Below are 72089 nucleotides of genomic sequence, written 5' to 3' on the forward strand. Positions count from 1 at the left end.
AAATAATGAAAGCAATCAGCAATATCGGTAACTTAATGAATCTATCCGAAGGATGCCACCCTTAGATAGAGCCGATAACTTGACCTTAATCTAGTTTGAGCAGTAGAGGTCGACCGGATCGATGCAGCCGTAGTGGAACTAGACAAGAATCGATAACTAGCTCATACCAGAGTCGCAGTGGAGGTCAACCGAATCGATGCAGCCATACGAACGGAAGTATAAGCTATGACGGTACTTACAGACAAGCCAGAGGTCGGCCGGACCGATGTAGCCCTGCTCGCTGCAGAACTCGCCGAGATTTACTCTACTCCTACTCTTAAGGGGTGGCCGGAGCCAAAAAAAGTAAGTAACTTATATTTGATTTATTGTGTATTTTTATAATAGCCAGGGTCCAATATTTATACCCAGGGCCTAAACACGAATCCTACTCAAGCATGACTCATTACAATATTTGGCCTAAGAGAAAACATTCCTAATCTTAAGATAACTTGGACCAAAATCTTTCCCTTTTTGTAGAGTCCGATTTGCATCTCCCGACGCTAATCGTAGCCCATTATCGTTACTTGCTAACGTCATTCAGAAAGAGCCAATTCCATTGTCTCTTTTGAATCAGCTGATATCAATCTTCAAGCAATCGAGTCCTTGATCGACACAATTTTGGAAGCTTCGAGTTCCCGCGTTCTTCTCTCCAAATTTTGGTGTAAATAGACCAGCACGGTGAAGTTCGGTGATGGCTCAAGGGTGGCGATCCGAGGGCGCGACACCATCATCTTCAGGTGCCAGAACAGCGAGCACCACGCGCTAACGGATGTATATTACATCCCGCAGCTACGTTCAAGCATCATCAGCATGGGCTAGCTAGATGAGCGCGGTAGTGAGGTACTGATCAAGGACGGCGTCCTCAGGATCAGGGATCGGGAGCAGCGCCTTCTTGCCAAAGTGAAGAGGTCCAACAACCGGCTATACCTGCTCGACTTGAAGGTGGAGCAACCGGTGTGCCTGGCGGCATGGCACACCGAGGAGCCATGGCTGTGGCATGCCCAGCTCGGACATCTCAGCTTCGACGTGCTTGGTTGGCTGGAGAAGATGGTCTGAGGACTGCCCCACATCGAGCATGGAGGCGAGCTGTGTGACAGCTGCCTAGCCAGGAAGCAGAGGAGGCTATCGTTCCCAAAGGCGGCCAAGTATCGTGCGGTGGACGCTCTCGAGCTCATCCACGGCGATCTCTGTGGGCCAATTACGCCAGCCACAAATGGTGGTCGGTGGTACTTCCTCCTGCTCATGGATGATTACAGTTACTACATGTGGCTACAACTCCTGACAAGCAAGGACAAAGTGGCGGCGGCGATCAAGAAGTTCAAGGCGCGTGCAGAGGCGGAGAGCGGCAAGAAGCTACGCGTGCTGAGGACTGACCGCGGTGGTGAATTCACTTCGATGGAGTTTGCTGTGTACTGCACGGATCAAGGTGTGGTGCAACACCACACCGCATCATACTCGCCACAGCAGAATGGCGTGGTGGAGCGACGGAACAAGACGGTGGTCGGCATGGCTCGATCCATGATGAAGGCCAAGGGCATGCCGGCAAGGTTCTAGGGTCAGGCGGTGAACACAGCGGTGTTCATCCTCAACCGCGCGCCCACCAAGGCCCTGAAGGGCAAGATGTCATTCGAAGCTTGGTATGGGCGCAAGCCGAGCATGTCCTTCCTCTGGATATTCGACTGCATCGGCCACGTCAGGAAGACGAAGCTAGGGCTCACCAAGCTAGAGGACAGGAGGACACCGATGGTGCTCCTATGCTACGCGGAAGGTACCAAGGCGTACCAGCTCTATGACCCATGTGGAGACAAGGTGGTTGTCTCGCGCGACATCGTGTTCGACGAGAAGACGACCTAGGACTAGAACATTCCGAGCACGGGGGAAGTTGGTGGCTTCACCAGCACCTTCATCGTCGAGCACTTGGTCATCCATGGTGGTGGAGACGCTGGAGAGGAGGTGCAGACCACTCCAGCAATAGAGCCAAACACTCTTGGGGCAGTGTCGAGCACTCTAGGAGGGATGCCGAGCACTCCAGGAGTGGTGCCAAGAGGTCCTGCAGTGGTGCCGACCACTCCAGAACGAGTGCTGAACATTCCCGTAGCAGAGCCGAGATGTCTTGCAGTGGTGCCGACCACTCCAAGACTAGGGCTGAGCACTCCTGCAGTGGTCAGACCACTCCAGAAGTGGTGACGAGCGATCTAGGAGTAGTGCCAAGCACTGCAACCAGGGTGCCTAGCACTCCAAGTGCTGTGCCGATCACTCCGGCGGAACAGGGAACCCCATCAATGCCGATCGAGTTCGCCTCACCTCCAAGTGACATCACTGAGTTCGTGGATGCCTTCCACGATAGTGAGGAGGTGCGGTTCCGCAGGCTGGATGACATCATTGATGGTACAGGGCCCTCAGGCCTGGCGGGATGGCTGCTCAATGAAATAGAGCTCCTTCTCATCAGTGCAGAGGAACCACACACGTTCGCGCTGGCCAAGCGCGATGAACATTGGTGACGGGCGATGTTGGAGGAGATGAAGGCGATCCAGGATGCCGTCCAATCGGCCTGAAGTGGGTGTACAAGGTCAAGCAGGACGAGCACGATGCCATGTCAAGCACAAGGCGCGCCTCGTCGCCCGAGGCTTTGTCCAGCGCGAGGGCATCGACTTCGAGGAAGTCTTTGCACTGGTAGCGCGCATGAAGTCTGTCTAAATGCTACTGACTTTGGCAGCAGCAAAGGACTGGCGCATCCATCACCTGGATGTAAAATTGTCCTTCCTCAATGGCGAGCTAGTGGAGACGGTCTTCGTTAGACAACCTCCGAGTTTCGCCATCAAGGGAGTGGAGCACAGGGTGCTCCGACTGCGCAAGGATCTCTATGGGCTACGGCAGGCCCCATGAGCGTGGAACACCAAGCTTGATGCCATGCTGGGCGAGCTTGGGTTCACACGGTGCGCAACCGAGCATGCGCTCTACACGCGGCGACGGGGGAAGAAGAAGCTCGTTGTCGGCATATATGTGGACGACTTGATCATCACCGGCACGCGTGCGGAGGTCATCGAGAGCTTCAAGCACGAGGTGGTAGCTCGTTTTCAAATGAGTGATCTCGGTGCACTCTCCTACTACCTCGACATCGAGGTGAGACAGGGGAAGGAGGCACTCATGCTCGGTCAGAGCGCATATGCCTCAAAGCTATTGGAGCGGAGCAGCATGGCTGAGTGCAAGCCATGCGTGACTCCGATGGAGGAGTGGCTGAAGCTGACAAAGGCTAGTACCGCGGCGAAGGTAGATGCAACACTCTACTGGAGTATCATCAGCAGTCTGCGCTACCTAGTCCACACGAGGCCGGACATTGCGTTCGCCATGGGCTACATCAGTCGCTTCATGGAGGATCCCAGAGAGGATCACTGGGCTGTGGTAAAGCGGCTGCTGCGCTACGTCAAGGGGACGATAGATCAGGGGATCGTCTTCCCCAAGACCAGCGGAAGTAGGCTGCAGCTCACTGTGTTTAGCGATGCAGACATGGCGGGGGACATCGACGGACGGTGGAGCACCTCTGGCGTGCTCGTCTTCCTTTGGTCGGCTCCATCTCATGCCTGTTGCTGAAACAGAAGGTGGTGGTGCTGTCCACGTGCGAGGCAGAGTACGTGGCGATGACCACAGCGATGTGCCAAGCTTTGTGGCTACGTCGGCTGCTGGGCGAGCTGACCGGTGTGGAAGCTCACCCACTAGCACTGATGGTGGACAACCAGCCCGCCATCGCCATCGCGAAGAATCCGGTTCTCCACGATCGGAGCAAGTACATCGACGTCAAGTTCCACTTCCTCAGGGACTGTGTCGATGGAGGGCATATCGTCATCGAGTTCGTCGAAACTGGTCGGCAACTCGCGGACGTCCTCACCAAGCCGCTTGGCTGTTTTCGGCTCACGGAGCTGAAGAAGATGATCGGCATGGAGGGGGTTATAGGGTTAGCAGCAGGATTAGGGGAAGAATTGTTAAGTAATCTGCTGCTTCCCTGTGTGAACACACGGCAGGGGAAGGCGGCGCTGAAAAGGCTCCCTGCTGTGGTACTGTAGCCACAGCAGGGGCAGGGACCGAATGGCTCTCCTGCCGCACTGTAGCCACAGCAGGAGCAGGCGCCAAAGTCAACCCTGCTGTCACATCTAATCACTGTAGCAGCATGGCAGCTGTATTAGGATTAGATGGGTAGAATTGTATATATAGTTTGCCACTGCAACTCAGTAAATAGAGAGAATTCAGTTTTGCCATCTCCTCTGCAGAGCTTTGGCCAACGCTGGTGCTTGTGCTGTGTGTGTGCTCTGTTCTCCCTCCTGTCTTCTACCTCTAACCATAGTGTGTGGTCGTCAACGATAGTTCGTGGTCGGCATCGCTAGTGTGTGCTCGGCAACACTAGTGAGTGGTCGGATAACTCCGTGCCGGAGGTCAGGGCCTAACATCTAGCGCATGTAAGAATTCCCAGCTTTCGCTATCTTTTGCTTCAAGCATGTTCAAACCAAGGACTAGTGTAAATAAACTTGAAAGCTTCCCGAAGTAGCTAGGGGATCAGACCAGTGAAGTTGTTAGACCTATGCGTTGTAGCATTGAAGCATTACCTAAGGAATCTGGTATGTGACCTTCCAACCAATTCTGGCCCAAGTATAGCCTTTCTAAATTGGAGAGACGATCACCCATATTGCTTGGTAGGCTCCCTCTTAGTTGATTTCTACCCAAATCTATTCTTTGAAGTAAGGACAAATTAAATAGGCTTGCAGGGATAGTACCTGATAGGTTATTTCCACCAAGGCCCAGCATCGAAATATTTGAAAAGTGGCCAAGTTCATCAGGAATTGTTCCTTCAAGTTGATTTACTTGAAGATAAAACTCGTTTATATGGGTGATGTTACCAAGGGTTGGCGGGATAGTCCCTCTAAGATTATTGTTATTAAGGGCAAAATAGACTAGATTCTTAAGGAGACCTATTTCCCAAGGAATTGCACCATTGAGTAAGTTATGGTAGAGATGCAACCGCTTGAGGTTGGAACAATTTGTGAGCGTGTCTGGAATAACCCCATCCAATGAGTTGTAGCTCAGATTAAGGATTTGCATCTTCTGGAGATTGTTTGCAGTTACCTGTTGTCTCTGTATCTAGGCTATCCCCAAGAAGCCGGCTTCGTAAGATTTGGTTGTGGCGGCAACTCATCACAATTGGCACAAGTGGTCAGGACTCGGGACCTTTTTTTTAGCTAAGCACGTGCATGGATGACGTCAAATCCTACGGATTGAGGGTTATTATTAGTGTGTATGTATTTTGCAGTTTGCACAAAACTTTAGGCTATGTGCTCCAGGCACGCAGTGAAGCAGATGTCGGTAGGGTTTTTTTAGATTCTTGTGTCACCCCGATGTAATATATGATCTTCAAATGCAATAAAAATAACTTCCATTATTGAAAATAAATGACATATACAACTCAAGCAATATCATATTGCTATCCTTATTACAAATAGAACTGACGTATGTAGATAATATCGAATTCACCAAAGCATAGTACCTAATAAATTATACGAAGCAAGAAAGTGTGCTCATCAGGGGATATCTTTATTGCTGTCAGGATCGAAACACTTTCTGGTAATGAGTGACATTATTTCTTCAATTTCCATCCAAGATGTGACGTCTTGATTTCATGAATGTTGCTGGCTGTTTCTTTCATATTCGCTCGTTCGCTTGGTAATGAATGTGCACAGCAAAGTGCAGCTTGCAGCAATGACGCCAAGCATTGGTGTACTACATTTTCGGGTACCATCTTATTCTGTGCTAGGTCCTTGCACTCTTCTTGGAGTTGAGGATCAATGACGTTATAGATTTGATGTGGAAAATTGCGCTCCACAAAGTTGACAAGGTTGAGTCCGTCCATGAACATAGGATCTGTTGGCCTTTTGCCTGTCATCATCTCTAGAAGTACTATCCCGAAACTGTAAGAATCTCCGGAAATTGATGGACGACCACCTTGAGCATACTCTGGAGAGAGACAAGTACGTGCGTAGAGTTTAGTCGTGGTGACAATAAAATGGGTATGTATGTTAGATAAGGGCAAACTTAATAATTAACTAACAAAGGAATACCTGGAGCAATGTAGCCTATGGTCCCCTTCACACCGATGGAACTAATTGAACCTAGTGGTGTCAAGCGAGAATCAGCATAAAACCTTGCGATGCCGAAGTCTCCCAAAAGCGCATTCATGTCTTCATCCAAAAGAACGTTGCTGGGCTTCAAATCGCAATGAACAGTGGGCCTTCCGCAATCGTGGTGTAAATAGTCCAGTGCATCAGCAATGTTAGCAGCTATGCTTATTGTTTGAGTTAGGCCTAGATGCTTTGCAGCTTTTCCATCCCCTTTCTGGTGTATCCACGAGTCTAGGTTGCCGTTAGGCATGAATTCGTAAACTAAAGCTTTAAAAACATTGCCTATATTGTCCACTGTCGAGCATGCAGTTATGATGGGAAGAAGATTTCGATGTTGAATGCTTCTCAATGCTTCACATTCTGCCATGAAGCTTCTCTCCGCACCTCGCATCTCGAGGTTGAAAACCTTCACTGCCACTTGAAATTTTGATTCCTTTATGGTCCCTCTATACACTGTACCATAGCTTCCTTTCCCAACAAGGTTGGATTCTGAAAAACTATTCGTGGCTTGTGCCAGATCATTGTAAGAAACTTTGAGGAAATCGTAGCCACCTAAAGAGGTCGATTCTAAATTTTTTCTTCTTGGCGACTTCTTTTCAAGGAGTAAAAAGCATATCAACACTAACAGCGACATGAAGCCAAACACTGGGATCAATATTTTAATCAAGTAATATTTGCTGCTGTTTTTCTGAGAACCTGTTGGGCAGGGGGGCAGACGAAGATCGCCTACTCCACCACACAGGCCCTGATTTTCTTCAAGTGAAATGGCAGTGGCATTTTTGAAAACCCCATTTGTTGGTATTTGCCCATGGAGATGATTGTACGAAAGATCCAGTTCGTCAAGCAATGATAAATTACCTAGATTTGTTGGGATAGTGCCTGATAAACTGTTATGTGAAAGATTCAGCACGCTCAAACTGCTGAAGTTACCAAAATATGCTGGAATGCTCCCTGTCAGCATGTTTTGGTCCATCTGGATGTCAGCTAAGGCTAGGCATTGGCCGAAACTATCAGGAATTTCTCCACTAAGCATATTTGCTGAGAGATGTATGATGAAGAGTTGCTTAAGGTTACCAACCTCTGGAGGAATGTTGCCTTGAAGATTATTGTAACTTAAGTCTAACCTTTGAAGTCCTTGAAGATTTCCTAAGTTCTGAGGTATGGGGCCGTCAAACTTGTTATTGTCCAAATAAAGCTTCAGCAAACCTTTAAGATTGCCAATGACGGGTGGAATGGGTCCGCTTAAGTTGTTTTTTCTAAGACTCAAATACTGTAGGTTTTTTAGGTCTCCAAGCCATCCATCAATGCTACCAGTGAGACTGCTTTCATCTAGTGATAATTGAACCAACCCAGAGAGTTTTCCTATATTTGGTGGGATTGTACCTGACAGCTTGTTTCCACCTAAAATTAAGTACTGAAGAGTAGGTGATAAGTTACCGACTGAATTTGGTATGACACCCTGCATCTGATTGTTTGATACTACTAGCACAATTAGAGCCCTGCAGTTTCCTAGCGCATGTAAGAATTCCCAGCTTTCACTATCTTTAGCTTCAAGCATGTTCGAATCAAGGACTAGTCTAAATAAACTTGAAAGCTTCCCGAAGGTGCTAGGGATCAGACCAGTGAAGTCGTTAGACCGTAGATCTATGTCTTGTAGCATTGAAGCATTACCTAAGGAATCTGGTATGTGACCTTCCAGCCAATTCTGGCCCAAGTATAGCCTTTCTAAATTGGAGAGACGATCACCCATATTGCTTGGTAGGCTCCCTCTTAGTTGATTTCTACCCAAATCTATTCCTTGAAGTAAGGACAAATTAAATAGGCTTGCAGGGATAGTACCTGATAGGTTATTTCCACCAAGGCCCAGCATCGAAATATTTGAAAAGTGGCCAAGTTCATCAGGAATTGTTCCTTCAAGTTGATTTACTTGAAGATAAAACTCTTTTATATGGGTGATGTTACCAAGGGTTGGCGGGATAGTCCCTCTAAGATTATTGTTATTAAGGGCAAAATAGACTAGATTCTTAAGGAGACCTATTTCCCGAGGAATTGCACCATTGAGTAAGTTATGGTAGAGATGCAACCGCTTGAGGTTGGAACAATTTGTGAGCGTGTCTGGAATAACCCCATCCAATGAGTTGTAGCTCAGATTAAGGATTTGCATCTTCTGGAGATTGTTGAGATGTGGTATTTGGCCAGAGAACTGATTGGTAGACAGGTCTAGTGTATGAAGGAATGTTAGGTTTCCAACAGATGGGGAAATCGGGCCTGACAGGCCTTGGTTGTAAAGTTTGAGTGCCGTTACTCGCCCGTGGTTCTTCTGGTTACATGTGACACCACTCCAGTTGCAGTAGTGGATGCTAGTGTTCCACGAGCTCAAGGATCCTAAAGGATCTGTGGTGACTGCCTTGAAATCAATCAAGGCGAGCATGTCCGTGCTATTCTCAGGGACGGTGGAGCAACAGACATTCCCTACACCATGAGACAGCAGACACAATGCTAGCAGTAGCATCAGCATGGTGAGTTTCACTTTCACCTGCCGGTCCTCGGCCATTAGTGGCCTCGTTACCTGCAAAATACGTGGTATAAATATTGTGGTGTACTACTATATGTTTACCGGCGAAGCTAGCTACTTTATGCCAGCACATGCTGCTCTGCCCTCTTGCCATGCATGTACAATATTATGGAAATGGAAGTAAGGAACTGCACTCGACCAGTAAAGCATATAATGCTGGCAATCCAAATAAGCACAAGGTTTAACTTTGTTTTTTTGTTTTTGTTTTGATGAAACTGGAGGGGTTTGAACCCCTACAGGATTTTATTTAAAGCAAGAAGGAACAAGTTACAGAGTACTAGCAAAACTAAGAAACGAAAAAAGAAAGGAAGAAAATGAGCCCAAACAAAGATATTAACTTTGTCAATGTTCGAATTGCGCTGCAAGCAATTGATGCATGACGAGTAAGAGCAGAGCCCAGACCAACATAATTGCTGAAGTAGTACTAGAAGCCTAGAACTGAGCACCAGGAGGAAATAGAACAACGGACCTCTGCTTGGCCGAAGGCCGAAGCGTCTTTTCTTGTGTGGCTTTGCCGGGTGGTGTAACGTATAAGCTGTGAGCTTTGGTTTAGATGCTCAGCTGCCTGCCCAGGGGTTTAAAAACAGTTTTACAGCCGCATACATCCACACACTTCCGTCATCATCACGCCTCATCTCGGCTTAGCTTGACCGCCGTTGCAGCGAAGACCCGGAGTCCGTCAAACTCGTCAGCTACCTCTACTTTTCAGCTTCCATCCCGTCTCTCAGCGTCGCCGTCGCTGTTTGAGATGGACATGATTGTTGCGACATGTCCAGCCTCGCATCCCAGAATAATTTTCAGCAGAACCAGGAAGAGATATTCCGGGCTAATGCGCGACCTGTCTCCTGCGGGTTTCCATGAAGTTCAGTTCGTCGAATGGTCACCAGTGCTGTGTGTTCGTTTCCAAAACCAATGTTGTTTATTTGTGATGATCGGCCTTCCAGAATTTACTTTGTGGACATGATTTATTCATAGCTTATCTTTGACGACAGGGCTGCAGGTCAAGTCAACTTGTTGATATGGACACGCATATATGCTGTACAGTGCCGTGCTCTGCAGGATTTTCGCAAGTGACGAATATCGTCATTTGAATTGGAGAAATATATCTAGTGAAACAATTGAGTTTTATGAAGGGTGGAACTATGTGCACTTCCTTTTTTTATGTAAAAAAAATTTCGTTTGAGCAGAGATAGACGCAAGATATACTAAAAAGGGTCATATATTTGAATTTTGTATTTTTGTCGAACACAACTAGAAAAGGGGCCTAGTCATCACCACATTATTGCTGGTTTGCTATGAACCGATTCACGGCATAATGACAAGTGACTAGAGCAGGGTGAACGGGAGTCTCAAAATTTAATTCTTTTTTTAATAGTAGTCTTAGGAATCGTTGGAGTATGTGTGGTTTTTTCTTCTAATAATTTTTAGCGAACATTCAAAAACCACTTTTTTGGTACTATTTTTTTTTGAAACAAAGGCAGCCTATCGCTCAATTAAGACGAAAGAATAATATGTACAAGCAGGTTAGCCAGACCAGATGCCAAAAAGACACCCAATAGGCTAACCACCCCACGCGACGTGGTTGAGCACAACATGACATGCTGCCAAGGGTCATCGTTGCCGAGCAAGAAAGCCAAGCTGCCAACAGTTCTGACTTCCCATAGCAGGCTACCTACTGATCACCCCCGATGGGTCTTAAGCTAACGGCCACCACAGGTCATCGTTGCCAAGCTCGAACCGAAGAGCAGCTCCGACTTCCAACGCGAACCCTCGCCCTGCATCGAAACCGCGATGATAATCCAAATACGACGCCTTCACGAAGGGAGTGACGCCGATGGCGCCACCATCGCACGTCCAAAAGTGGATCAGGTTTTCACCCTTGGAAGACATGGCAGAGGGGAAACGCGACGCCCCAATAGGGAAGCGGCGCCCAACGGCGTCGCCGTCGTCAAGGCTTTCGCCCAAGAACCCTCTAGCACGACCACCGAGTCGCGATGCTAGACCCCCTGCCAACCTTCACTGCCATCGCCGCTGTCCCACCGCCGCACGAAGGCCCCTTCAAAGGGGCATCGACGCGCCGGCTACATGCAGCAGCTGCATAGCTGCGCTGTCGACCACCCCCTCTGACCGGGCCACACGCAAAACCGGACCTAACTCCGCCGCTCGCGTCACACCGCCACACGCCAAGGCCGCATTTGACCCACGTCGTCGGCGCTGGCACCCGCCGAAGTAGCTGCCGAAATCGTCGCCAGCAGCCACAGGGCGTGTGCCCCCACCATCTCGGGTGCCACCCCCTGCTCTAGGGCCGCTGGATCCGGGCGCCAGGGCCTGAGCCCCGAACCCGGTGTCCCCTGCCAACGCCGCCACCTCCATCTTGACCACAACCACAAGCACTGCCTTGGGTCGGCCCGTCGCCCTGGCCACCAGACCGGCCGCTACGGCCATGGCTAGCCAGCAGAGGTTGCTGCCCCAGCAACAGCCAGCCCCTGAGGAGGCCCGACCGCCGCCGCAGCAACCAAGGCCACGAGGGGAGGGGCAGCAGAGAAGAGGGCGCTGCCCCCAACGCCTGCACAAGCCCCAACTGCCATCACAACCGCCGCCAGCCGCTGCCGCACCCGCCACCGGCTGGCACGGTAGATCCGGCCGCCTAGTGTCCGGATCCGGCCTCCTGGGCACCGGATCTGGCCGCCCGAGGCCTAGACCGCACTACACCATGACACACATTTGCCTACACTTATGTGTTGGCAAAAGGCAGGTTTGAACGACATATTATGTGTTGGCAATTGTATATCGTTTTTAGTGTCTAATCATTTGTCGGCAATAAGACTGTAAGACTACAAATTATCTGTCGACGTTTCTCTGCTGGCAGAAAAAGTGTCGGCAAATATTAGAAGACTTAGAAAGTGTCGGTGTAGACTATACAGGGCAACTATGCAAGTGTCGGCGAAGGAGTACCCGTGCTGGTTAAAAAAATCTCCTCCCCTCCTCTCTCTCTCTCTCTCTCTCTCTCTCTCTCTCTCTTCCCGTCTCTTCTTTCCCGTAGCGCTCTCTCTCCCTCCCCAGCTCTCCCGACGCGGCCACGGCGGCGCCACCGCACCTCGGCAGCGCCGGCCCTTGACGCGGCGGCGGCTGCCCTCCTCCTCCTCCTCCTCCTTCTCCACTCCCTCCTCACGCCTCGTGGCCGCGTGGGCCGACGGCGCCCCCCGCTGGGTGTTGCGCCGGTGCAGAGGGTGGCTGCCCCGGCCCCGGCCGACAGCGCCCCCTCCTCGGCGATGCACCTGGGGCCCGCCGGTGGCTGCCAGCGCGGGTGCCACCCAACGCTGCCTCCTTCCACCGATCCGCCTGTGCTACTGTGGTCAACGAAACCCTAGCTGCCTCATCTCAATGACGCCGGATGCATCGCGAGCCACGACCGGCGCAGGCCGGCCGACCAAGCCTGTGCGTGCCCTCGTCATCGCCGGCGGCGGTGGCGCCTTACCTCGCCCGCTGAATCTGGCGGTACGTCACCCTCTTCCTCTCCTCCTCGGTCTCCTAACTCCTCCCCCAGATCCTCTCTCCCTCCACCTTTTCCCCTTTGTGCAGGTGATTCATTGGAAGGAATGAAGCAATGGGGTTGGAGCACGGGAAGTTCGCTATGTCATTGTTAGTGGTTTTGTTGAGCAGGGATGGGAAGAGAGAGGGATCTATATCATATTCAGCTTCGAGTATGGTCACTGTGTCTGTAAGGAGTCTTGTGCTCCGCTGGGTTTCTGGGTGCTTGCAATTACTCTTAGTGTTGAAGGTGGTGGCTTTTTAGTCTCTCAAGTCTCAATGTAATGTCATTACTCTAGAATAATAACTATAGGATTTTATTAGATTAAGAAAGTTTTCTGCCTGTGGGTTGGACATCACTACTGTAACTACTAGGAACTGCACTTATAGCTATTATACTGTGTCACGGTGTGTTTGAAGCTAGTGTCATGAGTTTCTGGTAGTCACTTAGGTGGTTGTTTGGACACATTGATTATGTGTATGTTTGATTGTTTTCACAAAACAGGTTTTTTAGGATTTTTATGAAAATTGGTTTTAGGTTGTTAGTTAGGTAGGTCCAGGTTTATGGATTACTTTGTTTGGGTTTCGTAAACTAAAACAATTATTCTCTGGCGCCATTACATAGCACCAGATCACTTTTCTTCTAATTTAACAATTGATTAGACATTAGGGAAGTAGTATGGATTATGATGCTTACTTTGTTAAGCACATGACATAAGATGAAAGAAAAACGAAGCACATGGCACAGAACATGAGCTACATGAGTTGGTTTCTAAAAAAACAGGTAGGAATCATTTTTATTTTTTTAACTGGATTTTTGGTTATCCCAGTTGTTTTTTTTAATATCTATCCAAATGGAGTTTTAGGTGGTTGGGCTCACATCAGGTAGGAATCTACTTAGCTTGCTGCATCTGACCTTGCTGTTGAGGGATCAGACTTCATACAGATGTTAAGTTTTGGATAAAATTTCTTATTATCAAAAGTTTTTTGTGTTCATACAGATCAGACTTCATACAGACTAAGAACAGGATGCCAGGTCACATCCTAACACCTGGCATCCTGTTGTTAGGATCTGTTTTGTGTTGGATGAGGCTAGAGTTTCCTAATATAATGCTTCAATAAGTTTTTATCAGCTTTATGTATTATTATACATATCAAGTTCGAAAAGCAGATGAGTCTTGAAATATCTCTTTTTGCTCAACCACTACTGGTGTTTAAATTATCATGGTCTCACTGCTTACAACATGCTTATGCCCAGGATTGTGTTGGTTTGATAGCCTTCTAAAAATAAAATGTTTTATTGGATGCATTGCACTATTGAAGGGATGGACATTTTATTTAGTGACTACTGCAGGATTACTCAGCATAATCATATATGCTTAATGAAACTGCAATAAAAAACCATTTACCCTACCAAAGGTTGTCCAACGGGTCATCTACTATAAAGGACCCTCTCCGCAAAGGAGCTTGGCAAATGCTAGCTGTCTTTTCTATTCTTCATGAGACTGCAATTTCATGCTTGTTGAATAGCATGCAGGTGACAGATATCAAATGATTCAACAACATGATGAGTGACCATGGCAAGCATTGTTGCTGCAGAGAGGCGAAGCAAAAGGATTCTCGAGTCGGTGAGGCGGAGCCTGCAGGTCGACGATGGGACTGCTGTGTACTACTTATCTGTTACTGAAGGTGATCCAAGGGCTGCCATGATGGAGTACTCCGAGGACCTGAGGTGGGAGCAGTGCCAAACAATTGGTAATTCAAGGTTTGCACACCAGAGCCACTTGTTCTCAGTTTCCTCTGGTTCTAAATATTCTGATTATTTTGGAATTTTGCATACTGTGCATTTCATATTAGGACAAAATGGTGTTGGGTTATTCCTCAGGAATGCTGAAAATAGCAAGTGATGGAGTAACAAAAGCTTCGACATGCTATTAGAGTTACTTAAGGATGTATTACCTGAAGAGTCATCACTTTCTAAAAACTTTAATGCTGCTAAAAAAATCAAGTTGGTGTATGTACTATGATCATCACTTGACCTGCTATATATATATTGCAAGTTACTAGTTGCTACGAAAGAAGTTCACACGTGTTGTTACCGTTATCAGTTGTTTTAAACCTCTTTCTGAATCTGGCTTCCTTGTCTTAATAGAATTTCTCCTATTACTATGTCTTTGACAGTTTGTCGGGGGTGCATTATGGAGAAAATAAATGATGAGGAGGTTGACTGTTGCCCAGTATGCGACATTGATCTTGGCTACGATCCTGAAGAGAAACTCAGGTGAATCAGTTGTTCTAACTTTTGAGTTTCTTCTGTAAAACATAGTTTCTACTTTCTCCTTACCCTGTTCTGGCAATGCCTTCTGCGTTCAATTTTTTTGTACAAGTGCAACCATGAAGATGAAGCATTAGTATGATGTGAAGTCCTATACATCATGCTATTGCTAATGAGTAATAAAACCATGTATCTTGAAAACTTCTCTACAAGATCACTCTCACATCCCTGTTTGCATCATTAAAGCCGTGCTGGAAGCAAAACTAGCACACCCTTATTATGCAACATCATTTGACAATATTTGTCCATTGGCTAAACCATTGGTATAGTCCCTGTTCTTTTTTCCTCCCATTTTAAGTTCAGAGATAAGAAGTACCATGTTCGGTATAATCTCATTTAAGTAGTGGTATGCTGGTAGCATTGGAAGCTTACTTTCTTTCCCTTCACTTCAACTTTATACCTCCTTATTCGGTTTCTATGTGTGGATAGCTGGTCTGACACATTATGTGTATGGAGTGATTGATAGTTTCAATAGAATTCTTGCTGAGTTTATGCAACGCGCTGATATCTTTTTATCCTTTCCAGATTCCAAATTTGGAGGTTTGGTTCCAAAGGCCTAAGGACATTGTTCGTAAACTTCAGTCAGGTGATCTTGACCTTGGTATTGTGGGTTTTGACATAGTGAATACGGGGAGGTAAGCTTTTGAGCAATCCTGTTAATTTTTTTTCTCGAACACGCTGGAGGGCTCTTCGCCTGGATATGTGGTCTACAATGCATCAAACAATGAGCTTGTGAGGACTCAAACCCTTGTGAAGAGTGCCATTGTGCAAGTTCCTCTGGTGGATCACTTATTGTTTGAGATTCATTCATCCAGGGACAAGAGGGTGAGGCAGCAGCTGAGGAAACAAAGAAGAGCAACCATGTCAAGTGGAACCTTGAGGAGCGTCAGAAGGGACGTGAGCTTGACGCTCACATTGAAGAGCAATTTGGCAGTGGAAGCTTGCTGGCGTGCATTTCTTCCCGCCCTGGACAGTGTGGCCGAGCTGATGGGTAAGAAATAATGGACTTCCACCAGACTTTCTTTGTTTTTGTTAGAGCAGCTTATCTGTTTGTGTACCATTTAACTTTTGTAGCTTAAAGCTTAATGTTTGTTTATACTCTTTATGTTACAATCACCGTGAGTCTAGACATTTTAGATATGTTGGCAGCTGTCACAAATTTATCCTTCTAGGATTCAAGTAGAATGGAAGTTGTCCCCTTATTTTCACTTATATCTTATATTGCAGGCAGCTCCTTACAATACACTTTTCCTTTTTGTATAATAGGTACATCCTTGAGGGTAAAGAGCTTGAGTTCTACATGAAGAAGCTTCAGCGCAAGAAGAGCAAGGGTGCTGCAGCTTAGAGCATTCTCATGGATGGTCCTCCGCGGAAATGTGTGGCCTATTAAATATTACTCTGGCTTTTTTTGTTAGTCCTCTCAAGTTCAGAACGTCTATGTCATGTTTTGCAGACCTGATGAGAACACTGCTTTCCGAAAATGAATCAACTCTATCTAGCTCCTAAGAATTGAGATTTTCCTTCTATATGAATAACAGTGGATTTGTCAAATTATTCAAATTGTATTTATATCTATATCTGCAGTACAGTTTTGCCGATAGGTTAGTTGTTGAACAGGGCATGATTCACAAAATACCTTGAAAATGGTTTCGCCAACACACAAACTGTCGGGAAAGGTTTAAACTGTCGGCGTAGGTCTTAACTGTGGGCAAAGGGTTAACTGTCGGCAAAGGTTTCAACTGTCGGAGTAGGTCCACTATTTGGCAACACAAAAAGTGTCGGCGATTCCTTTAACTGTCGGCGAAAGTTTCGCCCACAGCTTATAGCGCGACTATTTCTAAACTGTCGACAAAACCTTTCGTGAGAGGTTATCTGTCGGGAAAGGTACCCTTTGTCCACTATAAAAAGTGTCAGGAAAGGTATGTTGTGTTATAGTGCCGGCAGCCCCAGCCAACACCGTCGCTACCATCAAGAGTGGAGGAGGGGAATGCGCGGAGAAGAAGAGGACCCCGCCGCCATCCGCTGCGCTTGCACAGGCACTGGCCGGCGCCGCCGCAGTCACCCCTGTCGGACTCCACACCGGTCGCACGAGGGATGGACCGTCGGCCCGCTGCAGCATGCGCCACCAGCACGAGGGAAGGAGAGCCCCGCCGCCACCATCCCGGCCGGCCTAACATTACATCTAAATTATCTACCTTTACTGTTATGAAAGATAATTTAAAACAACGCTCTATACTTTGTATCTAGACTAGTAAGATTACCCACATGTGTCATTATAAAAGATAATTTAAAATACACCATAATGATTTTATACATTATCCACCTTCGTAAGTATGAAAGACAATGCAAAATAACCACATAAATTTACATCAACATACACATATATGTTGTTAAAAAAGATAATATAAAGTATTACCTTTATATTTGTATCAATTTCAACCGTTATAAAAAATAAACAAAATTATCTCTCAAATCTACATGTAAACACTAATATATGCTATTACAGCTTTACAAAAATAAATCGATATCCATAAAGTACGACATATATATTTCTAAATTATAAACTTCTACAACCGTGAAAGTAAATAACCATAATGCTATGTTTCACCATATATACCAATTAAACATACATGCATTAGAATAAATATTTATTTTAATATCTTCTGAAGCATGGAAAAATGTTTAATTGACAAACATGGAAAAATGTTTAATTGGCAAATCACATAGCAATAATATAACGCTAACAATTCGCTTTAAATTATATTAATACTCCGTGATAATGAATTTAATGATTTGTTATTCTAAAGAAGTTTATTTTAATTAAAATATTATGTCATATCAGTATTGGTAATTTAATTTTAAGCACTCTATTATATGTAAAAGAATACTACACACATATAATCCTGTGATGTAACAAATACAATAAGTTCAATGCGAGGATGCAATCTGAGTTTTAACTTAATTAACATGTGGAAAACAATATTACTAGAACCTAAACTCTTTTTGATAAAACTTTTTTGAATGAAAGATGAAAAATCCTAGAATTTCTACTTAACATGTAAAAAAACTGCACAACTCGATTACAAGTTGAAAGTTAAACTACGATTCATGAAATCGTAGAAAAGGACGCAACTAAAATTTATATATCTTAATATTTGGTTTCAACTAAATATATATATCATGATAGAAAAAGAGACAAATACTAGAAATTCTAACTACATGCCATCATAGCTATTGCATAAAACAACGTAAGAACAACTCCAACAGCTTGGCTATTCTTGTTATGGAGACTATTTTAGAATTTGTACATCAAAAAGTAGGCTCCAATAGATGTGCTATCTGACTTTGTAAAATAGGAAGCTGATGACTATCCCTTGGTTTTTGGAGGCCATAGAAAGCCAACCATGTGCGCTAGCAAGGCTATTGTGGACCACTTCGTTTTTTAGGAGCTTTCTATTTTACAAAATGGCTAAACAAAGGAATTTGGCTACTAATTTTAGCCAAATTGTTGGAGTTGCTCACATGACTCTATATTACCCACATAAAAAAGACCATCATCAGTTCGGTTTTACCAAACCACCATGGATAATAATAGCTATTGGATCCTCTGCTTAAATCAACATATAGTAACACATGACTATATATTTAAACTATGTACGGGGCTGTTTGGATGCCAGCCTTTCTTTGCCCAGTGTGGCGTCTTAATTCACCACCACAGACTGTGGCAAGATTCCTAAAGCCTTAACTCTTGTGCAGCTGTGGCAACCTCATCTTACTCACCAACCAAACAGGGGACAAAACTGCTGTGGCAGCCATATCTGTGGAGTGGCACATGAAGGCCAGGAACCAAACAGCCTCAAGAAACTTTGATCTAAAGAACACCTAAATTTGCATCTAATTACACAGGTAATCCTATTATGATAGATAATTTATGTAACCCAATTTTTATCTTATTATCTAAAAAATAAAATATCCTCTCAAATCTATATCTAAAAATTATCAACATCATCTATTAAAAAATTGTTTAAATAACGATAGAGCATGTATACGTTTCTACGTTATCCATTCTATCAATATTAATGTATTAAGATTTGATTAAAGTAAGCATACATATCGTACCAACGAGCATGAGATATATGTTATGTTTCATCAAAAAGATTTCCTTAACAACTCATATACTAATGATACTAACAAAGTAGCAAATTGTTTAAAACCGTATTAGTAACTATGACATATAATTTATATAGGTTGTTACTTTAGATATGTTTATATATATTTTAACTAAATGCTTGACGTGTCTATATTGATAGTATATATAATTCCTTGATAGGAAAATTCAATCATCTTGAGAAGTATAGGATCAGAGACGACTAGTGGCTATATTTTCCGCTCCTTTAAGATTACTTTAGAGTAAAAGTCGGTTTGTTATATGGTTTAAGTATTAAATTCTCTTTAGGTTAACACTGCTATTCCCATTGGAGATCTCACTCCAAGGTCTATCATCACTTATCTTAAATGTCATGGTGCAAGTTTTAAATGATTACTTATGCTATTATAGTATTTAAGAACATACTATCTAAAATCCTTATTTTTAAAAAGTGCAAAAAGGAGAGTTAATAAAAGATACAATAAACATAGGTGTTTCAACTAGACGAAAAAATCTATGGCAGTCAATAAAAATAAAATTCAAAAAATCAAAATTTAGATTCATGACTTCATGACATATGTGATGCACCAAGGGTGCCATAGTTAATGGCAAGATTTCAAACTAATTACATATTTAAAATATACAAAGGTGATATACAAAATAAAAATATAAATATGGATGAAAAACATAGAAATCAGTCCCTTGCAAAAAAGTAACTAAATAAGTTTATGATAACTGGATATAGACTATGAAGTATCTATTTTGTCTATTTTATAGAAAATAAACAAAAAGAAGAATATACAATTTAATATAATAATTCTTTATTAGTCCGTATTAAACAATATATCTCTTAAAATTTTAACCCATGTGAGAGCATGGGTTGGTGGAATAGTATTTGTAAATTCAAATAGAGTATATTGTAGTTAATTGTATGCTTATTTTTTTGTCGTATTTTGTTATTAATTTATACTGATTTTTCTATTAATTGTTTCTCTAGTTATTCGTTTTTTACCAACATTGCTTGAATGATAAGATCTTTTGGAAAGAAAAAAATAATTATCCCCTTTTTAGTATGTTTGCAGTTACCTGTTGTCTCTGTATCTAGGCTATCCCCAAGAAGCCGGCTTCGTAAGATTTGGTTGTGGCGGCAACTCATCAATTGGCACAAGTGGTCAGGACTCGGGACCTTTTTTTTAGCTAAGCACGTGCATGGATGACGTCAAATCCTACGGATTGTGGGTTATTATTAGTGTGTATGTATTTTGCAGTTTGCACAAAACTTTAGGCTATGTGCTCCAGGCACGCAGTGAAGCAGATGTCGGTAGGGTTTTTTTAGATTCTTGTGTCACCCCGATGTAATATATGATCTTCAAATGCAATAAAAATAACTTCCATTATTGAAAATAAATGACATATACAACTCAAGCAATAGCATATTGCTATCCTTATTACAAATAGAACTGACGTATGTAGATAATATCGAATTCACCAAAGCATAGTACCTAATAAATTATACGAAGCAAGAAAGTGTGCTCATCAGGGGATATCTTTATTGCTGTCAGGATCGAAACACTTTCTGGTAATGAGTGACATTATTTCTTCAATTTCCATCCAAGATGTGACGTCTTGATTTCATGAATGTTGCTGGCTGTTTCTTTCATATTCGCTCGTTCGCTTGGTAATGAATGTGCACAGCAAAGTGCAGCTTGCAGCAATGACGCCAAGCATTGGTGTACTACATTTTCTGGTACCATCTTATTCTGTGCTAGGTCCTTGGACTCTTCTTGGAGTTGAGGATCAATGACGTTATAGATTTGATGTGGAAAATTGCGCTCCACAAAGTTGACAAGGTTGAGTCCGTCCATGAACATAGGATCTGTTGGCCTTTTGCCTGTCATCATCTCTAGAAGTACTATCCCGAAACTGTAAGAATCTCCGGAAATTGATGGACGACCACCTTGAGCATACTCTGGAGAGAGACAAGTACGTGCGCAGAGTTTAGTCGTGGTGACAATAAAATGGGTATGTATGTTAGATAAGGGCAAACTTAATAATTAACTAACAAAGGAATACCTGGAGCAATGTAGCCTATGGTCCCCTTCACACCGATGGAACTAATTGAACCTGGTGGTGTCAAGCGAGAATCAGCATAAAACCTTGCGATGCCGAAGTCTCCCAAAAGCGCATTCATGTCTTCATCCAAAAGAACGTTGCTGGGCTTCAAATCGCAATGAACAGTGGGCCTTCCGCAATCGTGGTGTAAATAGTCCAGTGCATCAGCAATGTTAGCAGCTATGCTTATTGTTTGAGTTAGGCCTAGACGCTTTGCAGCTTTTCCATCCCCTTTCTGGTGTATCCACGAGTCTAGGTTGCCGTTAGGCATGAATTCGTAAACTAAAGCTTTAAAAACATTGCCTATATTGTCCACTGTCGAGCATGCAGTTATGATGGGAAGAAGATTTCGATGTTGAATGCTTCTCAATGCTTCACATTCTGCCATGAAGCTTCTCTCCGCACCTCGCATCTCGAGGTTGAAAACCTTCACTGCCACTTGAAATTTTGATTCCTTTATGGTCCCTCTATACACTGTACCATAGCTTCCTTTCCCAACAAGGTTGGATTCTGAAAAACTATTCGTGGCTTGTGCCAGATCATTGTAAGAAACTTTGAGGAAATCGTAGCCACCTAAAGAGGTCGATTCTAAATTTTTTCTTCTTGGCGACTTCTTTTCAAGGAGTAAAAAGCATATCAACACTAACAGCGACATGAAGCCAAACACTGGGATCAATATTTTAATCAAGTAATATTTGCTGCTGTTTTTCTGAGAACCTGTTGGGCAGGGGGGCAGACGAAGATCGCCTACTCCACCACACAGGCCCTGATTTTCTTCAAGTGAAATGGCAGTGGCATTTTTGAAAACCCCATTTGTTGGTATTTGCCCATGGAGATGATTGTACGAAAGATCCAGTTCGTCAAGCAATGATAAATTACCTAGATTTGTTGGGATAGTGCCTGATAAACTGTTATGTGAAAGATTCAGCACGCTCAAACTGCTGAAGTTACCAAAATATGCTGGAATGCTCCCTGTCAGCATGTTTTGGTCCATCTGGATGTCAGCTAAGGCTAGGCATTGGCCGAAACTATCAGGAATTTCTCCACTAAGCATATTTGCTGAGAGATGTATGATGAAGAGTTGCTTAAGGTTACCAACCTCTGGAGGAATGTTGCCTTGAAGATTATTGTAACTTAAGTCTAACCTTTGAAGTCCTTGAAGATTTCCTAAGTTCTGAGGTATGGGGCCGTCAAACTTGTTATTGTCCAAATAAAGCTTCAGCAAACCTTTAAGATTGCCAATGACGGGTGGAATGGGTCCGCTTAAGTTGTTTTTTCTAAGACTCAAATACTGTAGGTTTTTTAGGTCTCCAAGCCATCCATCAATGCTACCAGTGAGACTGCTTTCATCTAGTGATAATTGAACCAACCCAGAGAGTTTTCCTATATTTGGTGGGATTGTACCTGACAGCTTGTTTCCACCTAAAATTAAGTACTGAAGAGTAGGTGATAAGTTACCGACTGAATTTGGTATGACACCCTGCATCTGATTGTTTGATACTACTAGCACAATTAGAGCCCTGCAGTTTCCTAGCGCATGTAAGAATTCCCAGCTTTCACTATCTTTAGCTTCAAGCATGTTCGAATCAAGGACTAGTCTAAATAAACTTGAAAGCTTCCCGAAGGTGCTAGGGATCAGACCAGTGAAGTCGTTAGACCGTAGATCTATGTCTTGTAGCATTGAAGCATTACCTAAGGAATCTGGTATGTGACCTTCCAGCCAATTCTGGCCCAAGTATAGCCTTTCTAAATTGGAGAGACGATCACCCATATTGCTTGGTAGGCTCCCTCTTAGTTGATTTCTACCCAAATCTATTCCTTGAAGTAAGGACAAATTAAATAGGCTTGCAGGGATAGTACCTGATAGGTTATTTCCACCAAGGCCCAGCATCGAAATATTTGAAAAGTGGCCAAGTTCATCAGGAATTGTTCCTTCAAGTTGATTTACTTGAAGATAAAACTCTTTTATATGGGTGATGTTACCAAGGGTTGGCGGGATAGTCCCTCTAAGATTATTGTTATTAAGGGCAAAATAGACTAGATTCTTAAGGAGACCTATTTCCCGAGGAATTGCACCATTGAGTAAGTTATGGTAGAGATGCAACCGCTTGAGGTTGGAACAATTTGTGAGCGTGTCTGGAATAACCCCATCCAATGAGTTGTAGCTCAGATTAAGGATTTGCATCTTCTGGAGATTGTTGAGATGTGGTATTTGGCCAGAGAACTGATTGGTAGACAGGTCTAGTGTATGAAGGAATGTTAGGTTTCCAACAGATGGGGAAATCGGGCCTGACAGGCCTTGGTTGTAAAGTTTGAGTGCCGTTACTCGCCCGTGGTTCTTCTGGTTACATGTGACACCACTCCAGTTGCAGTAGTGGATGCTAGTGTTCCACGAGCTCAAGGATCCTAAAGGATCTGTGGTGACTGCCTTGAAATCAATCAAGGCGAGCATGTCCGTGCTATTCTCAGGGACGGTGGAGCAACAGACATTCCCTACACCATGAGACAGCAGACACAATGCTAGCAGTAGCATCAGCATGGTGAGTTTCACTTTCACCTGCCGGTCCTCGGCCATTAGTGGCCTCGTTACCTGCAAAATACGTGGTATAAATATTGTGGTGTACTACTATATGTTTACCGGCGAAGCTAGCTACTTTATGCCAGCACATGCTGCTCTGCCCTCTTGCCATGCATGTACAATATTATGGAAATGGAAGTAAGGAACTGCACTCGACCAGTAAAGCATATAATGCTGGCAATCCAAATAAGCACAAGGTTTAACTTTGTTTTTTTGTTTTTGTTTTGATGAAACTGGAGGGGTTTGAACCCCTACAGGATTTTATTTAAAGCAAGAAGGAACAAGTTACAGAGTACTAGCAAAACTAAGAAACGAAAAAAGAAAGGAAGAAAATGAGCCCAAACAAAGATATTAACTTTGTCAATGTTCGAATTGCGCTGCAAGCAATTGATGCATGACGAGTAAGAGCAGAGCCCAGACCAACATAATTGCTGAAGTAGTACTAGAAGCCTAGAACTGAGCACCAGGAGGAAATAGAACAACGGACCTCTGCTTGGCCGAAGGCCGAAGCGTCTTTTCTTGTGTGGCTTTGCCGGGTGGTGTAACGTATAAGCTGTGAGCTTTGGTTTAGATGCTCAGCTGCCTGCCCAGGGGTTTAAAAACAGTTTTACAGCCGCATACATCCACACACTTCCGTCATCATCACGCCTCATCTCGGCTTAGCTTGACCGCCGTTGCAGCGAAGACCCGGAGTCCGTCAAACTCGTCAGCTACCTCTACTTTTCAGCTTCCATCCCGTCTCTCAGCGTCGCCGTCGCTGTTTGAGATGGACATGATTGTTGCGACATGTCCAGCCTCGCATCCCAGAATAATTTTCAGCAGAACCAGGAAGAGATATTCCGGGCTAATGCGCGACCTGTCTCCTGCGGGTTTCCATGAAGTTCAGTTCGTCGAATGGTCACCAGTGCTGTGTGTTCGTTTCCAAAACCAATGTTGTTTATTTGTGATGATCGGCCTTCCAGAATTTACTTTGTGGACATGATTTATTCATAGCTTATCTTTGACGACAGGGCTGCAGGTCAAGTCAACTTGTTGATATGGACACGCATATATGCTGTACAGTGCCGTGCTCTGCAGGATTTTCGCAAGTGACGAATATCGTCATTTGAATTGGAGAAATATATCTAGTGAAACAATTGAGTTTTATGAAGGGTGGAACTATGTGCACTTCCTTTTTTTATGTAAAAAAAATTTCGTTTGAGCAGAGATAGACGCAAGATATACTAAAAAGGGTCATATATTTGAATTTTGTATTTTTGTCGAACACAACTAGAAAAGGGGCCTAGTCATCACCACATTATTGCTGGTTTGCTATGAACCGATTCACGGCATAATGACAAGTGACTAGAGCAGGGTGAACGGGAGTCTCAAAATTTAATTCTTTTTTTAATAGTAGTCTTAGGAATCGTTGGAGTATGTGTGGTTTTTTCTTCTAATAATTTTTAGCGAACATTCAAAAACCACTTTTTTGGTACTCTTGAGGAGGTTCATGATGTGGAATTTGATGAAACAAATGGTTCCCAAGAGGAAGATGAGAATCTAGATGATGTAAGAGGCACTCAATTGGTCAATGTAATGAAAAACATGGATATTGGTGATATAAGGCCTAGAGAGGTGATAGATATTGAAGATGACAAGAATCAAGTACTCTCTAACTCAAATGTGCAAGCTAGTGGTTCTAATGATCAAATCCAAGCAAGCACTAGTGATGGAAATGTGCAAGATCAACAAATGGCTAGTTTATCATCTCAACCAAGTGATCAATCAAATGCTAGCAATCAAGTGCAAGTGCTTCAACCAACCAATGTTGCAAGAGATCATCCATTGGACACTATCATTGGTGATATTTCAAGAGGTGTGCAAACAAGATCAAGATTGGCCTCATTTTGTGAGCATTTCTCATTTGTGTCATCCTTTGAACCTAAGAAGATAGATGAAGCTTTGAAGAATGTTGAGTGGATCAATGCTATGCATGAAGAGCTAAATAACTTTACAAGAAACCATGTATGGGATTTAGTTGAGAGGCCTAAGGATCATAATGTGATTGGAACTAAGTGGGTCTTTCGGAACAAGCAAGATCAAGATGGGATAGTAATAAGGAACAAAGCAAGATTAGTGGCTCAAGGTTACACTCAAGTTGAAGGTCTTGACTTTGGAGAAACATATGCCCCGGTTGCAAGATTGGAAGCAATTAGGATCTTACTAGCTTATGCTTGTGCCCACAACATCAAGTTGTACCAAATGGATGTGAAAAGTGCATTTCTCAATGGGTACATCAATGAGCTTGTGTATGTTGTGCAACCTCCTAGTTTTGAAGATGAAAAGAAACCTAACCATGTCTACAAGTTGAGAAAGACTTTGTATGGATTGAAGCAAGCACCTAGAGCATGGTATGAGAGATTGAGGGATTTCCTACTCTCTAAGGGATTCAAGATGGGAAAGGTTGACACCACTCTCTTCACCAAGAAGCTTGGAAATGACTTGTTTGTAATGCAAATCTATGTTGATGATATCATCTTTGGATCAACAAATCAAGAATTTTGTGAGGAGTTTGGCAAGATGATGGCAAGTGAGTTTGAGATGTCTATGATTGGAGAACTTAGTTACTTCCTTGGTCTTCAAATCAAGCAAATGAAGAATGGCACATTTGTGAGTCAAGGCAAGTATATCAAGGACATGCTCAAGAAGTTTGAAATGGATGGGAGTAAAGCTATTAGTACACCAATAGGGACAAGTGGAAGCTTAGATAGTGATGGTAGTGGCAACATGGTAGATCAAAAGATGTATCGGTCCATGATTGGAAGTCTACTCTATGTGACCGCATCAAGGCCGGATGTGATGTTTAGTGTATGCATGTGTGCTAGATTTCAAGCCTCACCAAGAGAAAGTCATTTAAAGGCAACTAAGAGAATATTGAGGTACTTAAAGCATACACAAAATGTTGGATTGTGGTATCCCAAAGGAGCAAGATTTGAGTTGATTGGATATTCAGACTCCGATTATGCAGGATGCAAAGTTGAGAGAAAGAGCACATCGGGCACATGTCAACTATTGGGAAGATCACTTGTGTCTTGGTCATCAAAGAAGCAAAATAGTGTAGCACTTTCAACCGCCGAAGAGGAATACATTTCGGCCGATAGTTGTTGTGCTCAATTACTTTGGATGAAGGCTACTTTGAGTGACTTTGGAATCAAGTTTAAGCAAGTGCCATTGCTATGTGACAATGAAAGTGCCGTGAAGCTCACCAACAACCTAGTTCAACACTCAAGAACAAAGCATATATATGTCCGTCATCACTTCATAAGAGATCACCAACAAAAAGGGGATATTTGCATAGAGAGTGTGGGCACCGAAGATCAACTTGCCGACATATTCACAAAGCCACTTGATGAGAAGAGGTTTTGCAAGCTAAGGAATGAATTGAACATACTTGACTTCTCCAATATGTGTTGATGCACTCCACTATATGACATGCCTCTCCTTCGAGCAAAGCAAGGTAAAGTTGATTGACATGTCATCCATCCATTGCTAAGGACTTGTTTAGTGCATCTAGTCATTCCTATCATGTTCTAGGCTCATTCATGAAAATCAAATGAATTTGATGCTTGTATGGTACCACTATTGCTTGTATGTTTGAAATGATCTAGTGGTAGCATATGACATGTTTGTGGGCTTGTAAACCTAGTGTTTGATTTAGAAAATGAGCTATAAGTGTTTAACTCAACATGGTATAAGATAACCCTTATTTGGAGGTGTGAAGAAGCTTGTCCTTGGATCAAACCGAGTTAAATATCTTTTGCAAGTAATCTAGATTGAACCAAATTGGGAAAATGATCCTCTTTTCACATGGTTTCACCCCAACCTATCTATAATTTGAGCTCACCTTTTGTGCAAATTGTTGACATTAATAATCCTACCCTATCTATACTTTAAGCCTTTGTGGTCATTGATGACAAAGGGGAAGAAATAGTGTACAAAGATAGTGAAAAGACAACAAAGAAATAAAGTGGGAGAGATAAAACATGACAAAGGAAGGGGATCAATTAAAATTTTGAGCATACAAATAGGGGGAGCAAGCTCATGAACTTGTATGGTGAATTTGAATGTGCATTACATATGTTTGCTTGCATGGCATACATTTTAATCTTCAATATCCATGCTTGTGTGGTGTATGCTAGTTATAGGTTGGAATGATGAAATGAAAAACTAGCATACATAGGCTAAAGTAACTAGACCCTTGCTTTTAATGTTGATCTCATGGGGTATTCTAGTTTTTGTGTATGTCTAGTTACTAATGATGCTAAGGATGGTATATTAGTGCACTCCGATTGGTATCACGCTTCAAAGGTCCATCTCTTATACCTTAGCATCATTTGGTAGAAATTGACTCCTATATTTCCTATCTAAGCATATGTGCAAGCTACAATGCAAACTCTTAGCACATATGTAGGGGGAGCAATTACTACCATTTGGAGTTCATGAAACTTGTCCATATCCTTTACACATGGTAAATATGCTTGGGCAAGCAACATGGATTCAAATAAACTTAAATTTGTATCTTTGTGAAAGGGTTGTCATCAATTACCAAAAAGGGGGAGATTGAAAGCTCTAGTTTGGTTTTGGTTAATTGATGAAACCCTAAGTGCTAACCTAGTTTATTTAAGTGATTATGAGATAGGTAGCACTACTCCAAGTGATGAAGCAATGACGAAGATCATGACAATGGCGATGGCATGGTGATGATCAAATACTCAAACTTGGAAAAGAAGAAAGAGAAAAACAAAAGACTCAAGGCAAAGGTATAAAATGAAGGAGCCATTTTGTTTCGGAGATCAAGACACTTAGCGAGTGTGATCACATTTAGGATAGATAGCTGTACTATTAAGAGGAGTGAAACTCGTATCGAAATGCAGTTATCAAAGTGTCACTAGATGCTCTAACTCTTTGCATTTGCATTTAGGATCTAGTGGAGTGCTAACACCCTTGAAAACATTTGTGAAAATATGCTAACACATGTGCACAAGGTGATACACTTGGTGGTTGGCACATTCGAGCAAGGGTGAAAAAGACAGAGGAGATGCCAGCGTCGGTCAAGTGACCGGACGCTGGATCTGAATGCATCGGACGCTGACTGCCTGCGTTCAGTCGTGCTGACCTGGCAGTACAGTAGCTAGGGTTAACCACCGGACGCTGGGCTGTGTCCGGTCGAGGTAGACCGGACGCGTCCGGTCAAGGAAAAACAGTTTTGGACCCTTACTTAACTCGACCGGACGCTGATGCTCCAGCGTCCGGTTGGTTTAGCCAGAGCGTCCGATCAGCACTTAGCCGTTGTGATCTGATGGTTCTGTTTCAACTCAGAATGACACGTGGCAAAAATCAGTGGACCGGACACTGAGTCTAGGGTCCGGTCAGTCTGACCGGAGCGTCCGGTCAGAGCGCGTTATGCCCAGTGAAGGGGTATAACGGCTCTATTTGATGGGGGCTCTATTTATAGCCCCATGGCTGGCTCAAGCTCTCTCTCTTGCACATTTTCATTGACATAGCAACCTTGTGAGCTTAGCCAAAGCCCTCCCACTCATCTCCATCATTGATCCATCATCTTTGTGAGATTGGGAGAGAATCCAAGTGCATTGCTTGAGTGATTGCATCTAGAGGCACTTGGTATTCGTGTTGTGCTGTGGATTTCGCTTGTTTCTCTTGGTGGTTGCGACCACCTAGATGGCTTGGTGCAGCGGTGGAGGATCGGCATGAGTTGGTGATTGTTCGTGGCCGCCTTCGGTGATTGTAAGGGGAGTTGTACCTTCCCCGGCAGAGTGCCGAAAGGTAACTCTAGTAAATTGCTCGTGTCATTGAGTTACCTCACTTGTGGGTCAGTTCTTGCGGTGTCCTATCGTGTGGATGAGGTTTGTCAAACACCTCTTAGCCTCCGAACCACCAAGTGTTGGTCGACACAACGGAGACTAGCGTGTTGGCAAACACGTGAACCTCAGGAGAAAAATTGGTTGTCTTTTGTCATTTGCATTCTCCCAGTGATTGGCTTAATCTTCATCTTGTGATTGGTTCATCCCCTACACGGCGGTATAATCACCCTACTCACTTATTTACATTCGTGCAAACTAGTTGATACAAGCTCTTTAAGTGTAATTAGAATTGAGAGCTTGCTTTATTATTTACATTCATCTAGTTGAGCTCTTGGTGTGTAGTTACATAGCAAGTTTGGGTGCCTAAGTAATCATTGCAACTAGAATTGTTGGATAGGTGGCTTGCAACCCTTGTAGAGCTAGAGCAAGTTTGCATTACACTATTTGTCATACTAATCAAATTGCTCTAGTTGATTTGTAGATTTTTAAATAGGCTATTCACCCCCCTCTAGCCATATTAGGACCTTTCAAACGGCTGCCAGATGGGATAGGAGATAGAGGAGGGGTGCGGGCACTATTTATGGGGCCAGGATCCCTTGGGCGCCACGACACCACGGATTGTGGTAGCATCGGACTCAACGGCGACGGCACAGTGTCCGCCTGGGACACGAACAAGAGGAAGGAAGCGGGTCTGACTTGCGGGCCCAGATGGATAGCGGTAGAGGAAGGCGTGCGGGCCGGCTCTGGAGTGGGCCGAGCGGAGCAGAGAGAGGTGCAGGCCGGCATGGGGAAGAGATGGGCCGCGGCAGCAGCAGGCCTTCGGGCCAGAAAGAAAGGAGAGAGAATTTGCCTCTTTTTTCTAATTTCATTCCAAAGCAATTTTGAAGACAAAATTCAAATCAAGTTCAAATTTGAGTTCAAACCAAACCATGCCAAAAATTTATATGCAGCAGCATGAATGCACATTCATTGTTGTTAACCTACATTAAATTTTAATTTGATAAACTTTATTATTCTTTCTAAACTTAAATGCTCACAAAAATGCTTAGTAAATCAATTTTACCCTAGTTTCAATTGTTGTAAAATTTAGGGTGTTACAATTCTACCCCCCTTAAAATGAATCTCGTCCTCGAGATTCAGATGATGCTTACTTAAATAACTGTGGGTATGTTTTCCTTAGATCCTCTTCTCTTTCCCAAGTAGCCTCATCCTCGGTATACCGATTCCACTGAACCTTACACATCTTTATAATTCGGCTCCTTGTGACTCTTTCTACCGTCTCCAAAATCTTTAACAGAAACTCCTCATAAGTGAGATCTTCCTTAACCGTAAGCTCCTCTAACGGTATCTACTCTTTAGGTATACGCAAACACTTCTTTAGCTGAGATACATGGAACACATCATGTACACCTGTCAAACTCTCGGGCAATTCCAACTGATAAGCCACCTCTCCACGTCTCTCTAAAATCTTGAAAGGTCCAATATACCTTGGTGCTAACTTCCCTTTCATGTTAAACCTTCTCACACTTCTCATAGGCGACACCTTCAAGTACACATAATCACCTTCTTTGAAAACCAATTCTCTTCTTCTAGTATCGGCATAGCTCTTTTGTTGAGACTGGGCCACTCTCAAGTTATCCCTGATCAACCTTACTTGCTCTTCTGCGTCTCTCAAGACATCTGGTCCAAACACCTGAGTTTCCCCTGTTTGGTTCCAAAACAATGGGGTCCTACACTTTCGTCCATACAAAGCTTCGAAAGATGCCATATTGAGACTTTTCTGATAACTGTTGTTGTACGAGACCTCTGCATAAGGCAAACTCTTGTCTCAACTTGTACCATACTGCAACGCACAAGCTCTCAACATATCCTCTAATATCTAATTAATTCTCTCAGTTTGCCCATCTGTCTGAGGATGATATGTTGTACTAAAGTTCAACTTGGTTCCTAACGAACTATGTACTTGCTGCCAAAAATGAGATATAAATTGGGTACCTCAATCAGACATAATTTTCTTGGGAACTCCATGTAGACAAACTATTCTCTCCATATATAACTGAGCTAACCTCGGCCCATTATAAGTAGTCTTAACCGGTATAAAGTGAGCAACTTTAGTTAATCGATCTACTATTACCCAGATTGAATCATAACCTCTCTGAGTACGTGGTAACCCAACTATGAAATCCATACCAACTTCTTCCCACTTCTATTCATGTATCTTCATTGGTTGTAGCAATCCTATAGGTCTTTGATGTTTAGCCTTGACTCTCTGACAGGTATCACACAAAGCAACATATTCAACATCTCTTTTGAGTCCATACCACCAATACTTCTCTTTTAAGTCCAAATACATCTTAGTACTTCCAGGATGAATAGAATAAGCAGACTCATGTGCCTCACGAAGAATTGCCTCACGTATAGCCTTATCCTCAGGCACACATAGTCTTTTCCCAAACCATAGAGTCCCATTGTCATCCATACGGAATCCTGGTGCCTTACCAATCACTATGTTTTCTGCTATCTCTTTCAACTTCGCATCCTGTAACTGACCCTTACATATTTCTTGCTCTAATTTAGGCTCCGACACCAACTCCACTGCATTTGTGACAAAGCCTAAATTTAGTCGCTTCAACTCGGCACACAACTCACTTGACATCGATGTCACTTGCACCTCATTGGCATAACTCTTCCTACTAAGAGCATCGGCAACAATGTTTGCCTTCCCAGGATAATAGTGTACCTCCAAATCATAATCTTTGATCAACTCTAACCATCGACGCTGTCTCATATTTAGATCTATCTGAGTGAAAATGTACTTCAGACTTTTGTGATCAGTATAGATGTCACTCTTATGCCCAATAAGATAGTGCCTCCATATCTTCAAAGCATGAACTACTGCTGCTAACTCCAAGTCATGAGTAGGATAATTTAACTCATGCTTTCTCAACTGCCGAGATGCATAAGCCACTACTCTACCTTGTTGCATAAGAACACATCCAAGTCCTTGACGAGATGCATCACAATAGATCGAAAAGCTCTTGTTCAGATCTGGCAAAGTCAATACTAGGGCCGTAGTCAACCTCTTCTTCAACTCTTCAAAGTTAGCCTGACACTTCTCGGACCACACAAACTTAGCATTTTTCTCCAACAAGGCTGTCATTGGCTTGGCAAGCTTAGAGAAACCTTCAATGAACCTTCTGTAGTATCCAGCTAATCCCAAAAAACTATGAATCTGTCCCACATCTGTTGGTGGCTTCCAATTCAATACATCTTTCACCTTACCAGGATCTACTACAATTCCACCATTAGAGACAACATGGCCAAGGAAAGAAACTTCCTTCAACTAAAATTCACACTTGCTTCGCTTAGCATACAACTTGTGTTCTCTGAGCTTCTGCAAGACCAACCTTAGATGTTTGGCATGCTCTTCTTCTGTTTTGGAGAATATCAATATATCATCGATGAACACCACCACAAACTTATCCAAAAACTCCATGAACACCTTGTTCATCATGTACATAAAGTAGGCAGGTGCATTGGTCAAACCAAATGACATAACAGTGTACTCATACAAACCATACCTCGTAGTAAAAGCTGTCTTGGGTATGTCTATTGCACGAATCCTCAATTGATGGTAGCCAGAACGAAGATCAATCTTAGAGAAGACACAAGCACCTCTCAACTGATCAAACAAGTCATCAATTCTAGGCAACGGATACTTGTTCTTTATGGTAACCTTATTGAGCGATCGATAGTCAACACACATCCTCTGATTACCATCCTTCTTGTCAACAAATATAACTGGTGCTCCCCAAGGTGATGAACTAGGACGAATAAAACCTTTCTCCTGTAACTCCGTAATTTGTTTCTTAAGTTCTTCTAATTCTTTAACCCCCATTCTATATGGACGCTTAGCTATAGGTGCAGTTCCAGGTAATAATTCAATAATAAACTCAATATCACGGTCAGGTGGCATACCTAGCAAATCATCGGGGAACACATCTAGAAATTCATCCACCACTGGGTCCTCCTGGTTGCCGCTATCATCAAGCTGGTTCACTATGGCTGTCGGCTATGCTTGTATTACAACATTAACACTGATTCTTTCTCCACTAGGTGCGGTCACCACAACTACCTTCTCTTTACACTGGATCACTGCTTGTTGTTGCTTCATCCAGTCCATACCCAGAATCACATCTATACCAGATGCTCTCAACACAATGGGGCTCACTTTAAACTCTACCCCCCTTAAGGATAGACTAGTCGGAAGACAACAATATGAAGCTTGCATACTTCCACCCAGTGAGTTTACTAACATGGGATTTTGCATGGCACATAATGGTATGCTATGGTTTCTAACAAATGCTTGTGATATGAATGAATGTGAAGCTCTAGAATCAAAAAAACTGTGGCAGGGGTTGAGTTGACATTGAACGTACTAAGCATGACTTCTGGTTCTGCAACTGCCGTCTCTGTAGACACATGATTCACCATTCCATACTGTGTTGGCTTCTGGTTGCTGTTCTGCTTCTGAGGGGTTTGCTGATTAGGCTTCTCTGGGCAATTATAAGACAGATGACCTTCTTTGCCACAACGAAAGCACTTGCTGGGGGTGCTAGGGGCACTAGTCTTCATAGGAGTGTTATTGGGTGCTCCCTATCGTGGTGTCTGCTGACCACTCTATTGCTGAGGACATTGATTATCAATCTGCTGCTGGTTTGGGTTGCACTGAGGATACTAACCATGATTCCACTAACTGGGTGGTCCCTGCAACCTCTGCTGAAAGCCTTGCTGAGGGTTGGTACGTGGACGAGTATTGCTCCCAGAGGCCGGTCCCTGAAGCCTCCTCTTCTTGGCCTCCATCTCCTTGCGCTTGTTGTCAATAACAATAGCGTGATTCACCAGTGTCTAAAAATTGGGGTAGGTATTGGACATAAGCTGGAGCTGCAGACCATCATACAGACCTTTGAGAAAGTGGTGTTGCTTGTCAGCATCATTAGCCACTACATTTGGAGCATAGCGTGACAACTGAGCAAACTTGTCACGGTACTCAGCGACGGACATGGATCCCTGCTTCAAAGCTCTGAATTCCTCTTGCTTGAGCTCTATCAGTCCCTCTGGTATGTGATAAGATCTGGAATTCTCCTTAAACTCCTGCTAGGTGACAGGACGAGCGTTGGTGGGACGTCCATACTCGAATGACTCCCACCAGTCCTGAGCTTCTCCCTGAAGTTGTCCTGAAGCGTACAACACTTTCTGTTGATTATCACATTGAGCTATGTTGAGCTGCCTCTCTACTGCATGAAGCCAATCATCTGCTTCCAGTGGATCAGTGGCACAAGAGAACACCGGGGGACGGCCCTTCAAGAATTCACCACGCTTATCACGTGGTGCTCCACCACCCTGTTGGTTCTGCTGATTCTGCACCAACGTTTGCATGAGCTGCGTCTATATTGCCAAGAGTTGTTCAATAGTCGGTGGTGGTGGTGGTGGATGTGGGGGAACACCTCCACGACCTCGGCCTCTTCCTCTTCCAAACATCTGCTTATCAAATATTCAAAATTTATACATTTCCAGGTTAGAATACATTCCGAAAACTTTCTGGACGAGTCTCAACATCAGCAGTTATATAAAACAGTCATATCTTGAGTTCCAGAAATCCAAATAGGGTGTACTTTATATGGTTGGAAAGATTACCAAATTTTCTACAACTTTTATTCAGACCACTTTCCCAGATTCTGTCGTTAGATTACTCAAAAACAGGATACAACCGAAACTATTCCCAGATTCCAGACTGTGCAGTAACTTTAACTTGAAACAGAGATATCTCATGAATCAGATCAGATATGGCGGTGACTCTAGAGGCATTAGAAAGATACTTAAGCCTAGTTGTTCCCATAAAAATTTCATAATCTTTGGTCGTGTATATTTTAATTGGCATTAAGATAAAGGCAGACTGCTCCGAAAAACAGATTCCAAGAGAACAAGATGTGACATACCCAACTATTCATTTATTGACCCAATCTTTAATATTCTTAACTATGGAACTTGCGGACATGCCCATAAAGTTCTAGCACACATTACAAAGATCCAACTCACGTATAAACATAATAACAAATCAACTAAACACACAATGTTCACACCACACTAATAAACTCGACTAGACTCAACTCAACTCGTTCTAATATCGTGTTATTACATAAAGAGGGACTCCAACATCTAGGGGCGATACTTATGGGGAAGCTCCCCATACATCTTTGGCAAATTGAGGCACACCCTTTATTCGTCTATCACCTGCTGGTGCCTCTTGATAGCTTCCTGCTGCGCCTTCAATTGATTCTCCAATCGGCGAATCCTTGACACAGACTCATAACTAAAGTGTACCATCGCTTCAGTGGTTGGATCCGTGCCCTGCGGGTCCATCATCGCCCATCCCAATTCTAGGTGTTGATGAGGAAGGAATCGATATTGATCATCCTTCATGTCCTCGAATCGGCGACCACGGAGGCCTATGCAAGCTTCAGCGGCTGCATCTTCTATGTCGTCCTCCATGGTGACACGGTGACCATGGTGTGCATAGTTTGAATCTAGCTGATACGCGCCTTTCTGCTCATCCTTGATGGTGATGCACACCCTAATCTTCCAGTAGGTGTCTTCAAGAGGGTGCGTATGCTCTTCGCAGGCATATTCTATAGCTGCATCCCAGTCGCTGTAGTAGGTCTGAAGCAGGCTCATGAGTCGGTGATGTGAAACAGAGGATTCACATCCTGGCTTATACCACACCTTTATTGTCCACCCCAATGGCAGGATTGGCTCATCCTCTTCAGCAATGTCTTCCTCTTCATTTTCGGACAAGTCAATGATCTTGACTTCTTGAGGGTCCTCCTGGGCTAGCTTAGGTGTGGACTCAGGCGTGGGCGAATCCAATTCCTATTCCTGAGGTTCTTCCTCCTCAGGCTCCATGGACAAACCTTGTGGCAGGTAGTACCCCCCAGTGCTGATGCGGGCAGTCTTGTGGGAACGAGGCATCTACAGAATTAGACTTAGTTAGATTAGGTTAGAAGCAAAAAAATTCATAATAGAATAAGACAAAAGAAGCATAAAACTTTAGCAAATACCAAGGGTGAGATAGAAAGCATGAAATGAGTGAAGCAAAAGAAGTTAAAAATGACCATTGCTAACTAGGCTTGCATCCTACAGTCAACACGGCTCTGATACCAATCTGTCACACCCAATTTTAAGGATAAAATGGGGTGCAAAACCTTATGTGCGCCCAGGGATCAGTCACACACATATGCCAACAAATTATGAATAGTATCATCTCTAATGTTTATTACATCATGAATAAAACAGAGTTATTACATAAATATAGCGTAGGTAATAAAAAGATCTCTCGCGGAAGCTCCATTTCACAGGGACGTTGACTGGTTGACCACAAGTCTAGTAGTCCTCAGGGAAATCATCATTCTCAAAGTCATCTGTTACCCATCCTGGATTTTTATCCAAATAATGAAAATAAACAAGCGTAAGTACATGTCGTACTCAACAAGTGTAACACGGGGTTCATGAGGCTCAAAAGGCTAGACACAGGTTTAACAGAGATCAGCTTTTAGTTGTCACAATTTTAGCTTATGAGTAGCATCAAGTTGTTTCAATTCCCATTGCCAAACACATGATCAAATGTAAACATGAGTAATGAATAGCATAAACAGATAATACTTAGTGATCATCTATTCCATAAGGGTTCTAAGGCCGCTCATGACCGTGAGCATGGCTGATATACCAGTTTTACACTCTGCAAAAGGTTGTACACTTTCACTGTGAGTCGTGATACCCATATGCCCGGGTTTATAACTCCCAAAACACTTCCAAGGTGAGCAGGCAGGGTCACTATGAAGCCTTTCAAAGGTTCGTCTAACAAGTTAGGGCCGCTAGGTTTCTGTGGCCTACGAATGTAGAGCTCCCCTTCCGACAGGCACAATGACGCGCAGCCTATACACTGACGGATAGAGGCCACACTATATCCAACCCGGAACACACCCCTCTTGTGCCATAAAGGTAAACAAGCTAGAAAAGGTCCTCATACTGAGCTAAAGTCAGAGCCATGTAGCCCTCACAGCTGTACTGTAAGTCTTGGATGATCACTTACAGATAAGTCCTTAGGGAGAGGAATCTGAAGCATTTAGAAAGTAGCTAAACACTCCAGCCCCCTGTTTCCATGTTGCTAAAAAGTCATGTTTTAATGTTCATTGCATATACCATTAGTCAAGTTACAAGATCATGGTTTAATTGAGCACTAGCAAAGCTACCCAAATGCATAACCCATAGGTGACAAGGTAGTAGTTCAATTCTAGGAAATCCCTATCAAGATGACACATGCAACATGAATTTAATGAATTAAAGTGAATAGGAAACAAGGATGATCCCATGCTATACTTGCCTTGAGCAATGTACTCTTGCTGGTCCTGCTCGTCAAAGTCGTACCCTTGACCTCCTGAGAACTGCTCACCGTCTATACTCGATAACCACAGCAACATACAAGCATCCAGGAGCAATCATGCAAAGCAAACAAGGCTATAGATTAGAATAGTACACCAACAGCAAAGAATCAAGATGAAAAGTTTGGAAAACGAATCTACGTCTCGCTATGAACACACGGACGTGAAGATCACAAAAATCGGATCTAAAACGAAAAAGTTATGGATTAAACAAGCTTTCCTTTAGCAAAATAATAGATTAAATCTACTCTCGAATTTTGAAAGTTGGAAATCTACTTTACAGTAACATAAACATGTAGATTACCTAATTACGAACCTAACGCAACTTGAACGGATCAAATCAGAGTTAAAACGGAGAAATTATGGCTAAAACAAGTTGAATGGCAAATCTGTAAATAACTGAAAACATATTTCAACATAACCGAACCAAAGTACGCCTTTAAAAAGAGAAAACGAAATCTGTAAACGCGCTTTGGACTACGGGTTGAATCAGCAATAATTGTAAGGGCGTATCTGCAAAGTCGGCAACGAAAGGGTATCTTTCAATCTGAGCCCTTGGATTAGAAATCGACGGCTGAAAACTGATCCGGCGGGAATAGAGAGAGAGGGGTGCCAGAACAGTGCCTCGGCGGCTTGAACAACGGCGGCGCCATGGCCGGCCAAACAGAGCTCGCGGTTCCCGGCTTGCAGCGCACTATTCGACGAAAGAAAAATACAGGGGGAGAGAGGAAGGGACGGGGATCTCACCCGAACTGGATTGCGCGAATGGGAAGCAGCGACGACGGCTCGGTGCTCGGTGGCAGCGGAGGTCGGCGGCGGCACTGGAACAAAACTCGGCTGCGGCTGCTTGGCGAAGAAAAACGGCCGCCAGATGGGATAGGAGATAGAGGAGGGGTGCGGGCGCTATTTATGGGGCCAGGATCCCTTGGGCGCCATGGCACCATGGATCGTGGCAGCGTCGGACTCAATGGCGATGGCACAGTGTCCGCCTGGGACACGAACAAGAGGAAGGAGGCGGGTCTGACTTGCGGCCCCGGATGGACAGCGGCAGCGGAAGGCGCGTGGGGCCGGCTCTGGAGTGGGCCGAGCAGAGCAGAGAGAGGTGCAGGCCGGCACGGGGAAGAGATGGGCCGCGGCAGCAGGAGGCCTTCGGGCCGGAAAGAAAGGAGAGAGAATTTGCCTCTTTTTTTCTAATTTCGTTCCAAAGCAATTTTGAAGACAAAATTCAAATCAAGTTCAAATTTGAGTTCAAACCAAACCATGCCAAAAATTTATATGCAGCAGCATGAATGCACATTCATTGTTGTTAACCTACATTAAATTTTAATTTGATAAACTTTATTATTTTTTCTAAACTTAAATGCTCACAAAAATGCTTAGTAAATTAATTTTTCCTAGTTTCAATTGTTGTAAAATTTAGGGTGTTACACAAATACAATAAGTTCAATACGAGGATGCAATCTGAGTTTTAACTTAATTAACATGTGGAAAACAATATTACTAGGACCTAAACTCTTTTTGATAAAACTTTTTTGAATGAAAGATGAAAAATCCTAGAATTTCTACTTAACATGTCAAAAACTGCACAACTCGATTACATGTTGAAAGTAAAACTATGATTCATGAAATCGTAGAATAGGACTCAACTAGAATTTATATATCTTAATATTTGGTTTCAACTAAATATATATATCATGATAGAAAAAAGAGACAAATACTAGAAATTCTAACTACATGCCATCATAGCTATTGCATAAAACAACCTAAGAACTAACTCCAACAGCTTGGCTATTCTTGTTATGGAGACTATTTTAGAATTTGTACATCAAAAAGTAGGCTCCAATAGATGTGTTATCTGACTTTGTAAAATAGGAAGCTGAGGACTATCCCTTGATTTTTGGTGGCCATAGAAAGTCAATCATGTGCACTCACTATCTGACTTTATAAAATAGCAAGGATGTTGTGGACCACTTCGTTTTTTAAGGAGCTTTCTATTTTACAAAATGGCTAAACAAAGGAATTTGGCTACTAATTTTATCCAAATTGTTGGAGTTGCTCACATGACTCTACTAGGTTCGTACCCGTGTGTTGCTTCGGGACAACTAAACTTTTATACTAAAAATACACGGATCGCACGATAAGATGACAATACTGTGAAATTAAATACCGATGTTAAAGTGACATTTAATTCAAAAAGCAAAGTTCTTGAAATTAACACGGTCACGGAGAGCGTGGCTCGCAGGCTCATAAACTCTACTATATAGACCTTTCCGTAATGCGGCTAAGATTATGTTTTATATCGATAGGAAAAAATCTCTGATATCTATTTTTTCGTGCGCTAAGAAATCCACGAATAAGTTCCACCGCATCTCCATATCATTCTGTACACATGTTCGAGCATATATGTAAATATTAGTGCCTGTCATATGGGTAATACTACGTGTCTTGAAAAATCTTTTGCAAAACCTTAAAATAAAGTATGTTATACTTACCGTATAAATATGTGTGGTCTATTCCACGCAAGCATATAATATATAATAAGATATCCACTTGAGTGTCTGTGGCAAGATTCACCATCAATAATATGTATTATTATTGCAAGCGACAGTGACTCTGAGCTAGTTACCGGTCTATCATCTGCAATATTTTTTTTACAGATGAATTTCCATTTAAAGATATCCTTGTTCCATTAAAGAATACGTACATTCACTACGGCCATATAGTGCAGGTTAAATCCAGGAGTTTACCTGACATACATCAAATAAATCAAGATACAAATGCTGAAAATGATGCTAACAACAAATCAATTGGTTTTCGAAACTATATAGTTCCTACTTGTCCTCGTCCATGTTTAGCAAATGGTTGCTTGACAAAAACAAAAACAAAAAACTCAGCCTACTATTGCTAGAAATCTATAAATTCGCATGCTAGATGTGTCTATCCTCCGTACCCATGTGTTTAACAAGTGGTACATGTTCGGTGTCTTGGTGATACTGTAAAGACATATATGGACAACATACTAATTTGAAGGAGTAATAAATTTTTAAAGAATGCCATGATCTATGTACCTCGTTTCAGTTTAGACTAAATAAAAAATGTCATAGCAGGAAGCAGAATTGAGTGGGTATAATCAATACTCCCTCCATCCCCAAATAAATCAATCCCTAGAATCTATGCCAGTCAGACTAACTTTATAAAAAAGAGTAACGATATCTATAAGATAAAATGAGCACATTATGAAAATATATTCTATGGTATATAGAGTGATATCAATTTGTTACCATAAATTGTGACGTTTTTTTTCTAGAAATTCAGTCAAAATTTAAAAAGTTTAACTTAAGACAACTCTAGTAATCTAGTAATATATTTATTCAGGGACAGAGGAGTGATAAGTTAGAAGAGGCAGAAACATACGGAGATTTTGAGTTTCATTAAAGCTGCAATTCACAAAATTATGAGTACTACTCCGTAGCACAGCTGAGTAAAACATAACTTTACATGGAGAGAGTATAACCAATAGTTACAGTAGCGCCAGCTGTTCTTCAAAACAGCAGGGGCAGAGCTACGCGCTTTGTTTGGCTGCCCTGCTGCCCGCTCATCGTTGGCCGGCCCTATGCTGTTGTGCCATGTTCTCTCAGATCCTGGACGGGATCAGAGGTGTCGAATTCAACAGGTACGCCACCGCACCGTGTCCGCCGTGCCGCAGCCAAGCTTCACCAGGTAGCACACGTCCGTGAGGACCAACTCCACGCTGCTCAGGTATATCCCAGCAGTTCCAGCTGCAAAACAAATTGGGGGTTTAATTACCAATGCAAATTGAAGTGCGTCTAGGATCATCTGTATGTCTTTGGGGTTTCTGAAACACAAAAGCACTCCGGGCACCTAAATGCCTATCCTTCGACAAGATGGGTATATATAAAAAGACAACTGGTATTAGAGTCATGTAAGTTTGTCGTGAAGAATCAATAAAGCCAGCTACTCTATGCATCGATCAGATCATCAGAATGATGTTGCATTGACATCATGCGGACATGTCCTATTTGCTCACCTGCACCAAGAGCTGCAGTTGCTCTAGACGCCCGATGCGCTTGTGATCTTGTCAAACATGAATCCCTTGCATTCAAAAAAGACCACCACAATACAAACACACTAAGTTCACATCTAGCATAAACACAACTCAATAACCTTCAATTATGGCAACACATACACACACATACTAAAATTCATGCTATTTTTAATTGGTCTGCTATATTGGGCGATTAGAGTTCAAAGTTTCACTTACTCACAACCAGGCTTCTAATGGTTTGGTTGTGACGGCAACTCATCAATCGGCACAAGTGGTCAGGACTCAGGACCTTTTTTTTTAGCTAAGCACGTGCATGGATGACGTTAAATCCTACGGACGGAGGGTTATTATTAGTGTGTATGTATTTTGCAGTTTGCACAAAACTTTGGGCTATGGCCCTGTTCGGCTTACTCTATATTCGGCTTGTTCGGCTTCTTTTTTTAGTCGGAACAATGTTTTTTTCTCACAACATTTCAGCCGGAACAGTATTTTCAGCTAGTTTCAGCCAAGATTCAGCAAGCCGAACAGGACCTGTGTGCTCCAGGCAAGCAGTGAAGCAGATGTCGGTAGGGTTTTTTAGATTCTTGTGTCACCCCGATGTAATATATGATCTTCAAATGCAATAAAAACTTCCATTATTGAAAACAAATGACATATACAACTCAAGCAATAGCATATTGCTATCCTTATTACAAATAGAACTGACGTATGTAGATAATATCGAATTCACCAAAGCATAGTACCTAATAAATTATACTAAGTGGAACACCCTAAAATTTGCTACTTTGAAAATGTAGTTAAATCTATTTAATTTCCAATTTTTGTGCACATGACATGTTGGAAAAAGAATATTTTTCATTATATTAAAATTCATCATAAGAAGTAGCAACATAGATGTGCATACATGCCGGTGCATTTGATTTAATTGGTTGAGAGGTTTAGAATAAATCTCAAAATGTTTTAAATTGTATTTTGAAAAGAATTTGCAAATGACTTTGGAATGTATTGAAAAGAAAAAGAGAATTGGAAAATAAAAGAGTTTAAAAAAATTGTAAAATTTATTTTTGGAAGCCTACAAAAATTTTCTATTTTTATTTGAGTTGAAAAGTATATTTAAAATTCTACTTGAATTTGCATTTGGTTCATAATTGAATTTGATTTTGAAAACAAAATAGAAAAGGATTTGAAAAATGAAAAATCCTCTTCCCTCTCAATTTGGCCTGAAGGCCCACTCACTCTCTTCCTCATTTCCCCTGTGGCCCGCTTCTCATTTTCCCTTCTTCCCTCTCTTCTGGCCTGGAAGCCCAGCAGCCAGCCCCCCGCCCACTCGACCTCCCATCCCACAGACCCAGCCCAGCAGACCACCGGAGCCCAGCTCCTTTCCCCTCACCCGCGGCCCGCTCCCGCTTTTTCCCATCTCCTCTCTCCTCGCGGCCCAGCAAGAGCCAAAGCCCGTGCGTCCCTCTCCTCTCGCTGACGTCCGGGACTCACTGGTCAGGGCTGTCTTCTTCCTCTCGTCCCGGAACCGGACTCTACCGCCACCGCCGATGGAGTCCGCCTCCACCCCGTGTCGCCTTGCCTTGCGCTCCAAGCAGCTTCCTGGCCTTAAATACCAATGTCCGCACCGCTCCGCCCTCCCTATAGCGTTCCAGAGTAACCGCCACCTCGTAGCGCCACCGCGCCGAGCCAAAAACCTAGCGTCGCCGTTTGCCATCGCCCCGCCAAGCCACGCGTCATCTCTGTGCCTCCTCTGCCGTCGAGAATACCATAGGTGAGCTCGCCACCATCCCCTCGCTCGCCCGGTGCCCTCGTTTCGTCCAATCATGAACCGTAGACCGTTTTCCAAGAACGTCGATGAGCTCGGTCGCCGCCGGCCATGTCCACCGCCGCCTCCTCTTCCTGTTCAGGCGCCGACCATGTCTTCTCTCTCACCGATTTGTTTCCGGCCGTCCGATCTGAGATCAACGGCCTAGATTAGAAGATACCCCTTCGCCGGCCTTTTTGCTAAAGAGAGCCCGAGTTTTTACGAAATCAAACCGCCGTCTTGAGTAGTTCAAAAATAATTCAATCAATGCCCCTAGTTTTTATGTTTTGACCCCTGTGTTTTTCCAAAAACAACGCCAGGTCCACAGAGAAGTTTTAATTCATTTTTTTATTTTAAAACTAAAAACGAGTTCAAAATAATTACAAGATTACCACTGATTTTGTTTTGCTCATATTTTCTTCGTTTTAACTCCAATTTGACGCGTTCAACTTGCGTTAGGTCCGTAATTCCATAATCTATATGTTCATACTACTGTTAGATAAGTTTTCAACTTTTAAAATTTAAGGTTAGATTTTATCTATTATTTTATTAAAGGAAATATTGTTTAATTCATATCTTCTACGTTTTAGCTCTGATTTGACCATTTCAAGTTGCGCTAGATTCATTACAACGAGATCTACACGTTAGTAATAATGTTTATCATGTCACTATTTCTAGAATTTCATAGTTTAAACTCTAATTTGAATAATAATTATGCAACTGGATTTTATAAATAAAATATGATTTGTTTTACTTTAGTTTTATAATTCAAATCTAAATTTGACTTAATTCAATCTATATAAGCTTTTATATAGTTAAAACATATGAAGCTTATAGTTTTATATTTTCTCTTATGAGTAGATCTATCGGTAGATGTATCTTTTTCACCGTAGCTCCGATTAGCGTGCTTTTCACGTCTGTGTGTTCGTAACAATGTGTAGAACATCTTTTAAACATTTTTACTTGATGTTTCATATGTTTGTTGTACTGTTCTAATTTAGTTCTATTGTTTGCTTCGTGTATGATTGCATGGATACTTGCATGGTGCTTTATGATCATGTCTAGTCGGTGAGAAGTACGTTGATGAAATAGAAGAAGTTGGTGATCCAGAAGAAGTCTTTTGGAGGTTACAATTCAGTAGAAGAAGGATCTGAGTTTTAAGGCAAGTATAGCATGGAATCTTCCTTGTCCTATACACCTTTAATCATTTAATTCATAGTGCATGTGTCTACCTTAATTACCACTAAGGATTTTCTAGTGCTTTGTTACCTTGTTCCTTGATACCTATGGGTTATTGCATTGGGTAGTATGATGCTAGTGCTCAATTAAAGACCATGATCTTGTAACTTGACTAATGGTATATGCAATAAACATTAAAAGATGTTTTTTAGCAACATAGAACAAGGGGGCTAGAACATTGGGTTGTTTTATGGTACTCTAGATTCCTCTCCCTAAGGACTTATCTGTAAGTGATCATCCAGAACTTATAGTACAACTGTAAGGGCTATATGGCTCTGGCTTTAGCTCGGTATGAGGACATTTTCTAGTTTGTTGGAGGTTACCTTTATTGGCGTAAGAATGACATACCGAATCGGGTATAGGACAACATCTACTCTTATGTGTATAGCCGTAATGGAATTGTACCATTCGATAGGGGTTCCTATATCTGTTTGCCGAGTGAATTTAATGGCCCTAACTTGTTAGACGAATCTTTGAAAGGCTTTATAGTAAACCCTGCCGACCTTCCTTGGTAGTGGGTTAAGAGGCTCGCGACCTCGGGCGAAAGGATAAATCATGACTCACAGTGAACGTGTACAACCTCTGCAAAGTGTAAAACTATTATAACAGTCGTGCTCACGATCACGAACGGCCTTGGAACATTTACGGAATAGATGATGAACACTAATGATAAAGATGCTCATTAATAGTTAATTGTTTATGCTATTCATTATTAATGTTTACCTGATCATGTGTTTATATGGGCTTGTGAATAAACTTGTTGTCACCCAATTGCTAAAAGATGACTCATTAAAAGTTAATCGCAGTTAAACCAGTGTTAGACTTTTGAGCCTCATGAACCCCATGTTATATTCGTTGAGTACGACATGTACTTATGCTTGTTTTATTTTTCAAATATTTGGATAAAAATCCCGGATGGGTACCAGATTGCTAGAGTTTGAAGAAGTTGGGCTTGTGATGAACCAGTCAGTTGTCCCTGTGAAATTGGAGTCCTCACCCGAAGATCGGAGTTGTCTTTCCGCTGTTTATTGTCTAAGGTTATATCCTTTATACTAAGTACGTTATATATTAAGCATTATCTTTTGATATTACCCTTATTTGTGGCTATATGTGATATTTGACTTTCTGGGCTCACATATGGTATATATCTGATTTTGTTGTTAAAACCGGGTGCTACACGAAGCAAGAAAGTGTGCTCATCAGGGGATATCTTTATTGCTGTCAGGATCGAAACACTTTCTGGTAACGAGTGACATTATTTCTTCAATTTCCATCCAAGATGTGACGTCTTGATTTCATGAATGTTGCTGGCTGTTTCTTTCATATTCGCTCGTTCGCTCGGTAATGAATGTGCACAGCAAAGTGCAGCTTGCAGCAATGACGCCAAGCATTGGTGTACTACATTTTCTGGTACCATCTTATTCTGTGCTAGGTCCTTGCACTCTTCTTGGAGTTGAGGATCAATGACGTTATAGATTTGATGTGGAAAATTGCGCTCCACAAAGTTGACAAGGTTGAGTCCGTCCATGAACATAGGATCTGTTGGCCTTTTGCCTGTCATCATCTCTAGAAGTACTATCCCGAAACTGTAAGAATCTCCGGAAATTGATGGATGACCACCTTGAGCATACTCTGAAGAGAGACAAGTACGTGCGCAGAGCTTAGTCGTAGTGACAATAAAATGGGTATGTTAGATAAGGGCAAACTTAATAATTAACTAACAAAGGAATACCTAGAGCAATGTAGCCTATGGTCCCCTTCACACCGATGGAACTAATTGAACCTGGTGGTGTCAAGCGAGAATCAGCATAAAACCTTGCGATGCCGAAGTCTCCCAAAAGCGCATTCATGTCTTCATCCAAAAGAACGTTGCTGGGCTTCAAATCGCAATGAACAGTGGGCCTTCCGCAATCGTGGTGTAAATAGTCCAGTGCATCAGCAATGTTAGCAGCTATGCTTATTGTTTGAGTTAGGCCTAGACGCTTTGCAGCTTTTCCATCCCCTTTCTGGTGTATCCACAAGTCTAGGTTGCCATTAGGCATGAATTCGTAAACTAAAGCTTTAAAATCATTGCCTATATATTGTCCATTGTCGAGCATGCAGTTATGATGGGAAGAAGATTTCGATGTCGAATGCTTCTCAATGCTTCACATTCTGCCATGAAGCTTCTCCCCGCACCTCGCATCTCGAGGTTGAAAACCTTCACTGCCACTTGAAATTTTGATTCCTTTATGGTCCCTCTATACACTGTACCATAGCTTACTTTCCCAACAAGGTTGGATTCTGAAAAACTATTCGTGGCTCGTGCCAGATCATTGTAAGAAACTTTGAGGAAATCGTAGCCACCTAGAGAGGTCGATTCTAAATTTTTTCTTCTTGGCGACTTCTTTTCAAGGAGTAAAAAGCATATCAGCACTAACAGCGACATGAAGCCAAACACCAGGATCAATATTTTAATCAAGTAATATTTGCTGCTGTTTTTCTGAGAACCTGTTGGGCAGGGGGGCAGACGAAGATCTCCTACTCCACCACACAGGCCCTGATTTTCTTCAAGTGAAATGGCAGTGGCATTTTTGAAAACCCCATTTGTTGGTATTTGCCCATGGAGATGATTCTACGAAAGATCCAGTTCGCCAAGCAAATGATAAATCACCTAGATTTGTTGGGATGGTGCCTGATAAACTGTTATGTGAAAGATTCAGCACGCTCAAACTGCTGAAGTTACCAAAATATGCTTGAATGCTCCCTGTCATCAGGTTTTGGTCCATCTGGATGTCAGCTAAGGCTAGACATTGGCCGAAACTATCAGGAATTTCTCCACTAAGCATATTTGCTGAGAGATGTATGTTGAATAGTTGCTTAAGGTTACCAACCTATGGAGGAATGTTGCCTTGAAGATTATTGTCACTTAAGTCTAACTTTTGAAGTCTTTGAAGATTTCCTAAGTTCTGAGGTATGCTACCAGTGAGACTGTTTTCATCTAGTGTTAATTGAACCAACCCAGAGAGTTTTCCTATATTTGGTGGGATTGTACCTGACAGCTTGTTTCCACCTAAAATTAAGTACTGAAGAGTAGATGATAAGTTACCGACTGAATTTGGTATGACCCCCTGCATCTGATTGTTTGATACTGCTAGCACTTGTAGAGCCCTGCAGTTTCCTAGCGCATGTAAGAATTCCCAGCTTTCACTATCTTTTGCTTCAAGCATGTTCAAACCAAGGTCTAGTCTAAATAAACTTGAAAGCTTCCCGAGGGAGCTAGGGATCAGACCAGTGAAGTTGTTAGTCTGTAGATCTATGTCTTGTAGCATTGAAGCATTACCTAAGGAATCTGGTATGTGACCTTCCAGCCAATTCTGGCCCATGTATAGAATTTCTAAATTGGAGAGACGATCACCCATATTGCTTGGTAGGCTCCCTCTTAGTTGATTTCTACCCAAATCTATTCCTAGAAGTAAGGACAAATTAAATAGGCTTGCAGGGATAGTACCTGATAGGTTATTTCCCCCCAGGACCAGCATCAAAATATTTGAAAAGTGGCCAAGTTCATCAGGAATTGTTCCTTCAAGTTGATTTACTTGAAGATAAAACTCTTTTATATGGGTGATGTTACCAAGGGTTGGCGGGATAGTCCCTCTAAGATTATTGTTATTAAGGGCAAAATAGACTAGATTCTTAAGGAGACCTATTTCCCGAGGAATTGCACCATTGAGTAAGTTATGGTAGAGATGCAACTCCTTAAGGTTGGAACAATTTGTGAGCGTGTTTGGAATAACCCCATCCAATGAGTTGTAGCTCAGATTAAGGATTTGCATCTTCTGGAGATTGTTGAGATGTGGTATTTGGCCAGAGAACTGATTGGTAGACAGGTCTAGTGTATGAAGGAATGTTAGGTTTCCAACAGATGGGGAAATCGGGCCTGACAGGCCTTGGTTGTAAAGTTTGAGTGCCGTTACTCGCCCGTGGTTCTTCTGGTTACATGTGACACCACTCCAGTTGCAGTAGTGGATGCTAGTGTTCCACGAGCTCAAGGATCCTAAAGGATCTGTGGTGACTGCCTTGAAATCAATCAAGGCGAGCATGTCCGTGCTATTCTCAGGGACGGTGGAGCAACAGACATTCCCTACACCATGAGACAGCAGACACAATGCTAGCAGTAGCATCAGCATGGTGAGTTTCACTTTCACCTGCCGGTCCTCGGCCATTAGGGCCTCGTTACCTGCAAAATACGTGGTATAAATATTGTGGTGTACTACTATGATTACCGGCGAAGCTAGCTACTTTATGCTAGCACATGCTGCTCTGCCCTCTTGCCATGCATGTACAATATTATGGAAATGGAAGTAAGGAACTGCACTCGACCAGTAAAGTATATAATGCTAGCAATCCAAATAAGCACAAGGTTTAACTTTGTTTTTGTTTTGATGAAACTGGAGGGGTTTGAACCCCTACAGGATTTTATTTAGAGCAAGAAGGAATAAGTTAGAGAGTACTAGCAAAATTAAGAAACGAAAAAAGAAAGGAAGAAAATGAGCCCAAACAAAGATATTAACTTTGTCAATGTTCGAATTGCGCTGCAAGCAATTGATGCATGACGAGTAACAGCAGAGCCCAGACCAACATAATAATTGCTGAAGTAGTACTAGAAGCCTAGAACTGAGCACCAGGAGGAAATAGAACAACGGACCTCTGCTTGGCCGAAGGCCGAAGCGTCTTTTCTTGTGTGGCTTTGCCGGGTGGTGTAACGTATGAGCTGTTATGATCCGTGAGCTTTGGTTTAGATGCTCAGCTGCCTGCCCAGGGGTTTAAAAACAGTTTTACAGCCGCATACATCCACACACTTCCGTCATCATCACGCCTCATCTCGGCTTAGCTTGACCGCCGTTGCAGCGAAGACCCGGAGTCCGTCAAAGTCGTCAGCTGTTGGGTCGACACGGTGGACCACAGTAAGGGTAAATAGTTCTTTCTAAAATTTAATCGTGCTGGCTAATCAAAATAAGTGTGAAATTAAATTTATTGGTCTAGGCAAGACTACAACCCTCTATCTATGTTCTCTAGCACCTTGCAAAGATCGTAATTAAACAACTAAGGTGCCAAGCTAGCTAGAGCTTCACCTATCCAATTCTACGAGCAACGTCACACAAACCTATGCCATTAATATTTTGCACACCGAGGAGCTCCTACACAATTCTAGTAAGCAAAAGCACAAAGCTTCTAAGCTCACTAGCAATGCTCAATAACAAGGCAACCAATACCAAATTAGATAGCGCAAATACTTAATTACACCAACTAAGCAATATGACTAACAAGGTTACACAAACTAAATTAGCCACACAAGGGAGCTATTTCTATGCTACACAAGCAAAAAGGTAACTAGTGAGCTACACAAGCTAACTAATTACAAGAGCAACTACACAAGCACAATGTATATGAAAGTAATTACAAGTTTGTGTAAGGGGATTGTAAACCAACGGGAAGAACAATATTGACACGGTGATTTTTCTTCCGAGGTTCACGTGCTTGCCAACACAATACGTCCCCGTTGAGACAAGCTCCAAGGTTGCCGCCGGTCCTCTTGCTAGTGGTGACCCGCAAGTCACTCTCCCACGTGGAGTGCTTACCACAAGCTCTAGCACTTGACCCGGCCGGACACTTGTCACCCTTCGCGTCTCGCTCTACTAGAATTGCTCTTCGCGGCTCCCGCGGGGCGAGCACAATACCCCTCACAAAGCGCTTCTCCGAAGCAACGCACAAGCTTCTTGCGGGCTTCGACGGAGACCACCACCAAGCCGTCTAGGAGGTGACAACCTCCAAGAATAACAAGCACCATCGGCTTGCAACTCGATCACCTAGTGCCACTTGATGCAACCTCACGATGCAATCGCACTAGAATCGCTTACTCACTCAATCGGATAAACACTATCAAGGTAGAGTGAGTTGGAGGGCTCCCAAGCAACACCACATAAGCCACCAAGGCTCTAGTGTGCTCAGCTCTACTAAGCTTACAGCCAAAGGCCGACCAACACTTCTATTTATAGCCCCATAGGCTAAAATAGCTGTTACCCCTTCACTGGATAAAAATCATAGCGACCGGATGCACCCGGCCAACGTCCGGTCAATCGATGCACGCCACGTGTCGCCTTCGTTCAACCTCAGTCGCTTGATCTCAACGGTCGACGCCGGGCGCCAACGGTCAAGTGATGACCGGACGCACCTCTACGCCAATACCAGATGCGCCACCGCCTGAGTCCGGTCGTTTCCAGAGAGCTCCCCGAGCCTCTGTTTTGCGACCGGACGTGTCCGCTCCTGCACGACCGAACGCAGACTAGCCAGAGTCCGGTCGTTTCCAGAGAGCTCCCCGAGCCTCTGTTTTGTGACCGGACGCGTCCGGTGCTGCACGACCGAACGCAGACCACCGTTCGATTAGCTCAGCGCCTGCGCGCCAACTCCAGCGTCGCCTACATCACCATACGTCACTCGCGACCAGACGCAGGCCCTGTGCGTCCAATCACCTTTACTGTGCAGCGTCTGGTCACTTGACCGAGACCACACCCAACTGTTGTCACTGACCGGACGCACCGGTCCTACCGAGGCCAGCTTCCAGTCACTCACAGTGACCCCTTCTCGCCTCTGTTTCATCGCCGAGTTGATCCACATCAACTCCAACTTCTTCTCCTTTGTAAATGTGCCAACACCACTAAGTGTACACCACTATGTGTATGTTTGTTAGCTTTTCATAAACATTTTCCAAAGGATTAGCCACTCAACTTGCCACGCTACTCGATCCTAGCGACGATGCAAAGTTAGATCACTCGAGTGACACTAGATGACCAATATGCAAACAAGTTTGCCCCTCTTGATAGTACGGCCATCTATCCTAAACCCGGTCATCAACTTCTCTACACACCTATGACCGGTGAAATGAAATGCCCTAGGTTATACCTTTGCCTTGCGCATTCCATTCCATCCCTTCCAATGTTGATGCAACACACGCACCAACACGATCAACATTGATATGATCCACTTCATATCATCGCGTGATCATATTGGTTCATCGATCTTGACTTCACTTGCTTTTCACCATTGCCTTCATCCATCGGAGCCAAGTCTTGCTCAAGCTTTACCACCACACGGTCCATTGCTCCAAAACCTTTAACTTGCCCTTCACGCTTGTAACCAGTCCATCAAGCCAAGTCATGTCTTGATCTTCTCCATCTTGATCACATGACTTAGTGTCATGTCTCATGTGCAATGAGCTCCTTCATCATCACATGTGTGAGCTTTGCAACATCTTCGAGCCATTTCCACCTTCATGGCATATGTTGCTCACACACATGTACCTATGGACTAATCACCGGTGTATCTCACATAAACATAATTAGTCCACCTAGGTTGTCACTCAATTACCAAAACCACACAAGGATCTTTCAATCTCCCCCTTTTTGGTAATTGATGACAACTCTATAAAGATATGGAAATTAAGCTCTTTTGGATTCATGTTGCTTGCCCAAACAATTTTACCATATGTAAATGATTTTGGACAAGTACCACAAACCTGAAATAGTAGTATTAGCCCCCCATACATATGTGCTAGAGTGTTTAGTTTGAAACTCGCACATATGCATAGATTGTAATTGTGGGAGAGTAATTACTACCAAATGATGCTAAGGTGTATAGAGTAAACCTTTGAAGCGTGATACCAATCGGAGTTGCACCTTTAAGTTCATCCTTAGCACCATGGATAGCTAGATATCACTTGGAAATAAAATCACTAGATACCTCATGAGATCAACATTAAAAGCAAGGTACTAGCATTACTTGAAAAGCATACCAAGTGTCTAGCTATCATCCTATGCATGCTAGTCTTAATTTCATCAATCAAATTCTTCAACTAGCATACACCACACAAGCATGCATATTGAATTTTAAAAGCTTATACAATGCAAGCAAGCACATGACTATGCACATATCAAATGCAACAATCAAGGTTCATGAGCTTGCTCCCCCTACTTGTGTGCTTCTCTTGTCCAAGAATTTTGACCCATCTCTTATCTTCAATGTTGCTCCCTCTTTGTCCATATCCATGTCCAACATCTACTTCTTTGTCTCAATCTCTCCCAAACTTCTTTGTCTCAATCTCTCCCAAAGCTTTCATATCTTTGTACAATCTCTCCCCCTTTGTCATCAATTTCCATAAAAGATGTGCATCTTATTGATTCAAAGGTTTGCATTTGGGGTAGATAGTTGAGACTTGAATCTTGCATTTTTTATGGACATCACTTGATTGTTGGAATGACACCACTTGTAGATACCACTTGTAGGGCTTCTTGAGATACTACACATAGGATCTTTGATCTTGATACCAATTGGTGGGACACCTCCCCCTAAGTCATTTCATGGGTCATCCATTTGATAAACTTGAGCTCTTGTAGGTGAGGAATGCATTCTTCATTTGATGATCACTTAAAGTTGAGGATCACTTGTGGAACCATTGTCTTGCATGATTGATACCACGTGTAGATGTGATACCACTTGAAAGAATCTTCTAGTATCGAACCACTTGTTGGATTTATCAATAAAAACCATTTCTTGAACCTTTGCTATCTTCATGAGTACCACTTATAGGATATCACTTATGAGTTGATCTAGACATCACTTGTGAATACTTGATGAAATACTTGAGTCTAGATACCACTTGAAACAAACAAACTAGATATCCATGTGCATTGTTGTCTTGTGCTTGTACTCTTATCACTATCATGAGCTTCTATGGTTGACTTGAACTAAATTGATTTACCTAAGCTTCTAAGTCTGGTTTGAACCAATGACAAGCTTCTTCACACCTCTTATATGGGTTATCTTGCCAATGTTGTACTTGTCACTTGTTGGCAATCCAAAATAAATCAAGAACTTGGGTTTACTAGCTCATGAACAAATTCATATACTAACCACTAGATCAACTAATCATTCAAGCAATAGTGGTAGGCTATAAATTTAAACATTTCATTTGTTATGCATGATCCTATGAAGCATGTACTATATGCACTAATCGCATACTAGTAAGGGATGAAATGATCATGCACATTACAATGATACCTTTGCTATGTTGAAGTAGAGGATAGTCACATAGATTCCAATTCATTACTCCAATAGCAATGTGAAGTCCAATTATAAGCTTGATGAAGACCAATCATGAATAATGAAATCTATTCTTCACTCATATGATTTGAGAACCACTAATATGATCAAGTGCACTATCTTGTTGTGGTTAGCTTGCTTCATCTTTTGATCAATGCTTGTATAAGAGAACTATTTGGAATACCAATTGAATTATCATGACTAGCTTCCTTTTGGGTGTTGCTTGCTTTTCTTGATCAACCCTTTTGATTGCTTCAACTAAGCATCTCAAATATTCCTTGGATCACCACTTCCATGTTAGCCTTTCAAGCACCACACTTGGTTTACCTACACATAGGCGGCAAGCCCCTACACTAGGGAGAAGTGACCTCTCTCCAAAGAACCATTCTTGACACTCACTTGAAATAACTTGATTGATTGATCCAAGTGATGAACTTAACTTGATAAGTAACCTTGATTCCTTCTTTAAGTCCTTTTCTTTCTACTTGTTTAAGTCCTATATTGATCTTCCAATTGTAGTACCAAATGTGTGCAAAGTATATTCCACAATCAAATTGCCTTGTACTCTTTGCTTGTCATGCTTCTAGATCATCTCAAAACCAAACTTAGGTACCTCAACCACTTATAAACATGTTTCCAACTTGAGGACCTTTCAATCAAAGTGACTCTAGATCAATCCAACATTTATCAGTTTTCTAGCAGATTTTGTACCCTTTATTGAAAAATGCATATCTCCCAAAGTATAAATCCAAATACCACGAGATTTGGTGGATATGTGCTTCACTAAGTTATATAGTAGCTGTAAAAATTTGAGCTTTATTTGACTTCTATATTGCTACCAGATTTTAATTCTTCCACCACTGTTACATGCTGAAAACTGCTGCACTATAGCTGACAAGATCCACTCCAAAACCAAAGCATGTCTTATCCAATTCTCATAAAATTTATACAGCATCTTATACCATAAGTCTAGAGCATGTATACAAATTTTCATGCCAATCAAATAAGTTTGGTCACTCAAACATGGCTAAGATCACAGCTGGCTTAGATTTTGTAATATAGGATAGATTTCAACAATTGAGCTATACTTCATCAAATGTGAATCAAACTTGAAACTAACTTGTTTAAATACTTCCACAAGATATATATCCATTCAATCCACTTACTAAATGTCATCTTATGAACTTATCCAACACAAATCAATCCAAACTTGATTAAGCTATTTATCCATTCAAACATCTCATAGCAAGCAACATTGCATATTTATCCAATTCAATCAACTCATATTGTCGGGTTCATAAACCTGGGGTCCCTCGCGGACTAGCTTTCCAACGAAGGCTCGGCCCAAGCAGACAAACGCGCAACTCATGGGCCGGCCCAAGTACCTAAAACAACAGGCTAGAAGGGCGATCCAAATCTCTAACCCGAAGGCCTGGCCAAGGAGGAACAGGCGCCCGCTCTAGACTCCGGCCCACCTCTCTAAACCAGAGCGCTCGCTCCGGTCTCCAGCCCACCTCCAGACGGTCTCTCCAACCAGAAGGCCTGGCCGAGGAGGAATGGCGCCTGCTTCAAACTCTGACCCACCTCTCCAATCAGAGTGCTCGCTTCGGTCTCCAGCCCACCTCCGGACGGCCTCTCCGACCGGAAGGCCTGGCCAAACACCGCTTCCAACTCCGACCAGGGATGAACCAAACCCCTGCTCATTATTCTTCTCTGACTGGCGTGATTAGAGCCGACTGGGATCAACCGACCAGGGATGCCCGCTCGGTAAGGACTAGGAAACGGATGGTGAAAGAAAGGCAGGGCGCATGAGTCAAACCGCGATATCGAGGACCGTACCCAATACACCTGCAGAAACAGTACTCTGCGACCTCCCTGGCATGATAGAACCCAAGCAGTGTTGTAGGCACCGACATTTCCCCTATAGTATTGTGGGCGCCATTAACTCCCATACGGTAAGGCTCCCCCCACATGCCTCTGGGCATCGACAGTGTTTTGGGCGCTAGCATTTACCATACCAGGCGAACATGGTAGAACCCCTTGCATGCCTCCAGGTATCAACAGTGTGGCAGGCGCCGATGTCTGCCATACCCGAAGAAGACAACACAACCTCCCACATGCATCTGACATCCAACAGTATTGTGGGCGCCTATCATCATCCTATACCCACCCACGTGGGCAACAAGGCTTAGTAGCATACGTACTCTCTCCCTCTCACTTGTATGGCTATCCCCTTCATCTATAAAAGGGGATGCGCTCTCTCCTAACAGATAAGTTGATTCAGATTCATTAGATCGATCAAGTTCACTACTACACAACAGCAGAACCACCAGGTTCAAACCACGAGCACACGCTCGAACACTTAGCTCATAGCAGGGCTCCCGTCACTCTTGGCCCTTCTGACCAGAGTCCGACTGGACCTCTTGTACCCCCCATCTTTCTCTTTCTCGTTTGTAACCCCACTGCAAACTTTGAGCATCTGGGCTCAGGAATAAAGTCACCGACCGACTCAAACTGGACATAGGGCACATTGCCTGAACCAGTATAAATCCTATGTCATTGAGTGCTAGGCCACCTCCGATCACAATATACGGCAAAACTATAAATATTTACGTGTTAGTCACTTTCTGCACCGACACATATGCACCCAAATAAAATGATCAACAAGAGATATACTTTAGTTAGCTCATGATCAATCAATTTTGCAAGCTTCAACTCAAGTTCTTGCAAGCCATCAAATATATATATATATATATATATATATATATATATATATATATATATATATATCCAATAAATCATCCACAACGTGAATATGACACTTGTATGTTGTAGCACCTTTGGACTTTACTAATTCTTGGCTTGGCATTGGGATAGGATGTGCACTAGGATTCATATCTTGACTCAACATATGATGATCAATATAAAATTAATTGAATCAAGTCTCCAATGCTGATGGTACCTACAATCAATCATCCACTTTTTGAAGGCACCCAAACTAGTTTGGGTCCTCTCAAGTTAGGAGCAACATACTTAGGCATAGCCTTAGTATGAGTAGCAGGATGTTTTGCAATAGCAACCATAGAGGTACCATTACCATCCTTCCTAAGCATAGAATCATCATCAATTGAAATAGGCTTAGGTGTGTTACTTAGGGGACATGAATGTGCCATGTGTCCCCTTTTCCGATATGAGTAGCACTTTCTCTTTGATTGAGCCTTCTCTTCCTTGCTCATGTGGTGCTTCCTATTGCCTTGCCTCTCATGGATTGCTTGAGCCTTCTTCTCAAGTTTGGTAGGACACTTAGAGGCAAAGTGTCCCGTATTTCCACACTTGAAGCACTTAATGTGAGCATAGATTTTCTTCACATCTTGTGTCTTGCTCATCATCTTGGCATCTTGAGTTTGCATTGGATGCCTTGCCTTTCCACCCCTTCTAGTTTTCTTCTTCGTCGTCATCAAGTCACCACCATCTTCATGATAGATCTTGACTTGCTCTTGGGGTGTCTTCCTTTGCTCAACTTGTGACTTTAGTTGAGGCTCTTCTAGTTGCTTCACCAATTGCTTGGTTGGGCACATTGATGTAAGATGACCCCAAGTGCGGCACTTGAAGCACTTCACATGCTTGAGCATCTCTTCTTCTTTTATCTTCTTTAGCTTCTCAATGTTAGGGCAACCATTTGTAAGGTGTCCCGCTTCATGACACCGATAGCACATGGTATGAGAGAGCTTTCTTTGTTATAGCTTCTTCATCTTTCTTTCTCTCTCTTTCGCCCTTTGTCATCTTCTTGAAGCCAAGGCCACACTTGTCACCATAGTTTCTTTGAGTCTTCAACATGTGCTCAAAGATGACTTTTGAGTTGTAGCACCTCTCTAACTTGATGCTCAATTTCTTCACTTCATTTTTGAGCTGATTGTTCTCCTTCAAAAGGTTAGCCTCACAAGACATAGAAGTAGAACAAGCATCTATATGTAAAGAACATGGTATTTCTAATAAATCATCACAAGAGGTGGATACATGTAGGGATGAAAACGGTCGGAAAACCTCTCAATCATTTTCTACTTCTATATTTGAATATGAAAATGAAAACAAAAGCGGTAAAGCCGGACACGAAAACGAACACGAACTTACGGAATATCAAAAATTTCGAAAACGAACTAATTCGAGCGGAATTATGTCGAACATGGTCGGTATACAAAAAATCAATATGAAATATTGACCCGTAGGACCAAGTGCATAACAATTAACAAGTACATAATAATTAATAAGTCCTACAACTTTCTTAAAAAGTATCTCCATTCGACACGATGTAAGGAAGATATGATTTTTTAAGGCAACAAGCGCTTGTACGCGATTAATATATCACTGACTTTGTTTAATTTTTTTGAACATCTTCAAGACATCAAATGAAAAAACTAAGAACTAGAAAGTTGTAGATCTCGTCGAGAGCTATAATTTTCATATAAAAATCATCTTCATCCGAGATTGTATGAAAAAGATATAATTTTTCTAAGGTTGGACTTGTAGTGGGCCAAATTTGGTTTAAACCGAATTTCGAATTCGGGATATTCTGAATTAAAAGTAGAAAAGTAGAAAACGGTTGAAAAAATGTATAAACCGTTTTTGTTCTGATTTCGAATTTGGTGTTCTGAATTTTGAACCGAATTCGAATTTGTTCGAAAATACGAATTCGATCGGATTAAATATAGAAAACGATACGGTTCGGTACGGGATATTTCCGTACCGTTTTCATCCTTAGATACATGCTTCTTACCTACATCACAAGGGTTAGCAACAATATGTGATTGGTCAATTGACCCATGTGATGAGCTTTCGCAAGTTTTAGCTTTTCCATTGGAAAGCTCCTTAATGAGAAAAGTATGGTCTTGTACCAAGTTATCATGAGCAACACTTAGTTCCTCATGAGCCAATTTTAGCTCCTCATGTGAACAAGTAGTAACATAAAGTAGATGCTTTTGTTGTTCACATGCATTCTTTAGAAAAGAGTTTTCAATTTTCAATTTTTCGGTTTTAGCCATCTCTTTTTCTAAAGCTTTGATCATGCAACCATATCTATCTAGAAGCTCCTCATATGAATCAAGATCAATCACATTTGCATTAGATACCTTAGTGTCACCTTATGACATGAAGCAATGTGATGTAGTTGGAGAGATTGAAGAAACATCACTCTCATAGCCCGAGCATGATCCATCATTATCACCATCAAGTGTGCATGGAGTAGCATCATCATTGGCATCACTTGTAGCATCATCATCAATCTTATCAAGTGATCTTGTGGTATGATCATCATCATCATCACTTGACCATGAGGTGGAGCAATCTTTCATAATCACCAAATCGTGGTCATGCTCAACACACTCATACGCCTCCTTCTTAGGCTCATCATCATCAGAGACAGTCCCATACTTCTCATTGAGATAACTCTAAATCTCATGGACGGTCTTCATGTCAATGATCTCTCCAAATATGCTATCATCCAAAGATCTAGACATGATGTCAATAGCTTGGGTGTTAAGATCTAGGCATTTCTCTTGTGCTTGAGTTAGATTATTTTCATCCAACACATGAGAAAAGCCTACATCTACCATCCACCACATTTGAGGGCAAATAAACTTAAAATTGCATATCATCCAATTTTTCCACCGTGCAAAGTGTGTGCCATCAAAAATATGTGGACAATCAATATCTAGCCCAAAGTTCACCATCCTCTCGGGTTGGTAAAGACCACAAATAAGAGACCTTGCTCTGATACCACTTGTAGGATCGAGATGACGGACTAGAGGGGGGTGAATAGTCTTTTCTAAAACTTAATCGTGTCGACTAACCGAAACAAGTGCGGAATTAAATCATCGGTTTAGCCAAGACTACACCCCTCTATCTATGTTCTCTAGCACCTTGCAAAGATCGTAATTAAGCAACTAAGGTGACAAGCTAGCTAGAGCTTCACCTATCCAATTCTAGGAGCAAGGTCACACAAACCTATGCCACTAATATTTTGCACACCGGAGAGCTCCTACACAATTCTAGTAAGTAAAAGCACAAAGCTCCTAAGCTCACTAGCAATGCTCAATAACAAGGCAACCAATGCCAAATTAGAGAGCGCAAATAATTAGCTACACAAACTAAGCAATGTGACTAATAAGGTTACACAAACCAAATTAGCCACGCAAGGGAGCTACTACTATGCTACACAAGCAAGAAGGTAAATAGTGAGCGACACATGCTAACTAATTACAAGAGCAACCACACAAGCACAATTTATATGAAAGTAATTACAAGCTTGTGTAAGGGGATTGCAAACCAATGGAAGAACAATGTTGACATGGTGATTCTTCTTCTGAGGTTCACGTGCTTGCCAACATGCTACATCCCCATTGAGACAAGCTCCAAGGTTGCCGCAGGTCCTCTTGCTAGTGGTGACCCGCAAGTCACACTCTCCCATGTGGAGTGCTTACCACAAGCTCTAGCACTTGACCCGGTCGGACCACTTGTCGTCCTTCGTGTCTCGCTCTACTAGAGTTGCTCTTCGTGGCTCCCGTGGGGCGAGCACAATACTCCTCACAAAGCTCTTCTCCGAAGCACCAAACAAGCTTCTTGCGGGCTTCGATGGAGACCACCACCAAGCCATCTAGGAGGTGACAACCTCCAAGAGTAACAAGCACCACCGGCTTGTAACTCAATCACCTAGTGCCACTTGATGCAACCTCACGATTCAATCACACTAGAATCTCTTACTCAATCGGATGAACACTATCAAGCTAGAGTGAGTTAGAGGGCTCCCAAGCACCACCACATAAGCCACCAAGGCTCTAGTGTGCTCAGTTCTACTAAGCTTATAGCCAAAGGCCGACCAACACTTCTATTTATAGCCCCACAGGCTAAAATAGCCGTTACCCCTTCACTGGGTAAAAATCATAGCGACCGAACGCGCCGGTCGAATTGACCGGACGCACCCGGCCAGCGTCCGGTCAACGGATGCACGCCACACGTCGCCTTTATTCAACCTCAGTCGCTTGATCTCAACGGTCGGCGCCGCACGCCAACGGTCAAGTGATGACCAAACGCACCTCTACGCTAAGACCAAACGCGCCACCGCCTGAGTCCGGTCATTTCCATAGAGCTCCCCAATCCTCTATTTTGCGACCGGACGGGTCCGGTCCCGCACGACCGGACACAGACTAGCCAGAGTCCGATCATTTCTAGAGAGCTCCCTAAGCCTCTATTTTGCTACCGGATGCATCTGGTGCTGCATGATCGGACGTAGACCAGCGTCCGATCAGCTTAGCGTCTACGCGCCAACTCCAGCACCACCTACGTCACCATACGTCACATGTGACCAGAAGCAGGCCCTACACGTTCGATCACCTTTACTGTGCAGTGTCCGGTCACTTGATCGAGACCACACCCAACTGCTGTCACTGACCGAACGCACCAGTCCTGCCGAGGCCAGCGTCCGGTCACTCACAGTGACCCCATCTCGCCTCCGTTTCATCGCTGAGTTGATCCACATCAACTCTAACTTCTTCTCCTTCATAAATGTGCCAACCCCACCAAGTGTACACCACTATGTGTATGTTTGTTAGCTTTTCACAAACATTTTCCAAAGGATTACCCACTCAACTTGCCATGCCACTTGATCCTAGCGATGATGCAAAGTTAGATCACTCGAGTGGCACTAGATGACCGATATGCAAACAAGTTTGCCTCTCTTGATAGTACGGCTATCTATCCTAAACTCGATCATCAACTTCTATACACACCTATGACCGGTGAAATGAAATACCCTAGGTTATACCTTTGCCTTGCGCATTCCATTCCATCCCTTCCAATGTTGATGCAACACATGCACCAACATGATCAACAATGATATGATCCACTTCATATCATCACGTGATCATATTGGTTCATCGATCTTGACTTCACTTGCTTTTCACTGTTGCCTTCATCCATCGGTGCCAAGTCTTGCTCAAGCTTCACCGCCATGCGGTCCATTGCTCTAAAGCCTTCAACTTGCCCTTCACACTTGCAACCAGCCCATCAAGCCAAGTCATGTCTTGATCTTCTCTACTTTGATCACATGACTCAATGTCATGTCTCATGTGCAATGAGCTCCTTCATCATCACATGTGTGAGCTTTGCAACATCTTTGAGCCATTTCTACCTTCATGGCATATGTTGCTCACACACATGTACCTATGGACTAATCACATGTGTATCTCACATAAACACAATTAGTCCACCTAGGTTATCACTCAATTACTAAAACCATACAAGGACCTTTCAATCCTTAATTTATTTACTAATGACAAATATTAGAAGACATAGATAAGCTAGTCTGCTAGATTTTTTTGGCCCAGGAAATCCAACATCTAGGAGTATATTCCATACCATGGATTTGGTTGTCCATGATCAACCCAACCAAATGTTGCACATCCATGGATGGTCCCATCCTATCCATGGATATCAAGCAACCAAACGCACAGTAAAGTAAAAAGTCGTCGAAGCTGACTACACGATGGGTTGGACGTAGGCAGCTAGGCGTAATGGATTTCGTAATTACTCATCCTAGCTGTAGTGTGGAAGTCTAAGACTAGTCTCAATGGGAGTTTCATAAGACCTTCATAGCATTAAATAAGCTAACATGGCATTGAATAAATAAATAAATAAATAGAGGCCAGTCTTAGTGAGAGTTTAATGAGAGTTTCATTCGAATTTGAATTTAATAGCCTGCTCATATGTATTTTTGTCACTTGGCAGTGTTTTAATGAAGAGAGAGAATAAGTGAGTTTTATGGGAATGAAACTCTCTTAGCACGATTACCGACTCTCTATGAGTCTTAGAATTAAATGTCTATAAAACCATAGAATAAAACTTTGCATTGAGAGTGGGTGTTTTGTCCAAATTTTATTTCATTCTTGACGTGACGGTCTTGGAAATAACACAATAAAACTCTCCACTAAGACTGGTCCAAAGGTTTCATGGAATGAAACTCACCTGCATTATTTCCATAACATTGAGCCTTGCAAACTAGGATATGAAACACACCATTAAGACTAGCCTAATAGCTAGCCGTATTTACTTTTTAACATCTCAGGCTCTTGGCAATTCGTTTCCTACCACGATGGGCAAGCAGCAGTGTTCTGGCCACCAGGACATTTCGATGGCCAACATGGCGACTGCGAATCTGATGTCCAGACAGGGGATAAAAGAACAAAGAGGTTAGTGGAAGTTGTGTCGTTATACTATGAATATAGCTATTAACAACCATGGGTTACGCTGTTAACTAACGTTTAACAACACTTCGATTCGATTACTTCCTTCCTAGATCGCTATTACACAAATTATAGCAAAAAAATGTATCGCCATAAGTGAATTTCTATCCTGAATCCACCACTGGCATCTTCCCCATCCCCGCCCCACCAGCCTCGATCTCGTATTGTCGCGCATGCCTCTGGTCAGGGCGCTTTTATACAACCATCCATGGCACTCCTCTGCCCTCTTCGCTCTCGGCCCTCCACCCTCTTTGCTCCCGGTCATGGCGCCCCACCACCCCTTTGTACCTAGCCATAATAGAGCTCATTGGCCCCCTCCGCCTTCACCAGTGGCTCCCCTCCTCCCTCTCATTGGTGGCTCCCTCCCGGCGGATCAAGGGACGGGCGTGCGGATCCGGTGGCGGCGTGGGGTTGGTAGTGGCGGTATGGTCCTTGGCGGTAGATCTAGGGCCATGGCATCATATCCCCCGATGGTGGATCCAAAGGCGGCGTGACCAGATCAGCGATGACGATGGTGGGCCCCCTCCTGGCAGCGGCGCGTGGTCCGGCGTGGAGACGAGGCAGGGCATGTGGATCTAGTGGCGCTTGTATGGATCTGGTGAGGAGTGGGCTCGGCAGCAGTGGTGCAGTCCCTGGCAGCGGATCCAGGGCCATGGCATCCCCGGTGGTGGACCTAAAGGTGGCACGACCGGATCAACAACGACGACGGCAATGGTGCGCAGATGCAACTAGTAGCGGCGACGGCCCGTGGAGGGGCTCTATGGGCCCGTGGATGAGCTCAACGGGCCTGTCCATGGGTTTTTCTTTTTTTCGTGTTTGATTTATGGAGGTGGGCAAAGCAACCGCCTTCGTAGGTCATGGATTAACCGTGACCTTTGAATGGAGGCGGTTGCAACGTCTGCCTCTAGAAACAAAAAATGCCTGCCTCCAATAATCATTCTGGAGTAGTGCACTAAGGTAGAGCTCGGGTAAGCTTGGGCCTTGCCAGAGTGTGGGCAAGCTTCGGCCATGTCCCCGAGCGGATGAACCATGGTGACCTCCGCCCTGCTGCACGCCGATGCAAGTGACGACTTCTTCGCGTTGCAACGAAGATGAGGGGAGAGAAGGGGAGGCATAGGACGCATGACAATGGAGGCTTGGGTGAGCGTAAGGGCCTCTAACGGCGGCCTTCGACAGACGTGCAGATGTAGGGGCCTCCTACGTGGGACCAAGGTAGGGCTGAAAATTCCGACAGGGGAGGAAGAAAAAAGAAAAAAAAACTAGACAAATGGACCCCACTTGTCACTAGGTGATTGAAAGGTCCTTGTGTGGTTTTGGTAATTAAGTGACAACCTGGGTGGACTAATTGTGTTTATGTGAGATACACAGGTGATTAGTCCATAGGTATATGTGTGTGAGCAGCATATGCCATGAAGGTGGAAATGGCTCAGAGATGTTGCAAAGCTCACACATGTGATGATGAAGGAGCTCATTGCACATGAGACATGACATTGAGTCATGTGATCAAGGTGGAGAAGATCAAGACATGACTTGCCTTGATGGACCGGTTGCAAGCGTGAAGGGCAAGTTGGAGGCTTTGGAGCGATGGACCGCGTAGCGGTGAAGCTTGAGCAAGACTTGGTGCCGATGGACGAAGGCAATGATGAAAAGCAAGTGAAGTCAAGATCGATGAACCAATACGGTCACATGATGATATGAAGTGGATCATATCATTTGGTGATTGGTTGGTGCATGTGTTGCATCAACTATGGAGGAGATGGAATGGAATGCACAAGGCAAAGGTATAACCTAGGGCATTTCATTTCACGGGTCATGGGTATGTAGAGAAGTTGATGGCCGGATTTAGGATAGATGGCCGTACTGTCAAGAGGAGCAAACTTGTTTGCATATCGGTCATCTAGTGCCACTTGAGTGATCTAACTTTGCATCGTCGCTAGGATTGAGTTGCGTGGCTAATCCTTTGGAAAATGTTTGTGAAAAGCTAACACACATACACATGGTGGTGTACACTTGATGGTGTGGGCACATTTGCCAAGTTAAAGAAGTTGGAGTTGAAACGGATCAACTTGGTGAAGAAACGGAGGCGAAAGGAGATCACTGTAAGTGACCGGACGCTGGTCTCGGCGGGACCGATGCGTCCGGTCAGTGGCAGCAGTGAGCTCGTGGTCTCGATCTCATGATCGGACGCTGGCGCAAAGAGTGACCGGACTCTCAGGGCCTACGTCTGGTCAGTGCTGACGTACGCTAATGTGGTGGCGTGAGGAACAACAGTGACACGTGGTAGTCAGAGAATGATCGGACTCAGGTATTGCGTCCGGTCGTGCAGGACCAGATGCGTCCGGTCGCAAAACAGAGGCTCAGGGAGCTCTTTGGAAATGATTGGACTCAGGCATAGCAACGTCCGGTCATTTCACTATGCTGCGTCCGGTCGCAACTTGATAGTTGGCGCGTGGCTGCCGACCGTTGAGATCAAGCGACTGAGGTTGAATGGAGGCGACGCGTGGCGTGCATCCATTGACCAGACGCTGGACCAGGTGCGTCCGATCGATCGGACCGGAACGTCTGGTCACCCCAAGCTGTGCCCAGTGAAGAGGTACAACGACTCTATTTTCGTGGGGGCTATAAATAGAAGGGGTCTCGGCCTTAGGCTGGTTGCCGAGCAGACTAGAGCCTTGGTGGCTTATGTGGTAGTGCTTGGGAGCCCTCTAACTCACTTGAGCTTGATAGTGTTCATCCGATCGAGTGAGTGAGCGATTCTAGTGCGATTGCATTATGAGGTTGCATCGAGTGGTACTAGGTGGTCCTCTTGCAAGCCGGTGGTGCTTGTTACTATTTGAGATTACCACCTCCTAGATGGCTTGGTGGTGGTCTCCGTCGAAGCCCGCAAGAAGCTTATGCGGTGCTCTGGAGAAGAGCTTTGTGAGGGGCATTGTGCTCGCCGCGCGGGAGCCGCGAAGAGCAACTCTAGTAAAGCGAGACGCGAAGGGCGATAAGTGGTCCAGCCGGGTCAAGTGCTAGAGCTTGTGGTAAGCACTCCACGTGGGAGAGTGTGACTTGCGGGTCACCACTAGCAAGAGGACCGGTGGCAACCTTGGAGCTTTGTCTCAACGGGGACTAGCGTGTTGGCAAGCATGTGAACCTCGGAAAAAAATCATCGTGTCATCCTTGTATTCCCATTGGTTTGCATCCTCGTTACACAAGCTTATAATTACTTTTATATACATTGTGCTTGTGTAGTTGCTTTTATAATTAGTTAGTTTGTGTAGCTTGCTAGTTACCTTCTAGCTTGTGTAGCATAGAAGTAGCTCCTTTGCATGGCTAATTTGGTTTGTGTAATCATGTTAGTCACATTGCTTAGTTTGTGTAGCTAAGTATTTACGCTCTCTAATTTGGCATTGATTGTTTTGTTATTGAGCATTGCTAGTGAGCTTAGGTGGCTTTGTGCTTTTGCTTACTAGCATAAGTAGGAGCTCCCTCATTGCTCGAAATACTAGTGGCATAGGTTTGTGTGACCTTGCTTCTAGAATTGGTTAAGTGAGCTCTAGCTAGCCCGGCACCTTTGTTGCTTAATTAGGATGTTTGTAAGGTGCTAGAGAACACAGATAGATGGGTGTAATATTGGCTAGACCGATAGTTTTAATTCCGTACTTGTTTCGGTTAGTCGGCGCGATTAAATTTTAGAAGAGACTATTCACTCCTCTAGTCCGTCATCTCGACCCTACAGTGGTCCCACCTTTAATGTCTTCAGACAAACAGAAAATGTGTTACCTCTTCAACCAAACGAAAATTAGAGTCGTTCTGTTTCCGCCCCACCTTTTTATTTTCAACCAAACGCTAACTTAGGTTAGCTTAGCTTGAGCGCCATCACAAAGAGGACCCTGAGTCTATCAAACTCTCCAGTTACCGCCACTTTCCAGCTTCCATCATGCGATCAGCTACGCCGTCGTTGTTTGAGATGGGCATGATTTGTTGCGGCGTGTCCAGTCTCGAATCGCAGACTACTTTTCGGCAGGAAACGGACAGAGATATTCCAGGCTGATGCGTGCGACCTGTCTGGTGCGGTTTCGCTGCTGACAAAAATTAGCTCGTGGAATGGTCTACGGTCCCGGCCGATTTTCGTGTCGAAATCCTTTTTTTTTTTTGTGATGGTCGCGCTTCCAGAATATCTCGTGTGGACATGATTCATCCATAGGTTATTTTGATAGCTGACAAAGTAGCGGGTCAAGTCAACTTACAAGTCATCTGTACACTGCCATGCTTGGCACGATTCTTGCAAACTGTGAGTACCGTTGGAATTGGAAAAATATCTAGTCAAACAATTAGATTTATTTATGAAGGGTAAAATAGTTTCAATTATACATTTATTAAAAGAATAAAAACAATACTAATTTGTGCACAAGAGATAAATACGAGATATTCTTCCAAGGCTACAAATATATAATCTTCAGGGTTAGTTTTCCCCAAATTTGAAATTTCAAGTTCAAACTAGCACAATCACTATCATTGAGGTGGTTGGCTTTGGGAATTATTGAATAATAGTCAGCGCTTTCATTAACGTAGCTTAACATATGCTGCTTTTTGGGATGGAACCATTCCTGTTGTGTGTTTGGTTTTAAAGGTTAGGACCATCCTTATTCTGTGTTTAATTTGAGAACATCAAAATATGGGACAGAGTCATTTGATAGCGGGATCCATTCATCATCCTCTTTTCCATTCTTCTCCGTAACCGTAGCTCACCACCGTGAGCGCCGCTCCGTCGCCAGCTATCCCCTCCATGGCCAAGCTCGCCAGCACCCGCAGCTCACCCCCACATGTGTTGCTCCGTCGTGATCCCACCCGCCACGCTTGCCCCTCCACACTAGAGCCTGGAAGCCAGGGGCGGATCCCAAGGGGGGGGGGGGGGTTGGGTGGGTTGCAGCCCCCCTTGTGAGCATGATTTCCTACCTTAAATCACTGTTACTTAGCCTCAAATCATCATTAATCTCTAGCTCTAGCCCTAAATCTTCGTTGTTTATCCCCCTTTGTCCCCATCCTAGATCCGCCCCTACTGGAAGCGCCACCGATGTAGCTTGCCCTGTGTGCGCCATGCAGCCACCAACTCTTGCTCTTCATAGATGGACCCGCCAACGTCGCCATCGTAGCTCGCTACGCACGCACCGCTGCTATCTCACCTTCCGTGCGCCACTCTGCTGCCTCACTCACGCTCAGCTATCACACACGGACAAGAAGGGGGACTCACCGGTCCCCTTGATTAAGAGGGATGGGGAAACCTTGTTTTCATGAAATATTCCCAGATTATGGTGATCCTGCCCCCATGAGTCCGAAAAAAAACTCGAAAATAGGATCAACCCATCCCATCCCAATCCATCCTCCAAACCAAGTGCATACTAATTGTTTATATGGGCTCAAAAATTGTTGAAACGGAGACCATGAGTTAAAAACACAATCAGTGGGATAGTACCAGTGGCGTAGCCTCCATGCGCATGCACCTAACCCGTGAGAGCTTTTTTTTCCCAATACTCATGAATTTATACAACATTCTCATATGTTAGATGCTTGTGCATGACCATGTATCTAAGGTTGAGCAGGTGCCTATGGTTGCTTCATGATCGTCCCACCAATTTTGTTTTCCATCAGGCCCATATGCATTCGGTTGATATTGTTAAATTGGTTCAATTTATTTGGTTTTGAATAATTTCGACTATGGGATTACCTTCGCCAAACTTGCTATAAAAAGGACAAACCAACCAAATTTGGCATCTGCTAAATCTGTTCAACTTTGTACTATGTACGACTGCAGCATCCAGTCAGCCAGCAAATATACAATCCATGATTTCGATTAGGGCGGTATAGCCCAAAACAATGGACAGAGCATATCCAAGAGACTCCCCATATCCTTTTTAAATGATAGGAATAGAGATTTTAGTGAAAAATTATCCTCCAACAGCTTTTCTAAATGGTTATCCAAATATAACCATCTTCTATTCTAAATTTCTCACTAGCCAAAAATAGAAGACGAGAATGGCTCTCTAGAGTGCGTATGTGATACAGAAGAACTGTTGGAGAATGAAAAGATATAGAAAACGATTTTTATGCAAATGACTCTCCGAATGATAATTTACAGAGTAAGATTTAGAAAGGCTCTTGGAGATGCTCTAACGGCCCATCTAACTAATCACATCAACCAAGGAGCAGCAAAGTCGGATCACATACAAATTAACGCAGTACTTCAAAGATCTGGGAGATATGGAGGGTGCTTCCTGGCTAGCGCCCTTGGCAGCCACCAACCACCCCTCGCCGCCGGGAGCCGGCCAGGCGTCGGTGGCCCCCTTCTCCTCCCCTCCCCCTCTACCTCCACCGTGCCTCCCTCAAGCCCCGCTTCCGGCCGTGCTTCCTCCCCAATAGCCAACAGATGGGCTACCCCACCTTCCTCCCCGTCTCCCTCTTGCTCCCACCGCCAATGCAGCCTGTCGGCCGCCACTCTGGCTTTGGCAGCCACTTCCTAGACCTCCGCCACCTTCGACTCTGGCAAGTCTCCCTCCTCCCTCTCCCCTGAAGCGGCCCTGTTCTTCCCCTGCTCCGCTGGCAGATCCAAATCGATGCGCTGGGAAGAGATTTCACTCCCCGATGACTCAGAAGAAGAGCGTTCTCCTTTGCCGTACCTTGAAGCCGCTCGTCGGGCGCTGGCTACTCCCACTGCCCCGGCCAGCCAACCGGAGGTTGCCGTGACCTAGGGGGCGGTCGATGCCGCTGCCGCATCTGCCGGTCCAGCTGGAGCACTGAGGGGACGCCGCCTGCCATGTCATCCTTCGCGGCGCAAGCGGTCGAACCCGGCGGGTTGCCGAGTACAGATGGAACTCATTGGCCGTGGCCGCTACAACGACGGTTGCAGCAGGCCACCGCATCCCCGCGCACCAGCGGTTGGGCCCGTGTCGACGCAGCCTGCCACGTCGTCATTCGCGGCGCAGGCTGCCTGTGGCAGAACCGTCTAATCTAATGCCCTCCCAAGAGTACTTGTCTTCTATTAGACACTAAGTACCCAAGAGAGTGCACTAAATTATGTCATTCTGTCGAGCACACCCTAGTGGAGAACTCGAAAATCCATATTTTTTCCTCAGGATCATAAATGAATGGATAAAGCTTACAACATTCTTAACCATTTCTTACATCACTTTATTATAATATCAGAATATTACACAAGTTGAATGCAACAGCGGAATTAAAATAGTTTACACATAAAAGAGTTTATACATTTCGGGTTCACAAGTTTTATCTTGCAGCGGAGCACAACATATGACCAGAGTTATAGAGGAAATAGAGATTAATTATGAATTATTAACATAGTGAACATTTATAAACCAGATATGATGGCAGATCATATAACTTCTCTTCAAAAAAACTTTAGTGAGGGTTATAAATAAACACTACGACCGAAGCGCAAAAGGAATCCTCTCTGAGCCCACTAGGAGGTTTCCACACACAAAAGTCATCTACCATCCATCGGTCACCTGCAATAGGGGGAATAAAACCCTGAGTACTCGATTATACTCAGCAAGACTTACCCGACAGAAGAAAAGTAAAAGACTCCAATGATATGCAAGGCTTATTTGGTTTGCTGGTTTATTGCCTTTGCAGGAAGCATTACTAATAGTGTATCCTTATGTTCCAAGGTTTTAGCAGTTATTTTTAGTTAATTAGCTAATCATTCTAGGTAAGCACCTATGCTACTTTTAAGCATGTGGATAAGCAATAAGAACCATTCTATCACCTTCTAAGTTCCAGTTCTTACTACGGTGCTAGACCATAGCCAAGTCGGTACCGTCTTAGAGAAACGACGATTCACGAATCAATGTATCCCAGCCGGGTACCTCAAAACACATGCCCCGCTTGTACCCTAGGCACAAACGGAACCAACTCATCTCACTCCTGTCAAGGGGTACAGGTCCCCATACAAACTTAGACTCCAAACCTTCAACACCTGAGACCCGGTCTCAGTATGGTGCTTAGACCTCCACCCAGTACCCACCCCTAAAGTCGGTCCGAAAAGAGCTGAAACCCATGATAAGAGAGTAACAAGTCTTCCCGCTCCCATAAGCAAGTATGTGCTCAGGATAATAAGCCTGTGACCTGACTACCATCCACAGCAACGAACGGTCCTCAATCGACACAGGTGGGACAAATGCAACCAGAGCCTCGCTCGATTGCCTATCCAAGTCCAAATCCAAAGTATGGTCCCACCCGGTCTCCAATTATTATCCATATATATTTCATGTGATAGTAACATGATAATAGTAACAATAATATGTTTTCCTATCTCTCTCGAGTGATAAGTAATCACTCGATTTCTACCGGGATCCTATAACATAGCAATCTACCCGATCCTATCATACTCGTAAGACTCATAGGATAAGGATATATATATATATATATATGCAAGTGGATTTCATTCAACTCCTTTAAAACTTAATGCACAAGCATAAAATAAAGTACAGAATAATAGGGGTTATGCACCGGGACTTGCTTGGGTAAGATTTAACCAAAGATTAGCATTCCATCGTGGTGGCACGATCATAAAGGCACCATCTATTCTGCTACTCCGGTAGATTCTATGATCCATCGTTGTTCCTATTATGATATACGTAGATGCAACGCAGAGACATAATTAATTAATGGTAACCGCAACTCTAAGAACACAATTATGCCTCGCAA

At 43.5% G+C, this 72089-nt stretch overlaps 3 protein-coding genes across 5 annotated transcripts; all 3 read right to left on the minus strand.

The window, feature by feature from the left end:
- Positions 1-5598: 5598 nt before the first annotated feature.
- LOC136467361 (receptor kinase-like protein Xa21) lies at positions 5599-9365 on the minus strand. The gene is made up of 3 exons (XM_066466042.1): positions 9248-9365; positions 6144-8772; positions 5599-6039 (listed from the first exon to the last, which is right to left on the minus strand). The coding sequence occupies exons 2-3, from the start codon at positions 8755-8757 to the stop codon at positions 5663-5665; spliced, it is 2991 nt and encodes a 996-aa protein (XP_066322139.1). The 5' UTR covers positions 8758-8772; positions 9248-9365; the 3' UTR covers positions 5599-5662.
- Positions 9366-20319: 10954 nt separating this feature from the next.
- On the minus strand, positions 20320-49746 carry LOC136467362 (receptor kinase-like protein Xa21). Of its 3 annotated transcripts, none has more exons than XM_066466045.1 (3): positions 49637-49746; positions 20865-23493; positions 20320-20760 (listed from the first exon to the last, which is right to left on the minus strand). In XM_066466045.1, exons 2-3 carry the CDS (start codon positions 23476-23478, stop codon positions 20384-20386), a joined length of 2991 nt encoding a protein of 996 aa, XP_066322142.1. In that variant the 5' UTR covers positions 23479-23493; positions 49637-49746; the 3' UTR covers positions 20320-20383. The 3 variants fall into 3 exon arrangements, with proteins under 3 accessions (XP_066322142.1, XP_066322140.1, XP_066322143.1); XM_066466043.1 differs by lacking the exon at positions 49637-49746 and adding an exon at positions 23969-24086; XM_066466046.1 differs by lacking the exon at positions 49637-49746 and adding an exon at positions 23838-24046.
- LOC136465900 (receptor kinase-like protein Xa21) lies at positions 36273-49154 on the minus strand. The gene is made up of 3 exons (XM_066464458.1): positions 48440-49154; positions 41528-41619; positions 36273-36371 (listed from the first exon to the last, which is right to left on the minus strand). The coding sequence occupies exons 1-3, from the start codon at positions 49152-49154 to the stop codon at positions 36273-36275; spliced, it is 906 nt and encodes a 301-aa protein (XP_066320555.1).
- Positions 49747-72089: the final 22343 nt, after the last annotated feature.

This window comes from Miscanthus floridulus, chromosome 7 (assembly GCF_019320115.1).
Source record: "Miscanthus floridulus cultivar M001 chromosome 7, ASM1932011v1, whole genome shotgun sequence".
NCBI classification, from domain to species: Eukaryota; Viridiplantae; Streptophyta; class Magnoliopsida; order Poales; family Poaceae; genus Miscanthus; species Miscanthus floridulus.

Bases quoted from the DNA above. Each gene is read 5' to 3' on its own strand.
- LOC136467362 (XM_066466045.1), bottom strand. From the start codon at position 23,478: ATGGCCGAGGACCGGCAGGTGAAAGTGAAACTCACCATGCTGATGCTA. The intron at 20,761-20,864 runs GTATTCCTTTGT...GTCTCTCTCCAG, and splicing joins CATAGGCTACATTGCTCCAG to AGTATGCTCAAGGTGGTCGT.
- LOC136467361 (XM_066466042.1), bottom strand. From the start codon at position 8,757: ATGGCCGAGGACCGGCAGGTGAAAGTGAAACTCACCATGCTGATGCTA. The intron at 6,040-6,143 runs GTATTCCTTTGT...GTCTCTCTCCAG, and splicing joins CATAGGCTACATTGCTCCAG to AGTATGCTCAAGGTGGTCGT.
- LOC136465900 (XM_066464458.1), bottom strand. From the start codon at position 49,154: ATGGCCGAGGACCGGCAGGTGAAAGTGAAACTCACCATGCTGATGCTA. The intron at 41,620-48,439 runs GTACTATCCCTG...TTTGTTTTGCAG, and splicing joins GGGGGGAAATAACCTATCAG to CTGGAACTGCTGGGATATAC. The intron at 36,372-41,527 runs GTGCGGTGGCGT...CTAATTCTGTAG, and splicing joins GCTGCGGCACGGCGGACACG to ATGCCTCGTTCCCACAAGAC.